We start from the raw sequence: 71,478 nt of genomic DNA on the forward strand, positions 1-71,478 counted from the left end.
ACTTTTTTCACCAACAGTGGGAGCTGTGATATATTTCCATTCCTTTGTGGACTTTCTGGTGCATCAAGATATCTTCACCGCTGTTAGCCAAGGGGATTAAGGTGGGGTTTGGGGGGAAGGCTGGAATAGACTGGAGACTCTCACTGCAGGTTTTCTATTTATTTTGTAGGATGACAGAGTTACGAATCCCTCCACTGCCAAGCAGAGTCATTGAACTAACCCTCAGCAGCAGGCACCAGGAAGCCGTAGTGTATTAGTATGCAGTCTGTCAGGGAGCATGAAACCTACCATTATTCTGGAAAGAACAGCAAACCTGATCTTTTCTTTTCATTACTTGTTGGAAATAATATAAAAGGTTTTCTTTTTCTTTTTTTATCAAAACAAACCTGAGTTGGATTTTTGTGCAGAGCAAAAGGGCTTAACATGCATTCTGCCAGCATGTCTCAGCTTTTGTTAGGTTTTCAAAAACAACAAAAACACCTACCTATTGTTCTGACTTTTAGCTCCAGTTGAGGAGGGGGCCAGCCATAATTTAGGTCAGTTTCTCAAGAAGAAAAGAAAATCTGCTGCCTACTCTGACCTACTTACACAAGCAGCTGTATTTAATACATTAAAGGAAAAAACCCCACTAAATTTCCAATATGTAAAAATGGGCTCAGAATTTCTTCTTTGTCCCTTTGTAATGACAATGGATGCCAGAAGATGATGGCTATTGCAGTGATTCTTTCTACTTGATAGCTAAAAGGAAAAGTACAGGTGTTTTCTGCTTTCCTAGGCTCAGCTAATCAGTCAGGCCTGTCTGGAGGATGCAATGATAATTATTATAGTACAGGATTTTGCCCTCTAATCTTTCCCTACATGCCATTCACAAGTGCAAAAGAGAAGCTCTTCATGATGGTAGAAACATTCTTGCTTGAGACATTTGAAACCTAATTGGGCAAAAGATCGAAAGTGTACAGTGTTGGGAGCAAGCCTGTAATGATACAGGATGGCCTTCCCATTTCTACCGTTTTTAAGTCTTAGGACAGAATTTAGACTTCTGAGTTTACAGCTCAGTCAAATTCAGATGAAGAGAAACAAGGTGTATATAAAATTTCCTATTAACTCTTAAACAAAGACACTGGTAGCCCTCCTCTCCCTCCCAGATTCTGGCTTTGAGATTTGGCCTACGTGGTATACATATGATCACAGCTAGTTCAACCATCTGATCTGAAGGCAAGGAAGGCAGTGACTAGTTCTTGCTAGTGCAATTCATGACAGATAGATGCAACATTCCCTGGGAAAGTGGGAGCACATCCTTGGAAGAAAAAGTGTGGTGGTCTAACAGGTGCATGTGTCTTTTAATATTTTCTCCTTTGCTACACCAAAAAAATCTGCTGCTGGTCTCTATGGACCTGTAGGGGGAAATCTATCCTATGCAAACTAATAAAATTGTCTTACAAAGATAATAAAACCAGCAGTAAGAGGATTCATGGCTTCTGTCAGACCTTCTTTACAATTTGTATGTGCCTCAGTTTGTGTGAATGTTTTTTTCCTCTTTCTCTCTCAATCTGCTCTGGTGAATTAAGTTGTTTTTATATATATTGCAGCCAGACAAATAAAGTGACATCCTTTTCTGATTTCTGGAGTTGAAAAGACTTCTGTACTGTTTTACGGAGGGATGGGGGAGGAGACAGCCTTGAATCCAGGATGCTTTGACCTCAGGCAAATGCTTACAAACCTAAACAATAACATTTGCTCTTTCAAAACCAAACCCTTTCACCGCAGAATCTCAAACTGTTTTCCAAACATTTACATATTACACTTCACAATCCTCCTATGAGAGAGGAAAAAATTATCAGCCCTCCTTTCGTAAATGTGAAAATCGGGCACGGTGAGGTTCAGTTGCCTACGGCCATACCCAGCAAGTAAATGACACAACTGGACAGGGAACTCAGGAGTCCTAATTCTTTTCTCACACTTATCCTGCAAACTTACCCCTTGGTAGTAGTAAAAATTGCAGTTTCAGATATAGGTATCTATTCTATCAACCACAAGGCTTCTTTGTAGCAGTATACTGTCTAGTGGCTTTCTTAGTGCCATTAGTTATAGTTGAGTGTGCTGCTGTTTCTAAGGCTATAGCTGCATTTCCACTGCATGAGCCCTTGTTTATTTGCATAATATATTTATTTATAAGTTGCTGGGCTGCTAGCATGATACTTTGTATGAAAGCTATTTGTTCAGGAGAGCTGATTTTTTGCATCTCTGTTTATTTATATATTTTAAAGCAAACCTTGAGGGGGAAAAAATCAACAGTGTTATAAAAAAAGAAGAAAAAATGGAAAAGAGAGATCAAAATGAGTATCCAGGCCAAGTGTGATTTATTCCATCTCTGCTGCTGGCAGCAAGCCCTGGTCACTTTTCTGTTAAGAAAAATAACTAGAACAAGAACTGATGGGAGGTAAGAATTCTCTTTTTCACCTGCCATGTTTGCCACTATCTTACTGTGCTATTACTGAGCAAGTCATTATTATTATTATTTATATCACAGGAAACCCTGAGTCCTCAGCCAATATCACCCTTAATTTTGCTAGACAACATCTTTGCCCAGAGTTTATAAACTAAATAGATACGGCAGGCACAGACTGGGAGAAATGAAACATCACTATCCCCATGTTAGAGATGGGGACCTGGGGTACAGAGAAATTCAGTGACTTGCCCAAGATTTCACAGCAAAGTCTAGAATTACACTTGAGTCTTCTGAGTCCCAAACTTAACTACAAACCACCCTTATTCTACTGTGAATGTCCTTGTGCCTCAATTTATGCATCTCTAAAATGGAGCTAATATCTATGTCCTAGGGATGCTAAGAAGCTTAATGAGCTAATTATTCACATCACCTTCTGATTTCTAGATACAAGGTAATACAGAAAGATGATATATTAACATAAAAGTACCTAGATTTTAAATTTTTCTTTTACATTCCATCTCTTCTCCCTCCATCAATTTCTTTAGCAACCTGGAAAAAATGCAAGTGCTGTGTGTATACACTGCAGACTGCAATGTGATGTACAAGATTCTGGAGCATGCTAGTCATGACAGCATGGAGTTCAGCACAGGGTACTTTACCCTGCTGAGAACTAGGTAAATTAGTCCATGCTGCTGCATTTAGTCAGCTTCACAGGGCCAGAGTAACCCTTTAGTGGGCCCCAGGCAAACAAACTCATGGGCCCCAGTCCAGTTGAGACTCCCCTGCCCACCTCAGCACTGCGGAGAGCAAGGCTTGGAACCACCACTAGGAAGCAGCCACTGTGGCAGTGAGGCCAGTGGAAGGGAGGGGAGGGGAAGGGAAGGGAGGCAGATAGGGTCATTCATGCTGCTGCAGAGGGAAGGACGGGGCCCCTCTGCAGCTCAGGGCCCTAGGTATGTGCCTATTTTGCCTATGTTTTAATCTCACCCTGCTGCTTCCAGTACCCAAGCTGGTTTATTTAAATCTAGTTTAGGTATCTCTCCACTACATTGAAGTCCTGATGTACTCAGGGTTACCAGTCAGCTGTAAACTACATCACCTGAAGGTGCATACTGAAAAAAAAAAGTGCTGTGGTTGTACTTAAGATTGTACCATTATCATTTTAGGTGCAATGTATATGAAAACCGCCATGTCAACATTCTGAGTGATTTAATTTATTAACACCTATCACTCATTGCAGACCTCATTGTTATAGTATAGCTAAGGTACAGACAGTGTCTCCATGGTACAATTCTTCCCTGACTTCTTTCACAGTGTTTATACTTTTACTATACAGCAAAAACTATACTCTGGCCTATACTATAGGATACTTGGTTGTCTCAGCCCAGTGATCTTTTTTATATTACTCTTAGTACCCAGTGCAGAAACTGAGAAAGTGATCCTGATTATAGACAGAAAGTGAAATGGATTTATGTAATTTCATTGTTCATGTTGAATGGCTTGCAAAATCTAAATAACCTATAAAGAATAACAAGAAGAAAATGGCAGGCTTGATTCAGATCTTAGTTACACTTAGGTAACTCAGCAATAACTCCACTGGAGTTATACTGATAAATAGGATACGAATCAGGCCTAAGTTCTTGGAAATTTTTTCTTTTTTGGTAATACAATGTGCTATTAAATAACACAGAAAAAAAGACTCTTAAAAAAGCTACACATATGACTGTTAGCCTGATATGGGTGCGTCCACACATGCAAGCATGTGGGTTTGCAGCAGCTCAAATAGAAGCGGTGCAAATTTGAGCTGGGGCTTTTTGCCTCAGCACACGTGCTCGGACATGCACTTTATTGTGGAGCAAATTGTGCCACTTGGGGCAAAATAACCCTGCTTGGCTCCTCCCAGATCTGCAGCAGGGGGAGCTAGAGCCTGGGGCCAGCACCTGTGCAGTCCCCAGCAGTATAAAAAGTTGCCCTGTCCTGGCCCCATTCGTACAAAAAGCTGCCCTGGCAGTTCAGGGCTACTTGCTCTCAGGAGCTTCTGGGGCCCGGCCACTTGGTACCCGGGGACACTACCCCTTGTGCCAGCTGTACTGCTGCAGCAGCATCCCAAATCCATTTTTAAAATACCCCAAAATCCAAGTTTTTCCACAATTAACACAAAAGACCACTCTATACACACACACATATATATCTAGAGAGAGAGAGAGACAGCAATCAGTTGGGCGATGCTTTGTTGGTATATTTACAATGTTAAAGCAATGTAGAAGTCTATAAGTGTCTCTATCATCATGATCAAATAAATTTTAAATACCTGTATGTGTTGATGTGCACTTTTGGTTTTCTTTGCACATCATGGGTGTGTAATGGGGGCATGTGGTGTTTGCAGGAAGGGTGTGGGAAGGTGTATGAGGGAAGGTGGGTATGTGTGTGTGGAGGGATGTGGGTTGGCGTGTGGGTAGGTGTGGGGCAATTGCTGGGGGGAACTTTAGGTGTGGGGGACCTTGTAGGGAGGCTTCTCAGGAGAAGTGGGTCCCCTGGCCCCCACAGGGTGCAGCCCCCCCTCCAAAGCACATGGAATGCCCCCCCATAGGGCCCTAGCTCCCCCTGGAGGGCCACAGCCCCTATCCCCCACAGGGCCCAAGCCCCCCCGCCCAGGGCTCCAGGCACCCTGGAGGGCCACAGCCCCCCCCTGCCCCAGGTCCCAGGCACCCTGGACAGCCCCAGCTTCCCCCCTGCTCAGGCCCCATAACTTACCTTTAGCAGCAGCAGCAGGAGTAGGGTGCTCTGAGCCATGGCAGCAGGACCCAGTGCGGCACATGGGGACCACATGCTGGGTCCAGCCAGGTCCTGCTGGCCCTGGGGCCTCTCTGCCACCTGGCCAAGCTGAATCATGGTGGCAGGACCCGGTGTGGCATGTGGGGACCATGTGCTGGACCCAGCTGGGTCCTGGGTCCTCTCTGCTGCCCGGCCGGGCCAGGCCCTTGGTGGGAGGACCTGCTGCACTTGGGGCCCCTCTGCCACCTGGTCAGGCTGGGCCCCAGGGCCAGCAGGACCAGCCCCAGGGCTGGCAGGACCCGGCAGGCGTGGTGCGCAGTCCCTGCCCACCATGCCGGGTCCTGCTGCCATGGGCCCGGCCCAGTGGAAGTACAGGGAACATTTTTTCATTCCCTCATATGTCTCCTGTCCTGCCTCAAAGGGATTTAAGGCAGAGCAAGAGACATGTGTGTGCTCATCTGGACACGCCCATAGTGTCCATTACGTAATGCAGAAGACAAATAAAAGACTACTCCCATCATGCTCAGAATTTTCATAACAACATCTCCCACAATCCTTTGCAATTTTTATTTTGAATAGAAAGCAGTTCAAAACATAAGATCTTTTTGTGTTAACACAATATTCCATGCAGATAATCCGTAGTAAATACATTGCATTAGAAGACAGCTAAAGTGCCTTTAGTCCCCCAAAACAGTCCAATTGTGCTGTAAATTCAAGTATGTGGAAAGTAGGTCATTAGTTACTGAGAGAGAGATTATTTTGGAGTTGGGTCTTACTTTCATTGAAAACAAAGGGGGTTTAGACTCCAACTTTAACTGGAAAAGAACCAAACAGCCGGGTCTTGACTAAACCCTGTTGTATATTTTTACAACTGGTGAATACACACAAGTGGTTGATTAACAGATGTAACACCTCATTCTCTATGTCAGGATAAGCAGCTCCCCTACACCAACAACATGATCAATAGTCACTGCAAACTGCAAGGGTGCTGTCTTTAAAAAGACAAATATGGAATATCAGCATTTTCCTATATTTTGCATCCAAATTTTAACCAGCTGAGCAGTGGACTGAGCACAGCTAACAGTCCCAGCTCATTTTATACTTATAAAATATACAAGTTGATATACACATGTACATTATACAATTTACTTCTGAGGAAGCCCAACCCGGAGCTAGAGTGAAACTTTAGAATATGGCTGCAGAAGCCGAGTGATACAGAAACCTTCTACCAGGAATGTCACAGTACTGGTATTGGCATGCCTTCCTGTAGTTTGGCACAGGATGAGTGGGCAGCGTGAAGCCAGTGGGCTTATACTGAGGGGAGACACACGTGCAAGCTAATCTGTTTTCATTGTGGGTATTTAGCCTTCCATTTGCTCCCAGATCTATTCACCCCATTTGCTTGAAGAGTAAAATAGTGCTCAGAGGTTGGTAGTAAAAATCCTTTTCTCTTTCTTCCATTTACCGTCATCATATCCACTGCTCTTTGGAGTCTGATATAGGCTTGTTCCACTAAGAGGCCATGTGCCATGCAAACTTGGGACCCTGGATCCTGAAAGATTGTATCCTACCGATTTCCCTGACTCAGAAATGGCTTTACAATTTCCAGAGCCAGACCTGACAGATAGCAGAGTTGATCCTTTCTCCTAATATATGAAGGGGTGTGTATAAAGATGTGTGTTGTGCTTCTCAAAACCAGTTGCATGGTATCTGATTACCCTCTACACAGTGTATCATAGATGAACAGCACAAAACACTTCACATCAACATGATTAAATACAAGCCACTGTTTCAATTACTGAGAAATTAGATAAAAGATGTCATACTGATTTACTGGTAGGGAGCAAGCACATAAACTCATGTGTTAGCATGCTCTGTTCCCATTTTAGTTTCATTAAAGGGGCACTGGGAGTGTCTACATGTGACACTATGTCGCCATAGCAATGTGCTACAGCTGTGTAGCATCGGTGAGCAAAAACTGAGATGCCGCAGCTACGTCGCCATAGTGGTGCACTCCCTTGGTATAGCACATTGCTACAGCAACATAGCAGCTGAAAATAACTGTGCTGCGCAGACAGCACAGTACAGGCTGTTAATGCACTGGCATTTAGTACTTCCAAAAGGAAGTACTAAATGCTTGCAAAGTAATGACAGCATTGTAGGGGCACATGTAGATGTACCTACTGGCAAGTAATTTCTAAAGTAATTTATTTACCTTTCACTCTTTCAGAAGCATGAAATAATAATTTTTACAGTCTCCCTTTTCCTATTTTGGCAAACAGCAGCTTTTTTTTTTCTTTTGCTTCTTATGAAGCACAAAATAACCACAGCCTTGCCAAATTACTTCCTTAACCTCCTTGTCAACACTGGGAAACCAAAGGATTTTTTGTTGTTTCTTTTAGGTAATTTGTGATACTCTCTGTTGCTTACTACCTCCCTAAGCAGCAGCTGTGCAAAATGTGGTAATGTCAGGCAGAGTGTTCATAATTTTAGGTAAAAACTGATCAAAATCTATAAAAATATATTTAACTAAATAAATCCCTACATTTGACAACTTTTTAAGTGTTGATTTTCTCCAGAGGGTGCTAGCAAATCCCAGCCTTCCAGTCTCACTAGAAACACATTCTCAGCAGACTGAAGCTCAGGAGGGGTCTGATTTTTTTCTCTCTATAGTTGAAAGAGAAACATTTTATTTATTGCTAAGTAAAAAATGTCAATACCTTGAAAATTAGCCATAAATTTACCTAAAAGTAATCATCAGAATTCATAAATAATAAAATACTGAAAAACCAAAAACCTATCAGAGCATAATGAATAATGGTAATTGGGAAATAAGAAGCACTGCTGTACTAAATCAGACCAGTAGTTCTTTTAATCTGGTATTCTGTCTCTGAAAGTACCTGGTACCATATGTTTCAGTAGAAGTTATAATAAGCCTCCAGGAGACAATTCTGGAATAACGTGCCCATAAGGAAAGTTTCTTCCTGACCTCATAGGTTGGCTTTTACCTTGAAGCATAAAGACTTATGATATCTCGTATATATTTTCACCATTCTTCATTTACATGTCTAATTCTCTTTAGAATCCTTCTTAGATCTTGGCTGTCATATTTCCTGGCAGTGACTTATTTAGGCAGTTTAATTACGCACTCTGTAAAGTATCTTTACAGCTATTCACAATTGCTAGCTATCTCTGTATTATATGAGGAGGAATAAAGAGGAATACCCATCTGACTGCTACTTTGCCAACTATTATTGTATATATATGCAAAAAATAAAAACAAGGTAATTATTTTTAAAGAGACTGAGAATCCAAGGGATATCCATTACCAAATTATAAGCATTTTAAAGCTTGTGATAGCCGAAGCAAAAAAACTTATGACAGTGTCCCTTTTCTATTTGGGGGAAGTGGAGACAAATCTACTTCTAGCTCAAGGTTTTACTTGGAGCTAACGATCATCTTCAAAATACCCCCGGAGAAGTACTGTCTCTGTGTATGGGCCATAATAACTTGGCAAGGTTCTGTCTGACTTATCTTTTTTGAGAATTTTGGTGTCCTTATGCCATAATAAGTTGCAGCAAAAGCTTCCCTAATGGCTATATGTGAAGAAGTATAAGCCAGGTTCTAAATTCCATGAAGCATCCATGTTTATCCTTAATGGCTATATAAATTCAGACAAAGAGAGGGAAAACATTAATTAGACAGATCCTGCCTTTGGCAGTAATCACCACCAGTGACAGCTGAACCAGCCAGTGGATAAAATATGCACCAAACATGACATCAGAATAAATAGCTGAGGATCATGAAAAAACAGCACACAACCAACTTGCCCTTTTTCTTCCAGGAATGTAAACTGCACCTCACACCAGACTTGGAATTGCTGCTGACTGTCTTTCTTTCCTCACTTCAGATCCCAAAGCTGCTGTAGCTGGAGTCAGTGAGAGTTTAGCACTTGGCTTTGATGGGAACAGATTGGAGTCTTTATTTTCTGAAGACTAATCTTTGTTTCTGATTGGCAAAAAAAAAGAAAAGAAAAGAAAAGAGTAAGCACCTAGGGGGTCTAATGCTGAAGTCGCTGCTTTGCTTGAGGCCTGTAGCGATACCAACAAAAATCCAGAATAGGAGCCTGATCCAAACTTAAACAAAGTCAGTAGAAAGACGGCACTGATCACAGCTTTGGATCAGGTGGATTTTATTGATGCCTATGGAGATACCCCTGTTTTAGGATGATGTAACTGAGCTCAGGCTTTCCTTCCTCCTCACTCTTGTGAAATTCCCATTAAAATTTGTATGAAGTTACCTCAGGGTTTAGCCCTAGAAGAATAATGTTTTCCTTTATGCTCTTTCCCCAGCTTTTCCCATTATAATTTGATCGGTTCCTGGATGGTGGCTGTGCTAACAACAGAAGACTGACTTTGAAGGAGAATTATCTGAGGTCTCTCACTCTCACGCTCTCCCTTTGCAGGCATCAGCAAAATTGTATAGAAAAGGCAAGTTAAAGCTATTTGTTCATAACTGCACCTGTAGAAGGTTCTCCTACAGTACATAAGCCTTAGAATAAGTCAGATTTGTCTGTCTTGCTGGAGATAGGATAATAATTGTTATCTTGAAAACAGAGGGTTTGGAGCCATGTCACACCGATCAGAGGATGTGGGTCTAGGAATGGGAATTGCTCCTCTTAAGGGCTTGGGGTGATCGCAGAAATAAAGGCCCAAAGCAAAACAAAACAAAACAAAATTAAACAGGACGAAAACTTGACTCCAGCTTTCCTTAGTGCCACGTCTCAGTCTTTGGTGCCAAATTGTTGTTACAATTCACTGCCTGTGTTTCAAGCTCCACTGTCCCAGGAGGAATCAGGAAGAATTGTATCCTTGCATTGATTGCCCTGACATTCTTTTCAAAGCTCTGCTGGGCCTTTTTCTTCTGGTTGCTGTTCCTTTTTCAAGAAAAGAGAAAATTTGCAATTGAATAACAGGAAACTCCAACACTTGAGACACAGAAGGCTGGGGCTTGGGGCAGGGTAAGGAAAGGGTATGCTCAGCATTGTTCTGCTTCAACAAAGCCTTCCTTCTCCTGGCTGGTTGGTTCCACCTCAGAGTATGTCGTGTGGTTAGTGTGGTTTCGGAACTTCATAGCAGGCCAGTGGTGTGGTCTCCGCTGGGGACAAGGACAAAGATGCATGAGAAACTAATAGTCTTTAATTAAGGGCTATGCAAGGAGCTTTGCAAAAAGCTTCTATGTCACTTTTATGAGAGCCCACCTCATTAATAATTCCTACCTTCAGAGACCACTCCAAATGTCACTGAATACCTGCTCACCATTATTAGCACACCCACCTCGATGAAGCAGCTAGCCTTTGTAAGCTGCTGAAGGGATCACTGTGGATAGGTTTAATTGTATTAACATTGCTAAGTGCTGCACACCTATTGTTTGAAGAACTATATACAGTGCCATAGAGCCAGGGACCAATGGGCTAACAGTTTTTTCTCAAAGGCTAGTTCTGATGCATAAACTAATAAATGAGGTTAAATTGGGAAGTGGGGAGAGAGGAAATGAAACCTCTAGTGAAACTAGGCCTCAGGAAGAATGGCTTTGTAGTTAGGGTATTGTGGACTCAGGAAAACCCACTTTAACCCCCTGCTCTGCCACAGATTTCCAATATGATCTTGTGCGAATCATTTTGTCTCTCTTCACTTCAGCTCCCCATCTGTTCACTGGGGATAAGAGCAGTGCTCTTCTCTAGTTGAATGCTATGAAGATAATAAATACAAGAATGCTTGTGAGGTGCTAAGATACTAAACTGTTGGGAGGTTGAGAGATTGATCCTGTGAAGCTGGTCTCCTGATAGAGACAAATGGAAGAAAAACAGATGGTGTAAAGAGACCAGGTAGCAGCTGAGAAAGGTTGGGGTCTACATGCTGCTCATCTTCTCCCCCATCAGACCCCAGGTTAGAATTCAACCCAATCCTGATGGCTCCAGGGGGTTTGTCATAACCACCTGTATTTTTGAAGTTAAAAATCTGCATTTGAAACACACACACCATCAGTTACATCTCTGATGAAGCATCGTTTGTCCATAAAGCCTGGCAACATTAATTTAAAAAATCCAGCTCAAAAGGTAGCAACCAAAATTTTTGTTACACTCTAGATGAGCTCTCTCTCTAGAATCTGCATGTGTACTGATGTGCAAGCATGTGAAAACGTCTGCAGTGGTGTGAGAGGGAGGGGGAATGTGGAAAAAGAATGTGAGAGAGTAAAAAAGTAAGTGTGGGTATGCATGGAAAAGAAAGCAGCTGGATTTCAGACAGAATCAACAACTGGAAGTTGGAGATTAGCTGTGCCTGTAGAACCATGAAAAGAAACATTTTGATATGAAGGATATCAAAGTCCCCCTCCCCTGCTCCTTTCCACTTCCCCAGATGCAGTCAGGGCAAGGCAGCTGGGTTAATTGAAATGTATCTGAATCAGGACTGCTGAGAGGATTCAGACCGCAGCAAAATAAATCTTTAAATGCATGGTCGGCTCCTGAGCTGTTGTTGAGGCCCAGCCTCCCTCTTCTTCTCCAGAAGGTTAGGATTTCCTGAGGGTAGCTGCACCTGTAGGTAAACTGCCTTTTTCTTATTCATGGCTTAGTTCTTTCAACTGCTCAAATCAATGTACTCATGGCTCAGTATACTTCGACTGCACAAATCTATGGGAGTGTGAGTACTAAAGCAAGGGACCCCCATTAAGGAAGGGACTGTGTTAGGGGGCTGATCCTACTTATCTGGCAGGGAGATACCATGATGATGGTTTCAGCCTAGGTGGTTTTACTGACCTGGCAGGGGAGATACCCTTCCCCTTGGCCTTGAATGACTCAGTGTAGGTAGAGGGTGAAGGCATGCCCCTTGCACTGTGGGCAGGCTGACCCCTGCAAGAGTCTATTATGCCTCCAATCATCCAGTGTGAGGATCTTGACTACACAATTATGATGATGGGGCTTTGCTCTTGGGATTTCCTTCTAGCTTGCTGCTTTGGCCTTTTGGCTAGGGGCAAGTGAGACTAGGGGGCAGCTGAACTCCAAGGCCTCTGGGGCTTGGGGCTTGCATGTAGGATGCCTGCCAAAGATCTGGGAGTATCTGAAACCCTAGGCTTAAGACCCTGGGAGGCAGGATACTTGTTGGTGGTACTGCCACCCAGACTTGAATGATTGAGCTCTGCTTAGTTGATACAAGTTGGAACTGATTTGTCCTGAGACATGAAATTTCAAAAAATAAAAACAGTATAATGCCAGTGAAGTCAATGCCTTGCTAATTTATACCAAGGGTATAAACTGGGTTGTGTGATCTTACACTACCCAATGGAGTGAATACATAACCTTGCTGGGACCTGCAGAAACCTTAACGGGAGGAGAAAATGCAGAGGGGTTGGGACACATCTCCCTTGCTTCTGATAGTTCTGATGACAGCTGGGTAGGGCTGGGACGGGGTCTCCTCACTCACCTCAATGAAAAACAAGGCAGCATTGGAGGTGGGGTGGCTGTTGATGTAAATTCCAGCAAGGATGATGGCTGCAATAAGCAGGACAGCCAGAACTATCCCCACAATAGTCCCAGCATGAATTGGGGCTCCTGTTTTCTTTGAAGGAAGGTCACTTCTCACACCTGCAAAGAGATTGTTATGGAGGGATGGGAATGCAGAGATAGAAACTGGGATTTTTGGAACCCAGTGAAATAAATGACCACAGTGTAGGAGCAAGGGGAGACTTCTCCAGCAGGAGCAAAGGGAGGACAGAGGCCTTTGTCCATGCTAATATCCCTCATCAATAATGATGATTTGCATGATGGCTTGGGCCATCCTTTCTTAACTGCTGATTTCCTTTGTTGGGTCTACTGAATTACCTCTTGCACAGCAGAGGCAGGAGTGGGGTGGTTCAGTGGAAATGAAAGCCAAGGACACCCTGTGCCTTTGTTCTGCCATGTGTGTAGGAGTGATCTTACCCTCTAGGGTCCAGCCCATGAAGAGAATAAGTGAACTAATACTGTGAGAGAGCTTAGCTTACATGGCAGAGGCCTGTGTCTTTGGAGCTGAAGTATCTGGTGGCCCAAGCTATATAATGTATTGTGTGTGATTTACCTGCATTGATTGAATTTATCTCAGTGACACCCATGATACAGGGAATTCACCACATCCTCCCATCATCCCCCATACAGAGGCTGCCAGTACAAGACAGTATCTCCCCCTTTCCTCCCCTGAAATAATTCAGATGAAGCAAGACGTGCCATAGATGGTGGATCCCCCAGGTGAATTCCTGGATGCGATTGTCCCTTTGAAACAGCAGCAACATTTGATTTGAGAAGGGAATAAACAAGCACCCAACAGACACCCCTCAATTCATATTCCTCATGTATTGAAATGCTCATTCTGACGGAAAACCATTAGCCATATGCTGAGCAGTGTCCTTAGTGTGTCTTACCCACAATTCTTCTGGCTCCCTTTCATTCCTTAGCTATGAATATTCAATTACACAGAGAAGAGATAGGAGCAGAGCTATGAAGGGTGTTTACTGCACAGATTAGCAATGACATTACCAGCCATTTAAGCAGCAGTTTGGCTAAAATTGAGAAGGTCATGAATTTCAAAGGTCTCGTGCTTGCAGTGGACCCAATCCTGTACCTATTATAGTCTGCGGTAGCTCATAATTTACTTCTATGAGCTCCATCAGCCCAGCTGGGATGGAATTGTGATCTGCACATATACCTTGTACAAACCACCAGGGATATTAGTGTCATTGTGTGGCAGCTCTTGCAAACCAGACATCACAGAACGAGGCACTGGGATTTTTCTTGCACCACTATATCATAACAGTAGTGTTATGGTAATATAGACAGTACTTGGCCAGCAGAGTTCTTTGTCTTTGAAGTTCATTGTGAAATGAACTACTGACAAAAAGGAAGCCTAGGGAGAACCAAAGATGGGCTACTAGCAGGCTTGCTTTTATATGTTAAGATTTAAAATGTTCGTTTGCATCACTGAGGAAATTCAGAGGCAAGAGGCTTTGTGGTAATGCTCGGGAATGAGAAACTGAAATAGATTTTACAGAGTATAAAATGAAAAACAATTAGCTTGGTTTACCCACCAAGACTGAGGAAACGATCAAAACAAATTACCATCAACGCAATGTATACTGATTCAAACTCTCATTTTTTAACAACTCAAGGTAGTATTAGTCATCTGGGGAAGGATAACTGTATTCTTATCTTGACTGCATCCCATTGATGTTGGCTTCCAACTCTTGAGTCCATTGACTGATCATAACTAATAAGTGCATTTGATTTCAGCTTGACACATTCCCACTTAGAAAGAATCTGACCAGGTAAAGAAAAGGTTGAAGACTTACTATCCACTCCTGCATACTGATTCAGCTTTGTGTCATCTGGAAGAAAGAAACCAAGGTAAGCAGATTTAGCAGTTATATATGGGCCTCATCATTTTTACACCATCCTTCCCCCCCTGCAAAAGCCTATATGTAGGGCATGCCTCTTTGTATTGCAATATTATGTTTCATGGTAGTTTTACCTCTTAGTTTGGTAGGGAAAAAGGCACCCAGAAAACAATAGAAGAATAAAACCACAGGGTTTCTGTTTGCCGCTTCCTCCTATCAAAGTGACAACTAAAGCACAAACCACTTTTTAAATGAGTACATGTAGTATGCAAGCAACAGAATTAATGTACCCAGGACTGGGTCCTAGGCATGTCAGCAGTGAACAATTACACCCTTCTGACAAGAGAAGAAAGGGATGGGGTAATCTTGTTGATTCGTGAGCATTTTTGTCTGAGCATGTGTGCAAGTGTGTGCATAATCCCCCAAAGGCAAAAAAATTACCTAAAAACCTACAGAGTAAACATTTGTAAGACTCTCTTTATAGTAAAAAAAGACCATTTCCTGAAACATGTTGCTAATTCTGGTAGTTCAGACAAATAAAGCAAAGGATGTTAATCCAGAGGGTCTATTTCATATGAAGCCATAAATCCCATTTTGCTTTTTCTGTGCCTCCATTCCAAAGTTACTAGCATGAAGGTTAGAGGAGATTTCTCAGTGTCTGACATTAGCAACAGCATTACTTATGAAAAATTACAGCAGTAATCCTACCCCAGGTTTCTTTGCTATTTGGCTTGGACTTTTCCCTGTCCCAATGGTGAGATAAAAGTACACCAAGGCCAGCTAGTCAGATGCATTCACAAACATCTCCACTGAGAGATTCAATGAGCTGAGGAGGATGAAAAGGGGTGGGTCTTTTTCTGTTTTGTTTTTTTTTTCCTCTGCTTTGCTTGCTTCTCCAGATAAAGTTTGCTGTCTAATGCAGCTGGCTGTTTGTTTCCTTCCAAGATTACAAATTAACTTCATGCTTGACTACGTCACAAAAAGCCTCTTGTTCTTCTTCCAGGACTTGGCGATGACTTGGAAAATAATCTCAGTGGTGGTGTTTTCCTCCCCTTTCCTTGAATTGCTCCTCTCAAAGTCGACTTTGTCAGCCTCAAACTCTCCCCCCACCTCCACAGGCTCCTTCTCCATAGCTGAAGGACAATTACTAATGTTCCTTTCTATTTATTCTAATTAGCAGTTTGCGTTAGGGACTATTAAGCAGTGAAATTGAAGTGATACCTGCCGCTAGGATCAGAGGAGACGGCCCATGTGTTAATAGGATTATCAGGCATTAGAACAGGGGTGCCTCAAGGGAGCTACAGGTCTTTACTTGGGGACTTTGTATTCTATAAAACCTTCCATTCTCAGAGCAGAAGATAAACTGAATGGCTGTGGTTTATTACTGCCAATGTGACAACACCACTTGCTATGGGTCATCTACAGCAATGAGACATTAAACCACTGGACTAGAAGCAACAGCCGGTAGCAGATTTAATGTATTTTGTGAAGTGGCTACTAGGAGATAAAGATTCATGTGATGGGAAGGTGGGTTTACACCAAGGAGATGTTTTGGAGAAATCAAAGCCCTGACTCCAAACTATGGGAAGGCTGAGATCTAGATCCTGAATGTTGTGGCTCCTTCTCTGGAGAATTTGTGATGAAATCAGAGGGGAACATAGGGTAGAGTTCAGTGTAACTTGCACTTTCTAGTTCTTTCAACTGATGAATACTAAACCTATGTATTGTGATGGTGAGATCCTCACACTGGGGTTATTCCAAGCTTAAGGAACCTCATGGCACTTGCTTTGTAGTTTCTTTAGGCTGCCACTGTGCAGAGTCAGTGTAGTGCAACCATTTATCACCTTTTAAGTGGAGTTTTGGTTTACGTTTCCTTCCATTGCTCTCTGAATCTTGCCCCCCCCTATTTTTACCTCCCTGTTTCTCTCTACTCTCTTCTGTCCTTGAGCTTAGAGGTATAGGACTGAATAGCTGGGAAGGTTAACTAACTTTGTCTTTGATTTAAATTAACTTCGTCATTTGACCTTGGAGCAAAAGATTTCTCACAGGAGAGGCAAGAGCCTCCCTGGCAAAGTGCATCACCCCACCTGCCTGTACCTTCCGTGGTGAGGCTGTCAATGAACATGGAGGAGGTGGAGGTGCTGATGTCCTCCTCAGGTGTTGTAAAGGAGCTGTCCGGAGCCGGTGAATAGTAGCTGCCATCTGCTAAATCCTCACAGGTCTTCTCATTTGACTGAAAAGACAAAGGGAGAATGGCAACTGTTCCCAGCACTCCTCCATTCAGAGGGACAGAAACACTTGTGATCTGAGCAAACGACTGGCAGGATCCCAAGTTCTAACCCTTCTTGAAGCACCAATGGACCTCAGTTAGGGCTTGTGACCTGACTGTACCTCAGTGAAACCATCTAGTAAACTGGGAACAAAGCAGAGACTTCAGCGGGAAATAAACAAAACAAAACAGACAAAAACCAGATATGTCATCAGAGCTGATTTTTGCAAAGCAAAGTAATTAGCTCAGTCAGTGTGGAGATAGTAATACTAACTAGGATTGAAATAACAAAACCTAAACATTTTCTTCCTTCAGGGTGGATAATGATCATACTTCAAAGGCTCAGGAAGAAATCCTTCAGTGAGCTAGTGCTGTGCCATTAGGTACTTCTTTTACACCTTTCTTTAAAGCATCTAGCACTGGCTGGTGCCGGAGATGACACCAGATTAGATGGACCATTGATTTCTGCCAGAGTAGTAAAGGGGGGTGGTATCAGATGAGATAGATTATCATCCATCTATTCCAGCATAAAACAGAGGTAAAATACTGTACTCAGTGGATTACTGGTTCTGATGCCATGTATAGCAAGCAAGGCTTATATTCTTCCTAACTACACAAAGCTCATGTTTTTGTTTCTGGAGAATTTGGGTGTGGCTGTATTCTGAAACTCTTTTCCTTAGTTCCATGGCATGAGATAATTCAACCACCCCTGTCTCTGAGGAGCCCAAAGCCACTTACCGTTCTCCACATGGTCATAAGCATATTTAAAGCAACTGTCCTATCAAGAATTCCATTAGCAACCAAATTTCTCATCATAAAAGAGATAGGTATCTGAGAGTAGGATCCCCCTTTTTCAGAAAATGAGGGGGCCACAGATGTGCTAACACTGTTAAGTTGAGGGAAAATACCCTTGTCTTGAGCTCACCTCCTGGCCACAGCCATAAGACAACCACTCCTCACGATATCGATCAAACCCACTGGAACATCTGTGGAGAAAGAGATTGTTATTTGGGAGAGGTGCGTTCACTAATAGGCACAGCTAGCAAAGCAATCAGGGTTTCAGCAGACATTCATTTGACTGCTCCGTATGGGTGGTACTGCTTACTTCAGGCAGATGTTTCTCATCAATGTGGGACTCCCAGAGACTACCATGATGGGCACAGTAGACAGACACTTAGCCAAACAAATGCAGTACAACACTGAATAATAGCACTAATTGTAACCAGCCTCTGTGTGGTAATGAAAACATGCAGTTGGTCAGTAATGGTAGGATGTAGCAGCTACCTCTGCTTGCTCCTGTAGCTATACAGGTATAGCAAATCCATTGCACGTTTAACCCTGTTTCAGTCAGAGTTTCATTTATAGTGACTGAGCTCAGTGGTGTTTAATCTTGTGACATGTGGGCCAGAGTTGTGATACAGAGCTAGTCCACAGGCCAAGTCAGGCCTCATGTGCCAGGATCAGGCCCCACAGTGCCTCAGTGGCTCCGTATGTGGGGATTGGGCCCTGCACTGCCTCCACCCAGCCCCCTGTGGCTGAAGAAGACCCACAGTGCCCTGTATGGCCCTGTGCACCCTGATCAGGCTTGTGCCACCCTTGCAGGTGGCACAATCAGGTCCCATGCTGCCTCGGCCCAGCCTTGCATACCAGGATTAGGCCTCATGCTGCCCTGTGGGCCCAGATCAGCCCCGTGCTGCCCTACATGCTGAATCTAACAAGCAGGGCCATGCTATCCAGACCATGAGACTGCACCGAGGCCCAAAAATTTAGCAGCAAGTAAATGGCAATTAACACTGCCACTGTTCCCTTGCCAATAAATTTTCAGACCATGGGGAAGCCCCATGGGCCAGATTACATGGCTCTGTGGGCTGAATCTGTCCTACAGGTTGAGCACCCCTGATTTAGCTCATTTGCATAATTATAGGAGGCAGCAGAGGTAGTAGTTAGAGCATAAGAGCTGATGCAGTCTCCCCGTCCGCTTTTGAAGTGGTTAAATTAACCTCTACCTATAGCCAGAGATTACATCTTAAATACTTTGTTAACATATATGGGAATTTAGAAAGGTATTTTTTCCAAGCTCTCATAAATAGCAGGAAATTTCCCTGATCGAAAAGGAGCAAAAACTCAGAACATACCGAATGTTATGGGAAGGAAAAACGGTATTGCAAAAACACCATGTAGTTGATTGAACATGAAGATGATTGGAGTGCAGTTGTCAGCATTCTTCTGTATCAGAAGTGAATCTATGTCAGAAGACTGGAAAGATCTGATACAAGGGAGTCTCCACAGACATGGAGATTCCAGCATAGCTGTGTTGGAAGGACCCAGATTTTCCTCTTTATGAAGGAGAAAGGGGATGATTTTGACCCTCTGAGGGAAATAAAAAGGCAGGGAAATAGGAAAATAACATATACAGTGAGTATGAATTTCCGTCCTCTGGACTGTATGCCAGGGAAAGGCCATGAACTCCATCATGTGCTTTTTTTTCCAGCAACATCTGCACAGAAGAAGTGACACAAAACAAAATGAACAGCACCAAGAAAACACCAGCTATGGAAATCTCTGCAGAAAAGGAAGGAATAGAGTGGAACTCTGATCTGAAGATGGTCTTAGGAGACAAATGAGAAGTGAACCAAGGGTACAGCTAATAAAAGGGAACACCTCAAGAAGGAGGTGACCCAGGAGCTCTGGTCCTAAAGCATTTGTAAGATCACTCGTACTGAAAAGTTGCTTGTGTGGTAAAAGGCAAAGTTGTAATCAATGCCATGTGAGAGGGCATTATAGAGGAAGAATAATCTCCGGTTAATGCACTAAACTTTGATTCAGGCTACCTGGATTCAGTCACTGGTTCTGCTACCAGCTTCACATAGGACTTCAGCAAGATGCAAGAATTTTCACTGGAGGCCAGCTCCTTTTGGAAGCCAATGAGATGGCAGCTGATTTACTTAGGTACTTGGAGCCTACCAGTATGTCTACCCTGAATCCCCAGAGCTCTTGGAGAAGAATACTCCCAAGCACGTCCCACCGATCTGTTTCCACTTGTACACACCAAAGCCCCAGAAATACAGTGATGAAGCTACTCCAGGAGTACCGGATACAGCTTATCCAAAATACACAGGAGACAAGTCACAAGAGTGGCCATGAGCAGCTTTACCCCACTGTGTTTCCAGGTGTGGTGTGTGCAAGCAGAAGTGAGTGGATGGGGTGTACTCAGGAGATTTTCCCTGGGGGCACTAGGGACACCCCAAACCCTCCTTGATGTGTTTTTCCCATGTGTACTTCTTTTTTCCTTCCCTTTTACTGTCTTTTCTATTTAGACTGTTTGCTCTTCAGGGCAGGATCTGTTTGTCTATGACCCTGGAAATAATGGATCTTTGTCTCAAGATGCTACTGTAATATAGATCATAACATATAGATCAGTGGTTCTCAAACTTTTTTTTCGCAGACAACTTGAAAATTGCTGAGGGACCTGGCAGACCACTTAAACATTTTTTTGTTCTACAAATCAAACCATACAACTCATATTTTAATATCAGTAGTCTTACAAGTACAGATATTCTTGATTGTTCCACAATTGTTTTGCGGATCACCTGAATGGAGCTTGTGGACCACAGTTTGAGAATCTCTGATAGGTCACAGTCTAAACTTCGATTAGCTGGTGTTTGGGAGATCACACTTACCTGTGAAATTAATTAGAAATGCATTGAAATAGAATTCCCATGAGCTCTAGGGTTCCAGACCCCATTCACCTTGGTTTGGGGTTTGTTTTTGCTGTCAAACCTACATTCTTTTTGCACACTTTTCTCTTAATGAGAATAGCAGCAGATCTTATCATCTGAAGCTACCAACCAGGATACTGTCCTTTAGCAAGGAAGACCTGTGACTGTGGGACTTGGCCTACTGGGAAGCAATGAATCGAGGAGTGATGCTTGCTTGCACGCTTGCTTCAGTGAAGCTAGGAACAGTCATTGTTGCATTTGTCCTTGGACATGCTGTACATGCCTGTGTTTGTCCTGGAACAGAAACATCCTGTATTGGCATCTATACACATCACCACTCTAAGCAGGGCTTAGCAAGCAGCTGAATACACTGACACTTTGCTGCCACTGATTCAATGATGCAGTCCTGGGATAACTGTTCAGATGCACTTTGTGGTGTCCTGGGATAAACTGTTAGCACTTCTTACCCTGTGAATTTTCTTTTAATTTCCCCTGCAATGGACATAGACATTTGAATGACTGCCCTTTGCTTGAGGATAAAATGGTTTATCCTGGACAAATGTGACATCTGTTTGTAGCCTTAGTGTGTTAGGGCTTTTTGCTGACTGCTTTATAAAGACTGGTTTAGGCCTGGAGATATAGCTGCTTCATTCCCCTGCTGCATTCAGGGGAAAAAAGGACATGAACCTGGACAACTGATAGAAAACAGATGTAAAGAGGCAGAACCCAGCTTCCTTGGGAGCCATATCCCTTTTAGCATCTCTCTGCCAGGGAGACAGATACAACCCCATCCAATTTAGGGCACTGTTGGGAAAGGAAAGAGGCAATGGATTCTGATGGTATGATGTCCTTGAAGCAATGGACATCTTGCATATGGATGTCACCGTTCAGAATCCCTGGATCTGTGTTACTGGGTCCTCTCCCTTGCCACCAACTTAAAATAAATCATGTCACATTGAAACCTCATTAGGCTGGGCATGCTCCTTGTTTCTGTGTATGAGCTGAATGCAGGAGGAAGGATCTGGCTTTCTTCAAGGTGGGATGGTTGGATGGAGTCCAAAAGGCTGGAATCCTCAGATGATGGAGGGGCCATATTATCTTCTCGGGAAACTGGAGTTACTCACACTATGTGTATAGCAGGGTTGAGCCTAGTTCCACATCAATGGAACTAGGGGAATGGGTGCTAAGTGGGGGAGTCTTACCAGAGACTCAAAAGACTTTGGCTGGTCCTGATTCCACTGTGGTACAGTCTCCCCTCACACTGGGAGCTGTTGCTGCATGGGGTCTTCACACACTGGGAACAGCTGCTCTTACTCCCGTTGCCATCACTGCTGCTGCATGGGCTTCCCACCCACTGGCGGCTGTTCCTAAAGGCACCTAACACTCACTGGCCCTACTAAATTCAGCTGAGTCACAACTGCTTAGCACATTGGGACTTTGTACTGAATTATGTTGTTCCCAACCACATTAGCAGGACAGTCATTTGCAATACTGCCACACATAACCCCCTACATCAAATGGGTCAGGATTTCTAGCACAAACACATCCTGAGATTAACAGATTTTTATGGCCAGAAAAGTACATTCTGATCATCTAGTCTGACCTCCTGTGTAATGCATTGAGACTCCTTCAGTGATTCCTTCATCAAACCATAATTTTTGGTTGAGCTAGAACATTCCCTTAAAGAGACATCCAACTTTGATTTAAAGACTTAAGGTGATGATAAGTCCTCCCTTGTTAGGTTGTTCCAATGGTTAATCACACTTGCTGTCAAAATTTTGCACCTTATTTTTGGTCTATCTTCAGCATGCAACTACTGTATCTCATTCTTCCTTTGCTAGATTTAAAAACCCTCTGCTATCAGAAATCTCTTCCCCAGATAGGCACACTGTGATCAAGTCACCTCTTCACTGTGTAAGACATGAACATTTTCCTAACGTAAGTCAGGTACAAATTCTAGAAAGGTTTTTCTGTTACAGGTGAATGTAACAACACTATTACACATATCAGTGGAGATTAGACCTGAGGTTGCAACTTGCTCCTCCAGCTACAGAAGGGTGAGTGCAAGGAGGATCAAAGAGGAAACCCAATCTGAGCTACCTCTGCAGGACATGACACCAGCTGCAGTTGAAAGTCATCTCTGAGGTCACACACATTTCACAGCTCTGGTGCTGGAGACAGGCTGTAAGAGAAAGAAGATAAATGTACCAGTAATGCACTAGCATTTGGACAAAATTGGACATGAAGGAAAGTGCATTCAACATGGGGGAGCCTGGGTTAAAGGAGACCATTGTCTGATGAACCCCTCATCCATCTATGGGCAGTGAATTTGGAAGTCACGTTATCACCTTCCTAACAGGAATGGGCTGATAATATTTCAGTAGGGGAGTTTCCATCAAAATTAACTTGGAATAATCCTAAACCCAGGCCCTTGCTGCTTCCTGTTTTAACCCAGAGAATTTCTCATTAGGAAGAAGGGAAGTGGGGCAGACATTTAGTTGCTATAAAAAGGTTTGTACATAGGTCCTGAAAAAAATATCTACAATAGACTAGTCCTGTGCTGTGCTTGAAGTAAGCTTTTGTAGGGGGGAGTCATTTATTTGTGCTATCTGAGTGGGATCCATTCTCTACCAGAATGTGAGAAGGCATCCCAGTCATCGCTGCAATTTAGTGCAAATTTTTAATAAAGCTCCCCCAAGAATCACAGCCAGCATATCATGGCAGATTAGAGACTTAACACTGGTCTGGAAAGACAAAGGCCCTGGCACACTTTTAGCATTGTGCATATATCTGCTTCTGGGCCTCACACATTCCTACCAATGGTGTCAGACTGGAGTGATAGCCACCCTTGCTTTTCCCTATTCTCTTTGGAGCTTGATATAACCCAATGCTGACTGGAAGCCACTACGGCTTCTCCAGCCTGGGGCTCCCGACACTCATAACCTTTCCAATGTCCATCACTACCAACTTTCAGTCTTGGCATTAGCACCCCTGGGCTCTTTGTGCTCACAGCCTATCCAATGCCCCTCCTTCCCAACCCACACTGCCTTCCCTGCTGTTCTAACCACAAGTGTTCCCACATTTATCAGATTCCCCTCAGTCTTCACCTCCATACCCATTCCCTCCTGCTTGTGGTCCAGCTCTGGTCTCCAGCTGTTGTCACTTCCATTGGAATGTATAGTTATTATGGAACAGTGGCCTCCCAGATATAGGCAAAGCCCTGAAATACCCATTCCACTTGTGACCTAAATAAGACTTGAGCTCAAACCCCCAGCAGGGATAATCTAGTATTTTCCCAACAGCTCTTCAGTTCCTGTAAAGATGTGTTCTCAACTGCTCCAGCTGCCAGGGGAAAAGTAAGTAAAAAAGAAAGAAAGAATTTCAGAAACCTTATTTATGATCTGCTTTGCAGTGACCCTGCATGTTATTAAGAGTGTCATAAAATAAACAGGGGAGACCATTTAATGCATAACCTTGGTATACTCAGGACAGATTTACTCTTTGGCTTGTATTTATATACTGCATCATAGCTTTCCCTTATGTGTATGTGTCCTTGGTATCCTGTACACCAAATGTATCTATTTAAAAGCTTCCTTTGTGAATATCATCAGAGTCCTCAGGGACTCTGAGGGTTATGGAATCAAGAAGCACTTTCCACACAGTTTTGAAAGGGTGTTGTGAACCAGCCTAGAATAAATCAGTAGGGCTGTGTGAAGCTTCAGGTAGTGATTCGATTTGGAGGAGATTCAGCCCAATTCAGTGGCCAGATCTTCGAACCCAAATCGAATCACAGGACCAATTTAAAGGTCCAAATTGATTCAAAGCTCTCCAAATCTTTGGCAGCTTGGGGCAGTGGGGGACAGCAGGGACCACCCCCTACTCAGCAGCACCTGCTGAGCTGGGGCTTTTCTTTCGTCAAGGTCTTGGAGCTGGGACAGGCTGGGCACCCATTGCTGGGCTGGGAGAGGGGTGGGGGATGGGCCTGGCCTGACTCATTCAGAGATTCGGCTACTGCTGAATCTCCGAATCAGATTCGGCTGAATTAAATCAGGACAGTGATCTGAATCACTGAAATGAATCACTGTCCCCCAAATCAGCCAAATCCAAATTGAATACTAGTTGCTTCGCACAGGCCTATAAATCAGTGTTCAGAAGTGGCTAGCTTCATGGAAGAGTGTGTGCGCGCGCACATGTAAGTGTGTGTGCACGTGCTTGGTCTCAGCTCTTATGAACATCTGTCCCAGTCGTACCAGTAACACAGGTGGGCACAACAGGGTTAAAACTGAGTCAGGGTTAAAACAGCAGATGGATTCCTGGAAATCAAGACTGAGGTGCATCAACCAAGCTGGTAAGGATGGGGTCACTGGGATTTGGAATACTAGGAGGTGCTGCAGGTCGGGATGATGGGAATCACAGAATCATAGAAAATGAGGGTTGGAAGGAACCTCAGGCTCTCATCTAGTCCAACCCCCTGCTCAAACCAGGACCATCCCCAACTAGATCCCCAACTAGATAATTGTAGCCAAGGCTTTGTCAAGCCAGGCCTTAAAAATCTCCAAGGATGGAGCTTCCTCCACCTCTCTGGGTAACCTGTTCCAGTGTTTTACTACCCTCCTAGTGAGAAAATTCTTCCTAATATCTAAACTAAACTTCCCCTGCTGTAACTTGAGACCATTGCTCCTTGTTCTGTCATCTGCCACCACTGAGAACAGTTTAGCTCCATACTCCTTTCAACCTCCTTTCAGGTAGTTAAAGGCTGCTCTTAACTCCCCTCTCAGTCTTCTCTTCTCTAGACTAAATAAGGCCAGTTCCCTCCATCTTTCCTTATAAGTTATGCCCCCCAGCCCCACCCTGCCAACCCCATTTTTGTTGCCCTCTGCTGGACTTTTTCCAATTTGTCCACATCCTTTCTGTAGTGGGGGGCCCACTACAACTGGAAGAACAGCAGTGGCAGGGGATCTAGAATGAAGAGTGCTGTCAGAGTAGAGTGATACTGGCTTTGGATTAGGGTAAATCAGTATTACATATGAAAGCATATGGGAAGCTAGCATTGTGCCTGCTCTTCTCAATCACTCCAGGACAACAAAACAAATCAGGATACTTCTCTTCATCCCAATTCCCCAGTTCTGCTACAAAACAGCCATGCTTCTTAGGTGTGGTGGTGGGCAATTGGGAATTGCTATGGGGAGGGATTGAATCTGGGCTGGTTCAGCAAATGGTGTCCATGTCTGACAGCAGTCATGGCAGGGATCCAATCAGGAACCTTTAGGCTAGGGACAGACATTCAAAAAGCCTGAGCCTGAATTGATTCAATCTTTGCAGGTTAGTCTAACCTGACCAGGCTGAACTGGTTTGAAACTGGACAGACATTTTCTCTGCACTGAGGAAATTCAGGCACATGCTGGAAGTGGCTCAAGCTAGAAGCTGGCAGGTGCTAGAGCAGCCCTCCCTTCCCTTCTGCAGGGAGCTGAGCCGAGGGGAACATGGCCAAGCCCAGGCAGGACTCTCTCATTAGGGAGACCTGCCTGCAGGGTCACAAGCTTTTCCCCACTGGCTGCTCAAGGAGCGGGAGTGTTGCCAGTCCCCAGCCCCGCGTTAGCACTGAGACAAGGGGGATGTATAGTGCATGCATCTGTTGATGGTATGGACCTTTTCAGTCTCCCTCCCTGCTTTGCCATACTGACAGGCAAGTAAGGGGTGTGGGGGGGAAAGGGGGGCCAGTGATAAGTCTTTATCACCTGATTAGCAAAACAATAGCCTCTCTTCACATTACTTCAAACTTCTTAAATAGCTTACCAGCTGACCTATTGATTAGCTCCAAAAGCCCTAAGCAGTCACTATTCTGTCTGCCTATCCCAGTGAAATTGGAGAGAGACACATGCACAGTCACCTCTTAGCATTAGCTAGCATACCACATGCTGGCTATGGTCCATGCTGTGGCAGAGAGGAGGAAGGGATCTCTGCTTAAGCAGTGAGTGGTGAGGGGGTGGGGAGAATGGAGCACAGGGAAGCTAGCAGACCGTTCTGTGCCTGCAAGCCTGTGTCCAGCCAGGGAGCAAAGGGGAGCGGCCAGCTCTGCTGTGGAGCTGATAGCCCCGCCCAGCCCAGAGAGCATGCCAGGATGCTGGGGGGCTCTGATTTAACTTAAACCAGGAAGGGGTCTGCGACAGACATTGCATAAACAGGTTTGAGCCAAATCAGTCAAGTCTGATACTATATTCAACCAGGTTTATCTCAAACCAGTTTCAGCCATTTTCAAACTGGTTTATATGCACTGAACATCTGTTCTGTTAAAGGTTTAAACCACTTTCTGATCACTTAAACCGGTTTATGTGTAATGTCTGTCCCTAGCCTATATCTCAAAACACAAGCCTCTAACAGTAACCCTCTTGCTCCAAGGAGCACTGTTGTAGCTGCTGGGCAAAAGCACTAGAGGGAGACATGCTCTTAGACACTAAGCAGAGAGGCCACTCACTAGGCAGTGGGGAGAACTCCACAGCTGACATGCTGGTGATCTTGCCAGTGTCTAGTTCCACACGGTGGTATTCGTAGATTGTCCTGCGGCGAGACTCTGAAACAGTGACAGGCCCCATTAGACAAGGGCATGGGCCTGCTGCACACCCCCTGCCTGCTCTCTGCTCTACAACCTGTCAGGGTTTGACTGGGGTTGTGGGAAAGCTTAAAGAACCAGCACTCGGCTTCTTCTGGGCATTGGTCTGCCTGCCACTAACTGCAGGACTGGAGTCTTGGGAGAGGAGTGGTCCCTGAATCTGGTAGCTAGGGGTATGTTTGTATGGGGAGGAGCGGAAATGCTAGCATTGCTAACTGAGCATTGGGTTCAGCATTGCAAGATGTAACAATGCACAGACGCTTGTAAGGTGCTAAGAGAGGGGAGGGCTTGGGGGGGGAAACAGAAGGGATGTTGAGGGGGTAGGATCTTTTCCTCCTCTATGTTTTCCTTTGGAGGAGCTTGGGAGCAATCTCAGCCCCTTCCCCAATCACATGCTTTTTAAATGGACATGATCCAGTTCTGTGTCGTTCTAAACAAACATGAGCTGCGCAGTACATTGCTTGTCGGTGACTCATGGCTGGAGCCTCTCAGCCTCCCCAACTCATGGAGCTCACATTTGAGGGAGGCACCCAATCCAGTCTCCCAGCTATCTGGCCACCCCTGTTTTCCCACATCAGCCTCTTCCCTCCTCCTTATTCAGTCAGATGACCAAGGGGTGAGGAGGGGTCTATGATTCAGGACTCCTGAGTTCTTTCCCTGGCTCTGCCACTGATTCCCTGTGTGACATTGGTCAAGTCCTTTCACATCTATGGGCTTGTGTCTCTGGAGTTAATATGAACTCACCTCCAAGGAATGTGGGTGTATACATATGTAAGACTCATTATCGGTTCAGTGCTTGGGGCCTTGGGGGCCCTCGGATGAGCAGGACAAAGTGCTGCATTTCTTCCCTGCTCCCCCTTTCTCTGGTTCTGTTGCAGGTTCTCCAGGTCTCCCATTTTTCCCTCTACATCCCTGGCCCTGAGGTCTCTGATAGGTGTGGGCATGGCTGACATACAGGTGGGGCAAGCAGTGCAAACCTGGCCAACGGCAGGCAGGGCTAGGAAGCATGATTCAGGCCAGCTGAAGTTTTATACAAACTGTTGTAAACGGGAATAAATGAGGGCCAGATGGCAGGTCCGTAAATAACAAGCAGCTGTGACCACATCGGGTGCTGCACAGTCACACTGGGGATGAAAGGGAGTGTGGTTGGGATCTTCATTATGGCAAGGAAGGAGACAGGATGCAACAGCCTCTTTCACAAGCACTCCATGTCCATGGAGCTCACACACCACATGTGACAAGCAGATGAGACATATGACATGACATGCTTGCAACATAGGCATGTGGCATTGGCATCACATACTGCCAGCTCATGTTCACCTGATGGCACCCAAAGTCAACATATGCCCAGTATGTGGGATGCAGCATACCGATATGTGTGACGTGCCTGCAGCACACAGCTGACACATAATGTGGTGCACAGCATGCATGAGGCACAAGAGAAATGGGGCAGAGGAGTACACATGCACCCATCACACAGATGCAGCCCAGCTGAAATTCACATGACCACACAGAGGTAGTACCTGCAGGCAGCTAATGCCCCACCTGTGATGCCTGATATGCATACAGCACATATGCAGAGCATACATGTAACATCATTATACGTAACTCATCAATACAGCTCACAGCAACAAACACAGGCAGCAAACACCGACAACCTTCCAGCTATACAGGCAGGCAGTGTAAACGTTCTGATACACATGCAAGATGGATGCATAGTCTTAGCTTTAGCTTTTCAAAGCAGCTTTAGGAGGGAGCTTACTATAGATGTTGGAGATTGCAGCCTGATCTCCAAACCCACCCTTGCTCTGCTCTCTGCTGGATCCACAGAATGTTCCTAACATTAATTACAGCAGGAAAGTCCAAGGAGCCAAAGGGACTTAGGCATCTGACATCCCAGTTTAGAGTTCCTGCAGTCTCTTCCATCCACATCCTATCCTGTTTTCTTCAGTGCTCTCTGCACCCCCCCCACTCCTTATCCTTCCCTGTCCTTATCAGCTGGACATCAGGGAAGCAAGGCCTTGGCTGCCACAAATTACTTTGAAATACACTAGGCAGGAAATGCAAAACATTTTGTCTGCTGAGTGTCTCCAAAGCAGACATTGTGTCCTAGGCCAGGATTATCCTGGCCCATGGGGTATTCAGAGAACAAGGCTTCCACTGCCAATTCAACCTCTGAAAGGGGCATTCCAGCATAGCCAGAGGAAAGAGACCAAGGCAAATAGGCAGAGAGACAGAGCTACCTATTGATGGTACTTATCTGACTTATCTGTCCCATGTCACCAGGACATAAGGTGATATACTGTGTGTCAGAAACACTGCCCCACCCCGTGAGGTCAGTGCCATTGTCCCCATTTCACATACAGGGAACTGAGCCACAAAAAGAGCAAATGATTTATCAAGGTCACACAAAAAGCAGTGCAAAGCTGTCCTGTTTTCCTGGCTTAAGAAAGAGGGAAGTCCTCTCTTTCCAGCAGTGCTGTCACTGTAGCCGCATTTCTAGTGAGCATAGAGCCCATGGGAACCCTGATGGGTGAGGCATCCCATTCTCCTTGCTACCAAATTGTTCATCGTCCTTCCTCCCCTAGAGTCAGCCAAAGCAGCCCACATGGTGGGGACTCACCAGGTACATCAGGGGAGGGATTCAGGATCATGAAGGCATCAGAGAGCCCAGCTTTGACAGGGTGCTGTGTGGCGCTGATTGCCAGGACAGACACAGGGATCTGGAATGGGGAGAGACGACAGCCCATGAAACCTCATGGTCTGTGTGTCCAAGGGCCATGTACAGTGGGCACCAGCAGAGTCAAACAGCTTGGAATGACCAAGCTGATATTCTCTGGGGGCCTCTCCCCTCCTGTTTTTCCCACAGCACAGGAGTAGATTAAGGACCACTGTCTTGTACCAGCCTGGGTCCTGTGTATCCTGCTGTTCTCCATCCCTGCCTGGAGATGATCCAAGCCCATCAGCCACAATGGGAAGAGCAAGCGTAGCTGGCTGTAGAGATGCTACAGGGCGTCTGTGTGGAGCATGTATGCTGTCCAACACCATCTTGGCCAACACCAGGGACTAAGCCAGGCCCTAGTAGAGATAAGGATAGGGTCTCTACAGCTTGAATTAAGATCTAAGGCTCCCCAGCTGGGCTGTACCCAACCTATATCCACTGGGGGTCAGACCTAGGTGGGACATGTCCCAAATCCTCACCAATGGGTGATTTGTACAGACCCACTCTTTCTTTCTTGGAGAGCTTGCCATGCTGACGAGGGAGGAAGAACCTTCTGCATGCTTTGCCAACGTGTCTTGCCCCACAGAGATGGAGAGTCATCAGGAAAGATAGCAGGGGCTCCATGGTCACTCATCTGGCATTCTGACTGAAGCTATTCTGGGAGATTTTTTTCTCCCAACATGATATAATCTCATTAATTGAATTTATTTTCTTAAAATATCCTATCACAATCTCCCAGATTGCTTTCAATAGTCACCGGGAGATTGATGGTGACTCTGGTAGACTCCCAGCCCATCTGGAAGAGTTGGCAACCCTGTCTGGGATACATAATGGGTTTCTGTCCTGTTTATCAGTCCCTGTTTCTTGTCCTGTCCTATCTGCTTAGGAGTGCTGCATCACCCCACAAAGATCACACCCCCAGGAGAGAGGTTCACTCACCTCCTTGTAACTGAAGACAATTCTCCCATCACTGTGCAGAGCAGCCTGGAAGGTGAAACTGCCAATGTCTTCCTTTCCCTGAAGATATACCTTATCCCACTGAACGACAAACACCGTCCCTGCAGAAAAAAGGAGACACCACCAAGGCTAGCGGTGGGGTCATGTCAGGTGGGGTCACATCAGTTTCACTTCCCAGGCACCACCTGTAATGGCCATTCCCTGCAGGCCCAATGCACTAGCCATGACAACCATTTCACAACTGCATACACTTTACCCATGTAGCAACAACCACCACACGCACACCTCCTAGTCACCAGCTGCAAAATGCCACACCCCACTGTCACACTGCTCACACACTGGATCTGATTGCCTCAGAACCATCCACCCACTGGCTCCAGCAACAGACCCCAGACATTGGCTGCTTTCCCCCACATGGATAGACTTGCAATGCTCTATGTGCTTGAAGGTCCAAGCGCAATTCATTTAGCGGTGACCAAGACTAGCTGGAAGTCCCTTGATTATTTTGAGATGGGGCAGATCCTGGTTTCAATTTTCCCTGTTTACTTTCACTTCCCCCCTCAACAGCTCCCACAGCTGAAGTGACTCCTTCCTCTTGCCTACCCACACAAGGTAGGGAAGGTTCTTTGGGTAGATATGATATATTTTATTAGACCAACTGAGTAGTTGGAAAAATGGTTTTTTTTCCAAACTTTTGGGTACAAGCACTCTTCTTGCAAAGAACATTTTTCCAAGTACTCAGTTGGTCTAATAAAAGATACCACATCTACCCAAAGAACCTTGCCTACCTACCTATGTCCTTAGACCAACATGGCTATAACCAAAAACCTGTCACACAAGGCACGCCAGATCCTCCTTCTCCCCAGCTCACATTCAGCAGCAGACCCAAGGAGGGTCTCTGAATAAACATCTCCAATTTTGGTGCTCATCAAAGCTTTCCCAGGTTTACCCAGCAGCATCAGAAATGCCAGCTCAGTTATTAAACCTCCAGTCATGAACCTGCAGGGACACACATCACACATGCACAGGGACATATATATCACATGTTCACATAGACACATGTCCCACACAGAGATCCATGTGTAAGGGACAGCACATTGTACACAAACACAAATATATGTCTCAGGAGTGTACCCAGGGCCTGTGTTCGCACATAGCAGCAAGGCAGCTTGTTGGGCTATGGCAGGGCTAGGGGTCAGCTCACCATTGTCAAAGTACATGACGGTGGAGTTGCGGGAGTAGCTGGGGTTAAAGTTGGCCATCAGGGGCGCAATGTACTGTGTGGCTGTGAGCATCCGATGGATAACATCCCCCATGAAGATGAAACCTGAGATGGGAGCAAGGGAAAGTAATTTATGCCCCCCTCCTCTCACTCTCACCCCACTGCCCACAAGACACCATCCTCTTGCAGATCCCCCTCATGCCTGTGTCTTCAACCGGTTGCGCACTCCCATCCCAACTAGAACTGGGCCTGAGCTGAACGCCTGGAGTGTCAGGCAGTTTGGACCCTGGGTTCTGGCTTTGGCTCCTGCATCGTGCTACCATTCAGCACTGATTACAGCTGGTGGGCTAGTCCTCACAGTGCTCTCTCGGGCAGATGCTTGCCCCTTTAGAGTTGCGGAAATGGAGGCACTGGATGGACTGGATTCCTGGACCAGATGGAATAGATTCCCTGTTATCACCTCCTGGAAGAGCTAGATTAAGATGTAGAAGGGGAAGATAGACACCCGGCCTGCTAGGCTACACTGCCCCTCCAGTCACCACTGCCAGCTTCCCCAGGGACAGTGGGCAACCCCCATCCAAATTCCTCTTGCAAGGCTCAGGTCTCACTCACCTCCTGTTGCTATGGTGATCTGCCGCAGGTGGTGGCCGTAGAAGGGGAAGTCAAAGGACAGGATGACTCTCTGCAGGAGACAGGTGGGGACAGGAGAGAGGCCATGTTAGGAAGCATCGCATTGACTATGCTTCTGTTTGAGGCTCTGACCAGGTTGACAGGTAGGAGGCGGGCGGGATAGGGAAAAGCAGTGCTGCCCAGATGGATAAAAGCAGAGGGGGAACACAGGGGTACTTGAAGGCAGTGCCTTCTCCTTCGGCAGCAACCTGCTGGCAATATCTGTGACCACCTGCAATGTCTTGACCTCTTGGAGTAGCTCCAGGCTCAGCCCTTCCCTAGAGTCCAGCTGGAATAGGCTTCCTGGGGTGCAGTGCCCAAACACATATGCCTCTTGCTCAGACTCTAGAGGCATGAGTTCAAGCCCAGCTCTGAATAAGTGTTGGAGCCTTAGCTGTATGTGGGTGTATTGCTGTTTGGGCTGGGGAGTCCAAGGTAGCTGGCTGGGATGCCAGCTACATCATTTCCCAGGGTGTCTTAACCCCTCTTGCCTGTTGGACATCCCTTAGGCTTAGGAATGGGCCTGCGCTGTGCTGGTCTCTCTACTGATGCCTCATGCCCATGAGAAGTGAACCTGAATGTGGAGCATGTGTCTGTGGAAAGCAAAGCTCATTTCTAGCTTGAGTCTCTTCCTCTGTGGTGGCCTTGGAATCACAGGGAGAGAGCATCCCTACTCTGGCCAAGGCGCTAGTGCCCTGGGTTTGGAAATCCTTTCAAGGAAAGAAGTTACTGGGGAAATATGCACAGGTCACTGCCATGGCACAACAGCTGATGCCCCAGGAAGGGATGGCATAGCTTTGTGAAGGGGTGGGGAATGCTCACCGAGGCCTGCCTGTGTGTGTTGGAGAGGATGCCATGGATTTTCACTTGGCTTCGGTTGGCTTCTGCCATGTTCACCCAGAATTCCTTGATACATGCCTCGCCTGGCCCATGAATTCGTGACACATAGTAGCTGTGATTATCTTCCTGCAGCCACAGAAGAAGGAAAAGAGGGAACAATTAGCTTTGGGATCTGTAGCTATGATAGAAATTGGTCCTTAATGTGCAAAATCCACGCCCATATCTCAAAACCAACAGGAGATCCCAAGGCAACCCTGTGGTAAAAAGGGCCAACATGACCCCTGGTGGTATATGCAGGGAAATCAGAAGTAAGGAGGTGACTATATACAGGATTGATCAGACTGATAGGGCAGAGTCACAGGATTCTAAACCAGGATGCTGAAAAAATGGAGAGGATGCCAAAAAGAGTCATGAAAATGATCCAAGGAGCAGAGTAAATAAATGCCTTGCAGTTGCAGTCGTAAACATATGCCACCTGCTTAGCTTGTAAGAAAGAAGATGGAGAAGTGACTTTGTGAGAGCAGATAAGCACTTGCCTGGAGAGAAAACAACAGTGTGCTATAGGGCTCTTGAATGGTTCAGGGCAAGAACTAGTGTCTGAAAGCTGAAGTCAGACAAATGTCCACCCCACCCAGCTTTCTCAGTGAGGGAGATTCACAACTGGGACAAACACTGAGGGAAATGGAGGATTCTTCAGCCCTCAATGTCTTTGGAGCAAGACTGAGTGCCTTTCTGGAGGATGATTTAGCCAAATGCAAGTTACAGCCCTCAAAGCAGGGCTGACTGGCTGAAACTTTGGGATGTGAGATATGGGAGGCAGGTGAGATGATCCCCTCTGGCCTATAAAACTATGAACACTACTCTCTTCAGTGCTTAGGGGGTTTGACTGTCCCTTGCAATCCCATATCCCACCCTTCACAGACAAGTACTAGCATCCTTTCTGTGAGGATGGGAGAGAAGAACTAGTGTCAAGGTGGGTTTACAACCTGGGTGTTGGCTCACAGCCCCATGCACAGGCCACAAATCAATAAGGATGTCAGGAGGGCAACCATGAGGAGGATAATGAAGCATCATTATGAAGTGGGAATTAGAGGGTTCCTTTTGCTCACAGGTTTCAGGAAATGAACTAAGCCTTGAAGTGCCTGGGGGAAGGTGATAGACCCACTGCCATTATTACAAATGGGAAAACAAGAGTCCCAAAGAGGTACAGTGACTTGCTTCTGCTCACAGTCTTGTGGGGACTAGACCTGGACATCCTGACTCCTGATCCCCTGCTTTAACCAATAGCTCATGCTCCCTTTGAGAGCCGAAGACACAATCTAGGAATCCTAATACCTCCCCATCCCTTTTGTTGCACTGTCTACCTGAGGCCTAGGAACAGAAAGCCTAACTTCCTGCTCTAATCACTAGGCTTAGCATCTTCTCCAGACACTCCTTCTTCAGCCCCAGGCAGCTGAAAACCCTGACAGACAGGAGTGTGGGCCACGTAGCTCTTCTGCCAAGAAATCCGAGGAGAGTCATCTAAAACTGCTGATCGCAAATGTTCCAGATGATGCATCTCCCTACCAGCCTTTTTGCTTGTGTTTCTGTGGCAAGTATTGCGGGGGTTGCTGCAGTGCAAGCAGTTTGTTGACAGCTGGGCTGCAGCATGGTATAAAGTGATTGTATATAAATGGTGGCTTTTCCTGGAGTGGACGTCATCAGTTGTTTCCTGGTGCACAGTGTGGGGTTGGGAGCCAGGACTCCTGGGTTCTGTCCTCACCTCCCTGGCAGAGGTGATCTAGTGGGTAAAGCAGGGGAATGGGGTTCAGGACTCCTGGGCTCTGTGGCCAGCTCTTCCATAGCAATGCTATGCAGCCCTTTAGGGGGGCTGATGAAGAGAAGCTAGAGTCTTTTCCATGGAACAGCTAGAATAATCTGTCCCTGCATGTGGTATAATTAATCAGCGACTCAGCACACAAACCTGCCTGACCCGTAGCACAGGAAAGGAACAATATCCCTGGCCCTGCTGAGGGAGATGGTGCAGTTTCAGATGCCAGCTTCCTAATTGTTCTTCTCTGTATAAGCTTCCAGGGCCCAGCTGGAAGCTGCTTTATGTCAGGGCGGCTAGTTTGCCCTTTTGGAAGCTGGAGATATCTTAATTTTGACTGGGAAGATGCTGCTCTCCTGTTTCTGAGGAGGTGCCCTGGCTCTGGGAGCTGCCTCACACAGGGACAGACATTTAAAAAGCCTGAGCTTGAATTGATTCAATCTTTACAGGTTAGTCTAACCTGGCCAGGCTAAATCAGTTATGTAACCAGACAGACATCCCAGAAATGCAAGCACATGCCTGCAGTGGCTCAGGCTAGAAGCTGGGGCGCTAGAGCAGCCCTCCCTCCCCATCCTTCCTACTGAGTGGAGGGGTGTGTGGCCAGGCCCTGGCAAGACACTGTGATTAGGGAAGGGTCCCCCCTCCACCCATTGATAATAGAGCATTTATCAACTCTGTTATTAGCATTTAACAGCCTATCAGAAAACAAAGCCTCATCCATTACAAGCTCTTCCTAAACAGCATTTTTCCAAAGGAAGGAATGCAGGGACATTACCATCTGAGCTGCTTCAAAAAACCCTAAACGGACATTGTCTGATCTGCCTTACACAACATTAGCTAGCATACCACATGCTGGCTACAGTCCATGCTGTTGAAGAGAGGAAAAAAGGATCTCTGCTTAAGCAGCAAGTGGTGAGAGGGGGGAGGGGACATGGGGAAGCCAGCAGAACCTGCTGGGCCTGCAAGTCTCTAGGGAGGTCTGGCCAGGGAGCAAAGGGAAGGGCCAGCCCAGCTCTCTGGAGCAGAGAGCCCCACCCAGCCCAGAGAGGATGACAGGATGCTGGAGGACTCTGATTTAACTTAAACCAGGAAGGGGTTTGGGACAGACATTACATAAACTGGTTCGACCCAAATCAGTTAAGTCTGATACTACATTCAACCAGGTTTATTTCAAAGCACTTTCAGCCATTTTCAAACTGGTTTATGTGCACTGAACAAATGTTCTGTTACAGGTTTAAACCAGTTCCTGATCACTTAAATTGGTTTAGGTATAATGTCTGTCCCTAGTCTTAGTGGCTGGCACCGCACTAACAGTTCTCCCTTCCCTCTGATGTCTTTCTAACCTGCTTTTCCCTTCTCTCTCCACCTGCCTGCCTCCCAGTCCCTTCCCTCGCCTAATGATTTGTATGCCAAAGGCAGTAGCTAATATTGGATTGAGCAGACAGACCCACTCCACTCAGGGCCCTTCAAGCCTGGCCCACTGGCACCAAGCTGGGTGTTCACATCAGCACCACCACATAATACTAGTGTCTGTGTTTTGCTCTCCCATTATCCCGTTGCTGTGCCCAGGGGACACCTGGGTCCCTGAGCAGCGTCCGGTGGATGGTGGCTGCAGTGGAACACTGCTGTCCTGGTCACTGGGCCAGGAAAGAACATGTACCAAGGCCCAGATAGGCCAGACTATGCATCCTAAGTTTCCCCCCACCAGCTCTGGGAACTGGGACCCTGGGTAGTAAGTATGCTGTCTAGTATCCTTGCATTTGACTTGGGCTTCAGTTCAGGTGCAATAAAATGGGACCTGAACGCTGTAGTGCCCTCTGCTGCCCACCAGTTACCATGCACAGCTTTGTTTTCCACTTCTAACAGCCCAGTCCTGGGCTCTCTGCACCTCCTGTCTCTGGCCAATGTGCTGTGGTCATCTCTGTGAGGCCATAGCTGGGCAGCTTGCTGCAGTCCTCACTGCTGGTCCTCCTGTCCCTGCCCTTGCACTTCCATCCTGGCCTCCTGCAGCTTTGGTATTGCCATAGCACCTACATATCAGGCATCTCTGTGTGCTCAGCTCTAAACTGTAGCAGTCCCTCCAGTTCCAATCTGCCTCTTCCTTTCTCTACAGGTGCACCCCAAACCTAACACCTTTTGCTATCCCAGCTCGAGCCCCAACATGAGCTCCTCTCAATACAGCTTACCCTCCTTTTCCAGCCCTGACCCCCTCCTTTCTCAGTCAATACCCTCCTCTCTCAGTATCTTGTCACCAGGCACAGCTGAGGGCTGTGAAAATTACATGCTGCAGAGAGAGGCTGAAAAGAGACTCTGTTGTTCAAAATATTTAACGACATCCCTTTAAATGGCAGGAGGAAAAAAAATGGTCTTGTAGCTTTCCCAAAGTGCCTACCTTAGGTCTGGTAGCTGCAGAGAGGAATAGAGGAGAAACTCTATTAAAAACCATTTAATGTGCAGCTTTTCCCTGCTTCAGCAAAATCCAGTGAAATCTGTCGCACTTCCTTTAAAAAAAACACTCTAATCATTATGTGCAAAGCTCTTCTAGCTCTTTCCTTGCAAAACAGACCAGGCATCACTCATCCCCTGGGCCTTCCACCTGGGACCTGTACGGATGATGGAAGCCTCCTAGGACCCTCTAAAACCCTGTCATCTGCCTTGTTTTGCAGGTGGGGATATTGAGGCAGTCAGGAGCAAGGCAGGTATCTTACAGATCAGTAACAAGAGCCCTAACTTGTGTTCTAGCCTCTCTGGGAGGAAACAGCAGTGAAGTGACTTTCCCAGCTCATGTAGATTAGTGGCAGAGCTGAGACTAAAATCCTATTCTCCTGACTCCCAGCCAGTGCTGTAGCCAATAGATCACACTACTGATTATCTTGCCACATCAGCTGGAAGCTGGGCTATCTCATAGCCGGGCATGGAACAAGAGAGACATATTGCAGCTCCTGTCTCACCCCTACCTCACCTGGAAATGCAATGTGCAGCCAATCTTGGGACTCTCTGCTGTGGGATATGGGGGGAGGTCAACAGCTGAGCTGAAGGACAGAACATGAATACAAATAAATGCATTGGTGAAATGGTAGCAAGTATAAAACCAACAAGGGCTGCAAGCCCTTTATAATGGTGCCAGAGATGGCCCTTGGGTGCGAAGAGGGAGGAACTCTGTGTGGGACCTAGCAAAATATTTCAGTGTAACTGTTGCTCTGATATCAGAGCAAAAACCAGAAGCCTTGTACTGCTGAGAGATGAGAGCTACAGATTCCTTTGAAGCCTCCAGCAGCCAGGGGCAGAGACAGGAAAACAGATTAGATGGACCATTACCTTGTGCTGGGGTAATCCCTGGATTACCAACATTTCAGCTAAACTCCCACCTCTCCCCTCTTCTTCTTGTACACTCAGTGCCAAGTTATCCACAGGGGTCAAATCCTTAGCTGTTGAAAATCAGGATAGCCCCCAGAAGCTCATTACCCATTGATAATGGCTGATGATGTGGTCCACAAAAACACAGGAACATGCAGGAGGGAAAGGGGAAGACACAGGTCTTAGTGCTGCCAGCATTTACCCTGTGCCTGCAGCAAGAAGCCAACTGCTCAGATTATCCAGGGCAACTGGGAGCAAAATCTCCCTCCTTGCAGCAAAGGTCATAGCAATCTTCAAACTGCAGCAGTGAGAAGGGCTAATGGGGAACGTCCCTACTGAGCCAACAGCCCAAGGCTCCACACTCCGGGATTACTTATTTATCAGGTTCTTATCTACTTGCCTCTGTGTAAATCCAGAGCAAACCCCACTAGCATTAAATCCAGATTTACACCAGTGTCAACTGGGATCCCAGCCAGTCCCACCAGCCCTTTAAGAGGCAGGACTGTCAACAGTGTTCTGGGGTAGGAATGGCTTCCCTCTCCCTTTGGCCAGGGCCTGCACTTCTCACACCCTCCCCCAAACGCAAGGGGAAGTTGTGCTGCAAGCAAGCCAGGAATGGGGTTCAGGGAAGGAAAGGATGGGGGCGGGAAGATCCTGGAGCCTGCTTTAGCCCAAGAGATGTCAAACAGGGTAAGCAGGAGCAGACAGAAGGGGCCAAATGTTTCTGTCCCACCCTTGCCCTGATGCCCCCTGGCCCTACCAATGTGCTCCCAATAAAAAATGGGAAAATACAAGCAGGCAGAGCAGGGACGGGAGCATGGAGGAGCTGGCTGCCTTTCCACTGATTTCCCAGCCATGCTCATGACCTCATCTCTGAATCATTATGTCCTAATCCGTCACCTTGCTTTGGTTACAGCAGGAATTAAAGAGGAGAGCATTTGGCCATGCAACCAACCAGGGATAATCAAAGATGTGTGTGTTTGGGGAAGTAGGGACAGGGACATTAAATAAGTGCTTAAAGCTGGGCTCTGGGGAGAGAAAATGAACCACTACTAGTAGTGCTCTACCATTATTTCTCAAATGGGTTGTTGTCTTGGAAGGGGAGGTGGGTACCAGGTTCATTGCACCAGCCCCCCTGTACTCCCTTCTCCCCTTGCCACAGTTCTTCTCTACCTTGCTGCAGGGAGGAGGAATTGGTGCAGCTGAGACTCCTGGGTTCTTGGCTGTAACACTAATTTCCTGTGTGGCCTTGGGTGAGTTGCTTCTTCTTCTCTGTGCCTCAGTTTCCCCTCCTGTGCAGCAGCAGTGTCCACCCCAATTTCCTAGCATGGGTTGTGACTCTTAATGAATCTTTTCAAAGTCCTTTCAGGATGTTGGATGGAAGGCACAGATGAGAAAGCTGGGGATCTGCCATGAATCCATAGCTTCCTAAAAGTTTGTAGTGCCTCTGTGCTAAGCATCAAGGTTACTTTGAACTTCATGGGGACAGAGCTCAGAACTCAGATTCTCCTGCTGCTCATGCTCAGGTTAAAGGAGAATCTGTTGGCAGTACAGGGTATATGACAGACAGATGAATGAGAATGACTCCATCCCACAGCGGACAACAGGGAGATGGGCAGAGCTGTTTTTCCTGTGGGCAGAGCCAGAGAAGTACTGCTACCTGCTTCCCTCCCTTAATTTGAACCGTTGGCAAAGTTACAGCCAAAATACCATTAGACCTCTGCTGAACTAAGCTTTCCTTGTCCTAGCCTGGCCCTGCCTGCCAAATTCTGTGCCAAACATAGCATGTTTGTATTCCCACCAGCTTAGCCATTGGGAAGGCACCTTGCAAATCTCCTCTCTCCTGAAGCCCGACACGGTAGATTGTCAATGCAACTGTCCGTGCAAAAAGGCCTACTTGCCATGACAGCAGTTGCATGGTTCCATAATTAATTTTCACACCTAGCCATGATTGCAGATGCAATTTTGTGTGCACATACAATTGTGAAAAAACAGGCCTATCTTGTGTATGAGCACATGGGGAGGCGTGCACACACACACACACACACACACACAACACACACGCTGCCGATCTTTGCTAGCCAAGTTTGAATCTGAAGTGCTCAAGTCATACACACACACAGCTGTCTCCCTGGAGTTCAAAACTGCAGTCAGCTGCAACCAGGGGCTGTGGGTTCTTCTTAATAAGACAGAGATATGGTAGAAGGGAGTGAGGGAGACCAAGATGCAGCAGGCACAGGGAAACAATAGACATACCAGAGAGAGAGAGAGATGTTCAGCAAGAGACAGGGAGTGATGGAGAGGGGAAAAAGAACAGCTGTGAGGGGAGGGCTGGAAAGAAAAAAGAGCCTGGCATGGGGACAGAAGGAGAAGGGAAAAGGGGACTTAATTTCCTGGAGGAAACTATAATGAGGGCCTTGAGACTTGCCAAGGTGACACACCTACTGCTGGCACCCCACCCTGCAGCTGAGCATTGCACACCCCCAGGGCTGTGCACTGGCAAACTCCAGTACTCCTCCTAGTCCAGCCTCCCTCAAGGCTGGGAAGCAGCATGTTCCAGCTGGCTGTGCCCACTGCAAGGCACTGAGAGGCTGCCAGGCACAGTGCCTCAGCCCACACAACTCTGCTCAGCTGAACCTCCGGGCTACAGGCAGACTTGCATTCTGCATGGATACATTGTCTTGTGCTTTCCAGCCCTTGTCCATCTATGTTGTTCCAACTCCAGCAGCCTACAGACAGCAGCCCACTGTCCTTATCCACTTGTGCTAAGACACTCCATCTTCTACCTCTGCTGTTTTAACATTTCTTTCCTCTGTTATTACTGGTGCTACGATGGCGCCTACGGGCCTCAGACGAGATCAGAGCCCCGTTATGCCTGGAGCTGTATAGGCAGAGAGAGACATCCTTGACCACACATGGCTCATAGACAAAATGGGGAGAAATCAGTGGATTATTATCCTTGCTCTGCTGGTGGGGGAAATAAAGGACAGAGGGATTAAAAAGTTTCTTGTAGTGGAAATAGGAATTGAATACATGGGTCCTGAACTTCTGTTCAGTTCTGGGAATTTAGTCTAAATTCTACTGAGCCTGTCAACAAGAACTTAACTACAAAGCTGTCCTTCCATTCCAAAGCCTCTCTTGAGTTTCTGGAAATTGCTGCAACCTTCTTGTGGAAGCCAAGCAGTGCAATCACTTTCCCTTTTATGCTTCAACCCCTTCTCTGTTCATCCCTCTCTTTGGACACAAGGGCTTTCTCTGCAACTTCTGCCTCCAAAAATCTTTGTTTGCAGCCTGCCAATCAGCCACTGGGTGACTCCATGCCATATACAGTTACAAGTACTACGTATCCCATGGTAAACAAGGGAGACAAAGCTGTAACTCAAGCTGAGTGGAAGCATCAGTAGCTGTAAAAGTTTTCTTTCCTGGATGCTACTTGCTTGGGATAATCTGTAATTCAATATATTATGACTCTAGTGACTGGAACAGCTTCCCTGCATCTCCCTGTCTCATTAATTCTGCCTTTTATTCCAACTCTTTTCTTAAACATCTTTCTCCCCCCACCTGTTCTTTTCTTTGTCTCCCTCCCCCTCCCCATTCTCTCATATTTATTTCTGCAATCCTGGGATCCTGGGTTTGGGTTTTGTAAGTACTTTATTGTTTTTCTTCCTCTGTAGTTAGTACCCCAAGCTCCAGGCATTTTGAGAACCGGCTCACTGCACAGCAACAGGAAAAAAGTAATTACACCAAAGACCCAGATCACTGCTTATATAATGCCATAATAATATGCACCCTTGAAAACAGCAACAGCACCCAGACCATATCTGATCCCCCTGAGAGAATTAACCTATCCACTCTCCCTGCACAACCATTCAGCATACAGTAAAGAGCAAGGGAGCAGGTCCTGCCAGGTTAAAGAGAAGAAGTGAGGGCTGGGGATGCTTCTTCTTGCTGCTCTCTCTGCTCCTCAAAAACATCACCTCCAAATACATGTGTCTGATTAGAACACATACCTACTGCTGCCTCATGTACCCTGTTCCTTCAGGAAGGAGCCTGTTTCCATAAGACTAGGAAGAGAATGGATTAGCCTATCTCTGCTGCTTCCAGAATTACTGCTTTCCTCCCTTTAGAGCTGGCTATTTTCAGCTGGAGTTGTACCACACAGAAAACTCACACCATAGATTGATGCTCTTGTTCCAAGACTCCTCCCCGGTCCTTGCAGAGGAGACAAAGGAGCTCATAGCAGGTGAACCCACTGGGCATCCCAGGAGGAGGATGTGCCAGAGATTCAGCCCACAAGGGGTAACCCCCATTTATGCATGTGAATCAGGAATTCAAGCTGCCCTAGAGTTCAAAGCTGTCTGAATCTAGGCCCTGGGTACAAACTATGTGGTACTTTGGAAAACATGGATGTAAATTTGAAAGCTGGGATGCTTTAGCTCTCAGGTTTGGAGCCAAAGCCCAGCTTTACCAAAAGCTTTCTCAGTGCCTGCAAAGCCCTTCCTGGACAACTGTGCCATATGACTCCTCTCTGACTGACAGATCAGGGCTGGGGAACCGCCCGTGCCCAAGCAGAGATTCAAGCACTTCAGCCTTCTGGGAGTAAATATGTGAACCCAGGTATCCCATCCCCTGAACCCTACCTAGGCTCTGGCCATGCCTCAATTTGGAAAACCCTCCCCTTGCCCCTGGACTTTTGATTTCTTGCCTTCAGAAGGTGCATCCAGGACTCCTTCTATATAATCTCTAGGTAAACACAAATAAATGCTAATAGAACATTGCCTTGCCTGTACCCAATCACATAGGCACTTGATGCTTCAAAAACATGGTCCATAAACTCCATGCATGACAGGTCCCACCTCCTCTCACTCATGGCTGTGAACACAATTGGCAGGGTGTCTCCCTGCATTGTGGGGCAGCTGGAGGTAGACTGAGGAAGTGGGAGAGAGAAAGCTTGTGGGCCAGCAAATAATTACATCCTCCCCAAAAAAGCAAGCTCAGGGCATGTGAGTGCCCTTGCAGCCTGTACCACACATGTCAAATAGCATCTCTCTGACATGGCAGACATCTGTCCCATACAGCATGCAAACATCTTTGGTACAGCATCACAGGCAGCCCTGGGGAACTCTGTGACCCCCCCATACAGCATTCCACGCTCAGGTTCCCAGGTCTCTGTGTTCTGTGATGAAGGCATGCAAGTCACGCAAGAAGCATCCTGCTGGGGCCATATAGGGCAGCCCCAGGGAAGCCTGAACCTGTGAGCAAGCAGACTCCCACACCAGGTTTATGTCTCAGAAACAGGCCCCTCAAGAGGAGCTGATGGAACTTCCAGGGGCTGAATACCAGAAACACAGAGAGCTTTTCAGTGCTGGGGTAGGAATTGAGCAGGCACAGATCTTACAGTGCTAGGGAGACTGTCCACAGCATGGATTAGGCCTCTTCCATTACACAGGAACTTGTGCATATTTTTGCCCTTTAAATGCAAAGTAACACCCCACCAACCTCCCCACTCCCCCGTCATCCACACACACACACACACACACACACACACACACAGAGCCTGGTGACTGGAAAGGGTGACTCAGCATGGGTCCCACCAGCAGGGAAGCAGCCTGCTGCAGCTGTGGTGCCAGCAAGAAAAATACATTCAGGGAGGGCCATTTCCTGGATAATTATCTTAGAAGGGCAGACTGATCCTTGGGGAGAGGCTCAGAGCCAATGTGGGGTTAATATAGTGGGAGGGACGCTTGGTGGGGGGCTTGTAAAGGGTGAGGCAGACAACCAGGGGAGAAGTTTCCCAAGGTCCCAGCCATTCAGTGGTGGGAAAGTGGGAGGCAGCTATGGTCCCATGCTCCAGGTCTCTGGAGAGTCTTTGGGGCTGCGGGGGGCGGGGGTGGTCTGGGAAGAAGTACAGCAAACAGCCTTGCTGAAGCACTCTGCCCTCACTCCTGCATCTTCTGCTGCCTCCCCCACCCCAGTTGTGAATTATTCTCCCCTGGGGGCATAAGAAGTTTTTATATGAAGGTCAAGTCAGCCAGGGAGCACCTTGGGTACCCCCTGGGAAGATGAGACGAATAGGACACTGCTGAGAGAAAGCTCACTACAAGCAGAGTCTGACTTCAAGGGGGCAGTGGGGACCAGGGGATAGTGCACCAGCTTTAGAGGCAACTTCTAATCCCAGCTGGATCAATGGGCAAGTTTCTGTGCCTCAGTTTCCCCACCACACTGCACAATGGCTGGGGAAACAACTGGCTCTATGCAGCAGGTAATGCAATGGGGCCCAGATCTTCTTCAAGGCCTCTACTATGATAATGAGATTGGAAAATAGTACTAAGACTTTGTGGGTCCCCCACCTGCCTTGGCAGACAGCTTTCTTGGTGCACCTTGGAATAGGAGGCCTGAGTCAAGCTGGGGGTTGCTGCTTGTCATCCCTGCCAGCCCAGCATCAGGAGACAGCTGAGATGGGCATCATAGGCCTATTTTTCACTGTTTTCCCTTCAGTCCTCACACAGGATCTAAAATCCTCCAGCCTGTCAAGTTACGCTTCCAAATGAAGTGACCTGAGAGAGCAAAGCGCCGTGGCTCCATTAATGTGGGCAGCACATTTTCCCTATTGATTTTAATGAATTTAAATTCCATTTCATTTCATTGGGTTGCAGCTTACTTCAGCTCCATAAACAATGGGCCATCGATCCAGCTCGCATGCAGCCCTGCCACAGAGCCTCTCGCCTGTTGAGATACCACTTTCCCCCTCCCTTCAAAGTGCCCCCACTCACTCCCCCTGCCTTCAGGCAGGCTGAGTCTACTCAGGTATAGCTCAGGGCATGTTTCTCTTGCCAAAAAGGGTCACTTGTGGTGTAGCTGTTGGAAGGGAGACTACTGGGGTCTTTGCAAGCTGTGGTGTTATTGGCTTGCTAGGAAGTGACGTTCCACACCAGTGCCTAGCACAGGGAGCCCTGTCCTACAGAGAAAAGAGCAGGAAGGTCTAGCACGGGCTGCTCTGACTTCTACATGGTCCTAGGGGATGATCTGACTGTGAAACCTGAGAATTAGGAAGACCCCAGGGTCCTTTTTGCAAATCTCAAATGGGCAGAAATTCACCTGAGATTGCAAACGGAACTAGCATTCTTCCCCACTTCCTGTTCAGAACCATTTGGCTTCTGTATCCCACCCCAGAGGAGGCTGCATTTTATTGCTCAAGTGAGTGATCCCTATAGAGAGAGCTGCACAGCGGTTGTATCCCACTTCACAGGTGGCTGTGGACTCTTTGTGGATCTCTCTGCAGATCTCTGGCCAGCGGTGAAGGAGAGATGCTTATATAAATAGCTCCTCAGTTCCACCCTGGAGGTAGCTGCCTCTTGGCACTAAGTAAAGGATTCCACATGCCCCACCCCAGAGGCAGGTGGATCTCAGCCCTGGATGAGACAACTCAAACATACCTAACCTTGCTTAATATTCTCAATCTATATTAGGATCATGAGGAACCTGGGAAACTAAGGGAGTTCTTGCTGACGAGGGATCCATGACCCCATCTCCAAGAACAGAGTGCTGCAGAGGATAATTGAGGGCCAGATAATTAAGCACGCCCTGGATGTGAGAACCCTGCTGATCCCTCAGGATGTAACACACTGTAGCTACACAAGTTCATTAGCTGCAGCTCTCCCTCTCCTAGAACAGTGGGGAGGGAGAGATTCAGTTTTGCTTTACAGCTCCTAACCCCACCTCCCCAAAATGCTACCCCTCCCTGGCCTCTTGGCACCCTTCTTGGGGTCCATCCTGCTCCCCAATGACCTCTGCCATTTCCTTGAGCCCAAGCTGTCTCTCTCCTGTCACTGCCCCTCAGCCCTCCTCCCTTTTTCCCACCCCCACTGGGGCCTTTTCCAATTTGGCTGCTACCCGCAGCACTCACCCAGACTAGCACAATGCTGCCAGCCAGCCATTAATTTGTTAAATAAAACCGTCAATCAGGGGGCTTTGTCTGTCAGGACTTTGGGGACTGATCAGGCAGAACAGGATTGTTCAGACACATGCAGGAGCTGTTCAGAACTATGAGAGCCTTTCCCTTTGCTAAGGAGGAAGGGAAATGCCAGCCCCCAACCACTTGCGATCCCCTTCAGCCCTCCGGATGTTCCACCAACCCCAGCATCTCCAGGGAAGCAGAGAGGACAGCAGTGTGCAGCAGGGCCTCCAAGCACCCATTGGGTTCATTGGAGAGAAGAGGAGAGTAGGAAATTACTTGAGGGAAGGTAGTGCATGAAAGGGTCTGAGGCACAAAGATGGGCAGGGATGCAAATGGGAGGCATAGAGGCCTTGTGGGTGCCCCTCCCCTCTTTTGTCCATTGTCTGTTCAGACTGCAAACTCTCTGGGGCAGGGATTTGACCCATGCCAGATCTATGCCATGCCTGGCACACCAGACCCAAAGGCTGCTGCATGTGTGAGCAGACTCAAAGAGCAAGGGGGTCATGTGCTGCTGCTCTGAGCTTGCCCCACAGATGTTCGGCCTGGGAAACCTCCACTGGGGTAGGTCCAGGTGCTGCTAGCATGGAAAGGGAGTCAGTGTGCTACTGGGCTCAGGGCTGCCCCCTGGTGGTGGTGGTGGTGATGCCAGGTAGGGGATTACAGGAGAGCAAGAGACTCCTTCCTACTCCCAGCTCCTACAGGCAGGGGAGATGCTATATTGGGGGCAGGACAGAGGTAAGGGAAGCTGGTACCCCACTGGGCAGGGGCAAGGGATCCACCCCTCCAGCTGTGAGGGAAGGCAGGCAGGAGGGTGCTGCCTGGGAGAGGCTGGGTTTTCTCTGAGTGGCTAAGCTAACTTGGAGCTCAGGGACTCCAAAGAGTGACCACAAATGGTCAGTTATTCCCACTCTGCCCAGCAGCTGCAGAGCTGCCTTGGTTCATGCAGGAGCATATTCAAGTGGGGGGGAGGGGAACGATCCTCCACAAGGAGAAGCCCCCTTCCCATTCACCCCCACACCACAGGCCCATGCTACTTACCTAAGGGAGGGGGTGGGAAGAGTGAGAGTTTACCCTTTCCAGACTGGACAGCTCAGAGAAGTGCTCCCGGGTGATCTTATTGGGACACTGACTCAGAGGTTTCATCTTTCCTCCTCTCCTGAAGGACCTGGGTCTGGGAAGGATTGTGCTAGCCTATCCATGTGGTACTTACCTAGCAGGGGAAGCAGCGTGACCACGTAGACGAGCTCCCCAGGGTAATTGTCTCTGATATGTCCTCCATAGGAGGTCTATATTGAGCGGATTCTTTTTGGTATTGGGTGGTGGAACCGGAGCGTGCTCCATCCACTCCATGCATTGACCTGGTATTGCAGTGCTTCCAGGACCGGTGCAAAAAAACAGGGAAAAAAAAAAAAAAAAAGGGTCTGGGAAGGAGGCCAGGGCTTGGGTGCAAGCAGTTTTGCTGGTTCTGACCCTGCTCAGCATCACTGGCAGGCTGCAGCTGAGGGAGGGGAAAGGGTGAGAAATGCCAGGATGCCAAAGAAGTGGAGAAGCTATGGGTGTGGTGGTACAGAGCTGGCAGGAAAAGGGCTACAGAGAATTGGGACTGGGATACACTGGTGGAGCAGGGCACAAAATGGGCCAAGGCTGCCACAGGCAATGGAGGAGGGTGCTGCAGGTCAGGACTGAGGGGCATCAGCAGGGTAGGCAGAGTCAGAGCAGCAGAGCAGCTGCTAGGCAGGGCTGAAGTGAAGCTGTGTGGGAGACTAGACTGGAACAGGAAGGGACTGCAGGGTAGAGGGGCACTGGCAGAGCAGTGCATGGGGTGCCCAGGGATGGAATAGCAGGAGGCAGAGCTGAGGGGCAGTATTGGCCCAGCTAGTGAGAGGTTTCCAGGTCTTTTAGCTAACCCCTAAGGAAGGATGCAGTGGCAGAAACAACACTGGATGGATTTCTGGTAGCTGTAGGGAGGCTCAGCCTGGTGAGCAATGCCCATCAGGTGAAGTTATCTAATTTTAGCAAAAGCAGGGACCTCATTGCCACTTGGGTCACTGCCCAGCCCTGGGGCCATCACTCCTGCCCCACCTGCTAGCTTTATTTTGGGGTGTAATTACCCTATGGGATCTGGTACCACCCAGTCACACACTGCCAGTGCAGCCACCAGCTTCCTTCCCAGGCCTGAAATAACCTGCTGAGGCCAAAACTCAAGGGGAAACCACACCGCCTTGGCAAGGGGCTGGTGCAGCTGCCTGGTGAATGAGGCGGATGGTCTGGCCTGTGCATGTGGGCTCCAGAAGGTCACAGGACACTGATGTGTCACGTATGTGGCATTAACCAGGCAGGCTTGTGTGTGTGTCCCATGAACATGGGTGGGTTATGGGTGTGTCACAAGACACCTATACACCCCTCAGTTGCTACGTGATTGGATCATTTGTGCAGGTCAAGTGTGGAAGACTTGGTTCTCATCCTTTCAGAGAATGGATCGCAGGTCTATTGTGACATGTCTTGACCTCTGCACAAAGCCATGTGTGACAAAGCATGAGTGCCATTCATGAGGCCTTCTTCATAACCTTGGAGTCAACAGAACTCAAGCATGGAGCTAATGTGGAGCTCACCATGACCTCCCATATAGCCCTCCTCACAGCTTCCCCAAGAGGAGAGGATCTTCATACAGTGCAACCCTCTGCTGTAGCCAGTATCCAGGTAATGCCCCCCACCCCCACTCCCACTTACCACAATCTGCGTCTCATTGTCTGGCAGGGTGTCAATGGCCAGGCTGCCCCCTACCAGGTCTTGGCTGATTCGGGTCCTGTTGGTCTCCAGCAAACTTTCCCGTGTCTTCCGCCTCCAGCCCGGAGGCTTTCCTCCCTTCAAGGAGCCCCCAGGTGCGTGTCCTGTGCGAAGGGCAAAGAGTGAGCACCTGTTAGAGGGGAAGTCTCCAAGGGAGGTAGGTTCAAGTCCTGCGGCCACTGCATGGTGGGTGAGGAAAGATGAGTTTGATGGGTCTCAGCTCAGATCTTAGTGGCTGTCACACAAAGACAAGCCTGGAATGAGCTAATCCCCAACAGAGGGTTTAGTGCTGAGGGAGGTGGATGTATGGACCTGAATATCCCAGCCTTGAGATGGGCAGTGTTGGCAGGGCCCAGTGGGGTTGAGGGGCGAGCTCCCTGTAATCCTCTAGCCTCTACAGAGATGGCACAGAGACCAGGGCACCGGTATGCTGGGTGTTGCACAGACACACTGAGAAATAGCCCCTGTCCTGCCCAAGCAAAACACACACAGGGTAGGTAGGGGACACTGAGGCACTGAATGAGGATAAAACTTGTCTGGGCCATCAGGAAAGCTGGAAAACATCCTGATTCCCATGCCAGTGCCCTGTGGTGATAAACAAAGAGGCTGTGCAATCTCAGCAAGGCACCAGCTAGGAGCAGGATGGGAGGGAGTAGGTAGGGGAGGGAGATGGGACCCCTTCATGAAGTGCAACGAGCACTACAAACCTCGGGGTGGGGGCAGAGGCCATGGGCTCAGGGACAGAGGAAGCCCCAGCTGGGCAGTGGATGGGGGTTGTGCAGTCATGTCAGGTACCTGCTGCACCAGCCACAGGCCCTGCCTGAGTCAGAGCAGTCCCCTACAGGCCAGCACAGTTGAGGGGGCTAGGCAGGGAGGTTCTGTCCAAGGGTCTCCTGGAGCAATGTAAGGATGGGAGTTGCCCTAGCACGTGCCGTCCCTGCACCTCTTCTCCCTACGTTGCGCAGATGTTTGTGCTGGAACAGCTGCTTGGGCTTCTGCCTGACTAATCACCTCCTGTCAGCCAGGGCATATGGACTACGTGTACAGAGCTAGAGGCCAGTGGGGACAGGAGAGGATGTAAAGGGCACTCCAGGACACAGAGAGCCTCTGCTATGGGCCCCAGCCCAGCCCAGACTTTAATCACACACCCAGGCCTCGCACACTCCCAGACACATAACCTCATATTCATCTAATGTGCACGCTGCATCCAGATGCAGGCATCCCATGCTTACTCTATACACACACCACCAACACATAAGGACCTCTCATGCTTGCCTCTAGTGCACATTGGCCCTCAGACATGGGCCTTGAACACTCACAAAACCCTGTGCTCAGGGCAGAAGTGCACCAACAACCCTTCCTCAATCCAATTGGTTTAACAATGCAGACTGCGTAAAAGGGAGGAAGTACACTACCAAACACAAGTACAGACAGAGCTGACACACCCAAACTGACACACGGATGCATACGACAAGCAAGCATGTGTGGGCACACGTACACGTACACGTACACACACACACACACACACACACCTCCCCGACCTGTACACACATATACCAGCTGATACTCACTCCTATGCTCACCTACACCCTGTCACACGTAGCCTGACTGCCCTAGGACACTGCTCTGGTACAGGAAATACCTTAGTGCCAGTTGCAGGCTGTTTGAGCAGGGCACAGCACATACCCCTAGGACTGGGAGCTAAGGGGACTGTAAGGAAGAGTATAGAGAAGATCTCTTGTTTGTGGGACAACTACAAAACTTAACAAATTGGGTAGGAATGTGCACACACACATACAATGACACAGGTGCATGCATGATATGTGAGCTACAAAGACAGACTGCCCAGCCTAAGGCCATAACAACATCACTACAGGCACTTGTAAGACCCCCCACCTCATAGCTCATCAATTCTCTTTGTCCAGGGTACTCTCTGGGGGACAGTTCACCACCCTGCCCAGGCTGCTTCCCATTGCTGGGCAACTTCTATTGGTTGATGTCCCAATGCTGGAGCAGACTTAGGCTGCAGACAGAGTCCAAGTTTATATCTCAAAAATAAATGTGTTTCTCATTCCCTCCCACACATGCCTCTCCCCCTCCAGCCCCTACTCCCAGTTTGCTGCAGTACGGGGAGGAAGAGGGTTCACAAAAGCTGCAAGGGCAAAGTCTAGGTCAGTGGTTTCCAAAGTGGGGTGCGCGTGCCCCAGGGGGTGTGCAAGACAATCCATTGGGGTGTGGGAAGAAAATATTAGAACTTTGATTTAGATGTATCTTTATATAAATATACATATATTGGGGCTGTGCGCTCAAAAATTTTTTACTGATAGGGGTGCGCTATCAAAAAAGTTTGGATACCACTGGTCTAGGTCACAAATGAGTTGCCTGGGCCAGGCTTGACTAGGTGTTTTCTCTTCAAGGTTTGCAGCTTGACAGCTCTTCAGTTAAAGAGAGACCCCGGTGTGGGACTCAAGAGAGAGGGCCGTCAGTTGAAAGAGAGGGGCACTGGCAGACCATAACTGGGAGATCAGGTGTGTGATAGCAGAAGATGTGGCCCAGGACTGAGGGTATTGGCAGAGCAGTGTGTATGGGGACTAGTTCCCATACACTTCCTCCAGGGCTGAAATAGCAGTGTGTCTTTGAGTGTGTGTGTGTCTGGCTTCTGCTTTGGGATGGAAGAGTGGGGGCTGTAGATAAGCCTGAGGGGAATTTCATTGCTACTCGGCCATGTCTGTGCCTGCCCAGTCTCATCTGTGCCACCGGCACATGCAGGTGCCCTGTTTCTTGGCACCTATGAACAGCAGCACAACATCAGAGAGAGTGAAAAAGCCATTTGTCACCAGAGCAGGAATGATTTATTAGCTTCCTGGCACCTCATTAACAGTGGATGTGTCTGTGGGGCAGCAGCAAAGCAGGAGCTGTTCAGCCCATGAGGGTGGTGGCTGCAAGGAGGCCAGGACTGGTAGAGAAAGGTGGATCCACCTAATCTAGCACCCAGTCTCTGGCAGGACCCAGCACCAGAGGGGGCAAGATACATCCCCAGTGGAGGACTGTGGAATAATACCCACAGGGGACATTTCCCCTCTGGAAGCCACAGTATCTTGGAGGCTCAACCTCCCCATTTCTGTCCATCTGTTGCCATCAGGCAGGGAGGGACACAGTGGTCCAGGAAGAGCCAATGGGCTTCCAGCCCCTTCCCTGAGCTGTGGTTGGGCTGGGTTATGCTCTGCTGGGTTTGCCCAGTTTAGCCACAGCCTGCTAATCTGGGACAGGCTCTTGCAGAGGTCTGGCCTGGCTTGGCCTTCACCACAAAGACTGCATGGAGCTGGTATGGAGTGCATTGGGATACAGATGGGGCCTGGTGCTGCAAGGAAAGGTCTCTGTGGGCAATAAGAGCTCAGGAGGGCAGAGGGGGAGTCTCCCAGTGGGGTACAGCCTGCCCCTTTGGGTCTACAGGCAGTTGGGACTGCTCTGCACAACTCCACTGCCAAATGGAGGACCCAAGCAAGATGGGAGGGCCTCCCAGCAAGAAGTTCCCTGAACTATAATGCGCTCTGCTCCCCATCCAGCCCAGGTTGCTCCAGAAGACAGAAGGAGGCTCTACACCCCCAATCCATCTTTCCTTGCAGCCCCACAGCCTGGAAAGCATCTTCCCCTAGCACATGGTGCTTTGCCTCCCTGATACTGCCCTGTCCTCTGCCTTCTCCCATCCCAGGCTGCTCCTGTCAGTGCTGTCTGGATTTAAGATGCATGAGGGCAAGAGCTACAGCAAGTTCTTTCCACACAGCTCTGTTAGCAGAGAGGTAGCTCCCTGCTGATGCCCCTCAATCCCAACTGACAGCCCTCTGGCCTGGCCAGAAACAGCAGGCCCAGCTGTGTGACAGACACTCTGCATGTGATTACCCATTAGTAACTCAGTAGAGTCCAACAGACTTACAATCACTGGTGACATACACAAGGTCAGGGGCAAGGCCTCAGGAAGGCTCCCACCAGTACCAATGGGACCAGTCCCTAGCAGGAGTGGGGTCTGATCTGCATTTAGCATCTTTTTCCATATCACAGGGACAAGTGATGGACATGAGGGTTTCATCAGACATTACCAGCCACGTCTGGGCTCTGGCTGAAGTGGGATGTGTCTCATATGAGAACTGACCCCACAGCCCAAGGCTGCATGCCTGGGGTACGTGTACTGGTAGCATTTGGACAAAGGGCAGTTTGGAGATAGCAGCCTTGGGGGAGGGAGGTGTGGCATGGACAGAGCACAGGGTACAGGGGGCAGGAGACAGCTCTGACATTGGTATATTGTTTGGCCTTGGGCAAGTTAGTGCCCCACTCTATGCCTCGGTTTCCCTGCCCATGCATCCTCAGCTAAGTTCTAGCAGAGCCCGGGCATCAGATGAGGCCCTTTGGCCCTTCTGAAAGCAGATGGAGGGAGTGTATGAGGTGGGCAGGTATCCAAAAGTAGTTATATCTAGACCATGAGGGTGTAGGACTGCCTAGGGCAGCCCGTGATGCCAAGTCTGGGTGCTGAATGGGGCAGGGGACACTGTAGTGAGGTGGCTGGGAGTGCAGCCCCCATCTCCCCATGTTAAATTCTCATAGTCTGGCTCCACTCCTAAACTGCTCCCAGGGGAGTGAATGGAGACTCTATCTCCAATCTCACCCAGCCCAGGGAGTGGAGTCTCCTAGGAGGGAAACTGAGGCGCTGAGCAGTGAGAGTTGGAGAAGCAGATATGTTCCGAAATGCCATGTGGGGCTAGGGCTTGGGTCTTTCATCTGAGGAGAGACCAGAGTTCAAATCCACCTGGCCATGGAGGATCAAGGTTCAAGTCTCCCTCCATGCTGGCAGGAAGCTGGACATGTTTACAATGAGCAGAGCCTTTTCCCGATCTTTGGTTTCAATTAGGAGCAGCTCTAACAAGCCTTTGTTACAGGCAGCCCACAGAGGCTCCTATTTCCTCCATCAAACCCCCTTCCAACTGTGGCATTAACTGCTCCATAAAGATTCCCCCCACCGCCCCCGATCTGTAAATGTCAGCCCCAGTCACAGACGCAGCTAGTAAAACATGATTCATTTGGCTTCCTCCCAGCTGCAAAATGGGCCACAGAGACCGCGGCCAAGAGGAGCCTCTTTGATACCCAGGCAACGGGCCCCAGGACACCCAGTGGAAAGTGCCCACCAGTGCCTGTTGCTCTCAGCCCTGGCAGAGTCTCCGCACCCAGGCACTAGGAGAGAACTGCTTTCACCTCAACCACAGCCCCTGCCAGCTGGTTCATGGCTGAAATGCAGCCAGCTCTGGGGAGGCAAGCAGAAGCTGGGGAGTGGCACACAGCACTGTGGAAAGGGAGGGTGAGAAACAAAGTGCAGGACCCACCTGAGAGGGATGGAGAGGTCTGGAAAGGCACCAGGGAACCCTGCCAGGATCCTCCCCTGCCATGTGCCGCAATATCCAGCTGTGAGGTGCCTGTCTGCTGCCAAGCCCAACACCCAGCACCCCCAATCCCACAACACATAGCAGATGGCACCCCCATGCCCACACCAGAGCTACTTTGGAGGCTGGGGGGAGGACTTTGCAAACCAGCTCTCAGGTACCATCCGTGTTGTGTGGTTAAGCCAGGAATCAGCTTGAGCAAGAGCCCCAGTAATTCATGGGCTGCCCTTCCCCCTCACAGGACCTCTCCCCTCTGCAGGGAGCTGCAGCCCCTGTGCTGCATCCGCCCTGCAGCGTCCAGTAATGGCTTCCTCTGAACAGCTTCCCCATCTGTCAGCCTGACACCTCCATGCTCAGGCAGGCCACGGCTTGCCTGTCTCTGCCAGCAGGAGGGGAAGGCAGTGCAGGACTGGGGAGGTGGAGAGCACAGATTGGCAATTGCGTCCAGACCCCTCTCTGCTCACCAGGGCCAGGGTCCCTCCTCAGCACTGCTCTGCTGGTGCCCCTCAGCCCTACCCTGTAGTCCCAACTAGCCCAGTAATGCCAGCTCCCCTGAGGACCCTGCCCAGGTACCCCATGACCCACAAATGGATGCTGTGTGCACCTTATTACAATGGTCTGGCTGGGCCCTGAACTGTGTCCAGTGAGCAGCAGATCCTGATGCCCGAAATGACAGTCACCTCTGGTCAGCCAGGGCCTGAGCCATGATCACTCTGCTTGGGGCGGCTGACAGGGCACAGGAAGGACTCCCAGGGAATAGCCCTGTATCTAGCCAGGTCCCTGTTCAGCTTTGCCAGGTTGTGGCACCTCCCCAGCAGCTTTTTCCCAGGGGTACAGATTTGGAGGGGAGAGTGGGGGGTGATACCAGGATGGATCTGTGCTTTGTTTCCCCCATGTCCCTGTAAAGCCCACTTGTGGCACAGACAGCCCTAGTCCAGGCAGCTCCCATTGCCTCCAAACAGGTGACCCCTCCTCAGAGTCGGGATGGATCTAGTCCTGCTTGAAACACACCCTCTCACTTGTGCAGGGCCCCCTCTACAGCCCTCTCCTCACAGCAAGGAAGAGAATCTGAGCTGGTGGGGAGGAGCTGGCGGGGTGGAGAGCAGCCCCCAAGCCTGCCAGCTGGCCACAAAAGGCATGTTTGAACCCAGCCCAGGCCTCAGCCTGCCACCTTGTGAGCAAGGCCCTCACTTCCAGGCCTGTGTTTGGAAACCTCCCTCTCTGCAGCTTTACTTGGAGGGCTTGGGATGGCATCCTGGGCTGGAGGGGGAGAGGGGCAGGCAGTGTGTGTGTGTGTGGGAGGGGTCCTCCAGCCATCCCCCCAGCCAGGAGCCAACCCTTCTGGAAGGGTGCATCTCTGGAGAGCAGCCCTAGGTGCTCCCAGTTCCCTCTGCTGCCTCATGCAGTTATTTATCGCAGTCTTGAGCAGGCATAAATCACTGTTCACTTGCAAGGGTTATGTTAGGGCACTGGTGCACACGACTACGGGCACATCTACAGGTTGTCCTATGGCAGTGTAGCAACACACTACATTGCCGTACGGCGGCGACCATGTGTAGACATATGGCAACTTAGCAAGTTGTTCCCCAGGTATGGAGTGCGGCTACTGCAACGTAGTGGGGAAATTCAATTGTGTGCCATGCACATGGCACAGTAACCACGCATACTGTGCCATGCTTTAGTACTTCCAAAAGGAAGTACTAAAGCACAGCAACATGCAGATGCGCCCTATGTGACCACTCGGCCATGCTGATAGCATCCTGGTCTCCCAAACCTGCTGAAGGAGGTGTCCTGGCCAGTTCACTCTCTGCCTCCCCAAAGCTTGAAAGCCCTCAGCTTGCCTCCTACAAACTCCTGAAGGGAAACAGCTATCACCTTTGTGTCCGTCCTTCCCAGGGAGTCTTGCTGGACTTCCAACCAATCTCCCTTCAGAGTGACAGGCCATACAGAGGAGTATGGGCTGTCAAGCCAGAAGGGACTGTTTGGCTCAGATGGCTCTGTGGCTTGGCCCCGTTTCCCTCCATTTCCTGGCATGAAGCTCTTAGGGGAGGCAGCGTTAGCAGAGCCCTCTCAGCAGTGCCGGCTTTTCCTGTTTACAGAGAGGGCTCCAGTCTCAGGCTGGGAAAGAGTTGGGATGGGTGACGGACCGGCAGTCTGGAGGCTAACAAGCTTTGGTGTTTTCACAGCAACAGAAAGAGAGAAGCCAGAGAGCAGGGCAGGTATCCCGGACACCAGACCAAGCCCTGGAGCAGGCGGCAGTGCAGGCGCTCAGGCCAGATGGGCCTTTGAACAGGCGGGTCCCAGAGCAAATGCCTCAGAAATGGCTGGGGCATGGCACAGCTACTGCAACCTCCCACTTAGGGAGCACCAGTAAAGCACCTACCCTCAGCCCCGCAGATGAGTAATCAGGCATTCTCCATCTAGCTAGGGACCATCAGTAATACATATGGTCTTGCAGGCTGGGAGGGGAGGGGGGAATGGGGACTGCCTGTAAATAGCTCTGTTTTTCTCTACGTGTCCTAGATCCAGAGTCATAGAGACTCCAGGGGGGTAATAGTAGAAGGGGACTGTCCTGCCTTTGCTAGCTCACGAGGGTAAGGTGATCAGTGTGAAGGGAATGCAAATGCCATATTTGCCAATGCTGTGCAGGGCAGGGGGGGATGCAGTAACAGGGCAAGCTATGAGGGCTACCACTAAGGCCTGGCTTTGCATTTGGCATGCAGGCTGGAGGGTGAACCTCACACATACATGCGCATATGCATCCATGCACACATGCACATGTGCACACATGCACACATGCACACACATATGCTCCAGACTGCTGCCCGGGCAGGAGGTAAGGAGATCAGAACCCCAGATCCAACATGATGATTGCAGCCAGCCACATTCCTCCCTCCCCTAATGCTCAGCAGGGCCCTGCTCTACCTGGCACCTGTACTTGGGTTAATTCCTCTGCTAATATAAACTGGCATCTGAAGTCAAGGGGGTGGCACTGACTGATGCCACTGGGGGATCATCTCCCTCCCTCACACCCTGCAGTGGAATCTCTGGGGGTGGTGGGTACAGGGTAGACTTTCCATCTCTGTCCTTGGAGCAGGCTCCATCACTCCAGCCTCTGGCCCAGAAAGAGGGAGACCTGGCACTGGATTCCAGGCCCATCTGGAATGGGCTCTGGGGGAGCCATTGTGTATGGTGCTGCAGTCAGGAGGAAATGAAGCTGTTCCATCTGTATCCACATGGGCAACACCTAGCCCCAAGACCAGTGCCCTGGTCTGGCCTCACCAACTCCAGTCCTGCCCTGGGCTGCACCCCAGGCCCTGAGGTCAGAAGTGCAGGCTTGGGGAATGCTGGGGGAAACAGGGTAGTGTGAATGAGCCAGGCCTGTTGTCTGTGGCCTGGGAGTGGCTTGTGGTGTTGAAGGGAAGGTAACACAGGCAGGGCAAGCAACATCTGTGTCCATTTCCCAGGCTCCCTGAGACTGCAGGCTACACTGGCTGAAGCTGGCTTGGGAGCTAGGCAGGGGCAATGACTAGGGCAAGCTTCCTCCTACCCATCCATCCCTGGCAGGACCACCAGCCTCAATCCATCCCATCCCTGGCGCCTCTACCAAGGGATCCAGGGAGGGCCCACAGCTGTGCAGGCGCCTAGCCACCAAGGGCTAGATTGAGACCTGCCAACCTTCTCCTGTGACACTTCCAGCAGGCAGAAAAGCTCTGGGGTTACAGCACTGGATTCAGACCTGAAGCCTGGAGGGAAAGTATTCTCCCTCCCATTAGTTGCACCCTCATTCCTGCAGCACCCCCCTTAATAACCCCTGTCCCCCTACAGCCAGTCCCCAGGCCCAGCATCAACAAAGGGGGAAATGCCTCTTTTCCTGCTTCCCCTTCCCTCCAGCTGGTGGGACTGAAAAGAAGGGGAGCCCTGTGTTAGAGGCTAGAACAGAGCAGATCAGGTCAGGAAGTGTATCCATGGGGACCCTAGAACCAGCCCCAGAGTCCAATCTAATCCTTCATGCACCTGCTCGTGAAGAAACGTCCTTGTTCTCTCCGTGCCCTCACTAGAACCGTTCGTGCCTGGCATAGAGACTGTCACCCCAAAACACATCACCAGCTGCTGATGGCTTGGACAGAAACAGCCTGTGAGGTGGAACCCTGGCACATGCACGAACACACTCACAAATCCCCCATATCACTGAAATGCAGTCTCTTCTAAGGTGAACACATAAACACTTAAAATGCAACTGTCTTTGGGAAGAAAATCCAGACACCTTCTCTTCCCTGTCACACACACTCACACCACTGAATTCAGCTACTTCTGGGGTGGAACAAACACACACTTTCCATACCCCTGAAATGCAACCACCTCTGGGGTGGGATCTAACCCACCTGCAATAAGGAACAGTCAGAGCTACGTCTGTGGGCATGAGAATGGCTGGTGGCAGGGAGCTGAGCTGTTGCACAGTGGATGCTATATACCCTCAGCCATGTCCCGGGCTCCTGTCCCAGCTGTGCTGGTGCTGGCGGAGCCTTGCTTGGGTTTTCTTGTCCCAGCTCAGCAGAGGGGTTGCCCCCAGACAGAACTACTCCTTGCTAGAGACCCCTTGGGACAGGGGAACTAAGTGTGTTTGAGGGGAGGAAGGGAGCATGAGGAAGTGCCGAGAACAAGCCCAGGGAAGTCGCAAAAGACAAGATGCAAAAACATTCATCAATCAGGTACACTTGGGTCATGCACACTTGGGGACACTTGTAGACACTTGCAAGCATGCATAGAGGGACACTTGTGCCCACTCTCAGACACACACTCAGGACACTCATGCATGTTTCTGGGTACACACAATGACCAGGGACATTTGCACTGTGTGCACAGGGACACTGGCACAATCACACTGGCACACAGCATCCCTCTTGGGTGCACATGCCCAGGGAGGGAGGGCACTGGTGTACTCTGTTCCAGACACACACCTGAATGGACGTTCCTGCTCAGTTCCCCATTCACAAATGACACCCCACACTCTTGCATGCCTCTTCCTTGCATGCCTGTGCCTACCTCCCTGCCCCCACACACAGCTGGCATCACCCCTAGGTAGCAGCTTCCTTGTGGTACTGGGCATAGCCGTACCTGCTCCCTGGTGCATGCTGGCCTCTCCCGCAGCCTCTCGCAGCAGGTACAGCAGAACCAGGACTCCCCATTGCATCTTTGGGGGTGCAGGGTAGGGAGGTCCAGGGCGTGTCTTCCCCTGAGAGCTTGAATCTCCCACGGCACAAACTTTCCCTGGCTCCTCTTCGCCCCTGGGCACCCACTGTCCAGGCTGGGCACCGTGCCACCTCTGCTACTCCAGGGTTTGCAGGAGCTGTGCAAGGCTCAGTAGCACAGACCCCCCATAGACCAACCAGGGGCCAGGAGGTTCAGGGTGCTCAGGAGGATGCAGATGCTGGAGAGATCCTGGTGGCTTGGCTTGCCCGGCACAGGGAACGGCATCTGAGCGAGGGCAGCACGAGTTGGCTGCTGCTGTGGCAGTGAGTGGGGATCAGACTGCTCAACAGAGGCAGAGCAAAAGGAAGGGAGGCAGCAGGAGAGAGCTCATGCCCCCTGGTGGTGTTTCAGTGCTGCTGCCAATGAGGATAGCAGAGCCAGTGACAGGATAGGACTTGGTCCATCAGTGCCCACTGCATCCACTGGAGTCAGCAGCAGCTGGCACCCCCCGGCCCACTACCAAGTGACTCTGCCACTGACTTGCTGGGTGGCCTTGGGCAAATCACTTCACTGTCCCTCATAGGGGCTCCAGGGTTCCATTCTTGGCGCTGGCAGGGGACTGGAATCTAGTGGGTGGGGAGGGGATGGGGGCAGGACGTCTTGGTTTTAGTCCTGCTTCTGGGAGGGGATTGGTGGAGCACAGCTAGAGCTGGGAGGCAGGACTCCTGGGTTTAAGGTTGCTGTCTCTGTCTGGGGAAGGGCCTATGAGACCAAAGGGGGACTGAGCCTTGGGGTTGTGCAATCTATCAGCCGGGTCAAGGGGAATCGAGTATCAGGACTCCTGGGTTCTTATTCTAGTTGTGTGTGGGTTAAAACAAAGGATTCCTGGGTTCTGGGTTCTACCCTCAGCACTGTTCTCTGTCTGATGGCATTCCTCCCCCCTGCTTCTGTTTCCCTAGCTGTATAATGGTGATAACAAACAAACCCATTTTCCACAAGGGGCTTTTCAATCCACAGTTGGACAGGAGCCAGGTGGTTTTATACACACTCTCCACCCAGCACTAGAGCTGGAAAGCAAGCTGCATACCTGGGTCCTTTTACACTGGTGCAAAGTTGCCCACTGAGTCCTCTCACCCCTGGCACAGCTGGGAGTAGGGGGAGCTCCTCGAGGAGCCTTCCTGACCTGAGTGGGCCAACTGATACTTCAGAGCTAGCTGGGGACAGATCAGCCTCAGCACTGAAATCATGAGCTGCTTGTAGCTCAGCCTGGGGTACGTGTGTCCCTGGGAACCCTGGATGAATGTGCCTGAAAGCTTGCAGATAAACACAAGAATTTGTTTGCAAATATCTGGTTGGTCTAATAAAAGATACCACCTCTTCCATGAGTTTTGATTCCTGGGAACCCTGGAACTTTCAGAGCAGGAGAGCCCACCTTCTTGGCAGATGTGCCACAAAATAACCCCACACCTTACCCGAGTGCTGTTCCTCTCCTCTTCTCCTGCTCTATCTGCTGCTCTGCTTCCAATTCCCCCGTCTGTGCTCCACGTCTGTTCTGCTGCTCTGCGTTCTGCTACCCCACCTGTACTCCCTGTCCAATCTGCTGCTCTGCTTCCTGCCCTAACTGCTGCTGTGCTGCCTGTCTCCTCCCTGATCTGCCACACATCACACACAGGGGCTGCCTGTGCCACTTGCGGACCCTGTGCCACAGGTTGGCCACCCCTGTCCCGGATGGGAAATGTAAAGGGAAGCTGTGAAGAATGAGCCACCATTGGGCTGCTGGAGTCCCCAGGGACAGCAGGGACAAAGTGTGACCGTGTATTATCCACATTGCAGGGTCACAGGCACATGGAGCCCCACAGTGGAGCCTTCCAAGGGGTTTCTGACCCCAGCCTGAGCTCTTGCCAGCGCAGTGCTGCCCTCTGGTGGCAATGTGTCCCAGCGGACTAGCTAAGGGGGAAATGCGTCCCTCCACACCAGTGTCAGAGCTGGACCCAGCCAGACCCACCTCAAAGGTAGCTTCTATGAGGCAGCCAGAGATGGAGCAGGGACTTCTATGCCTCCCCTCCACCCTCCTGAACTGGGCATAGCTGGGAGCTTCTGCAGAGACCATGGGGCCTCAAGGATGAACAGTACCTGGGGAGACTTCAAAGGGCAGAAGGACAGGCAGACACGTGCACAGACAGACACAGGCCTGAGCTCCTGCAGGCTGTGGGCTTGGGTTCAAAGCACAGACAACCCCACTCCGAGCTGGGGGATGCCTCCTGTGACTGTGCCCTATCTGGCTGGCCTGGCTGACCCCCCTCCAACCCTGCAGCCCCCTCCCCATTACCCACCTCCCTGCCTGGGGCTTTGTGCCAGGCTGGGGCTGCTGGGTCTAAGAAGGAGTGAAATCTCTGGTGCTCCCAGTCCTAACCCAGAGCCTTCCCCTGTGGCCATATGGGGCAGCACATTTAGCCAAGTGTTGGCTGGGCCCTCTGATGATTCCTACTCCCACCAAGACCTGTGGATGAGCCATGACTCTAGACAATGCTCCCATCACTCCTCTGTACCCTACCCCACCCCCCATTTTTGTGAGAGAGGGGATCTGCAACAGAGCATACCCCGTGGAGCCTGATCTGAGGGTCTCTGCATCCACCCGGGCACCAGAACCAGGTCACAGCACCCACAATTGGAGCCAGATATCCCTGCCCCCCAGAGCCAAGAACTGCCTTGGAAAAGTTAGGCCTGGCCTGTGGGAGCTGAACCAGCTAGGACTCCTCCCCTGCATCCTTCTCACAAGTTCTGTGGGCCCCCCAGCAGCTGGGAGATGATGGTGCTGGTGCTGGGCTGTGGGATGAAAGGACAAGGATGGATGGAGGGAGCCAGCATCAGAAGAGCACAACCAGTGCCAGTGTGGGGCAAAGAGGTGGATCACCCATTGACCATGCTGGGCTGGGCCTCCTCAAGCCTTCACTAGGAGGAATAATAATCCAGTCTTGGTCCCCCACCTCTCTTCTCAGTGTCTGCCACCAGAAACCCCAGTCACTAGGAAAATAGTCCTTCCCCTCACCCCCCATCAGCACCAGGTTCTGTGCCCATTTCATGGGCATGTTAAATTCTCACTCAGCAGCTGCAGCAGCTTGGAGCTGGGCAGTGTGAGGAGGGCATACCTGGATGAACCCTCCCTGAAGATGCACCTACAGTGACACCAGTGCTGTCACAGCCTGCTAGCCAGCCCTGGGCTCCCCACATATGGCTGAAGACTCCCTGCCATTGCTGGTCCGATCACAGATCTCTCCCAAGCAGAACCTACAACCAGAACGAGCGAGCAGGCTCCATTCCCCACACATGGAAACCACTAAGAACTGGCCACTGGGAAGTGTCCTGCTGGCTGCTAAGAACTTGAAAATCTGCCTGTATGTGTAAGAGACCTCATGAACCCCTGTGTTCCCATTGCCTGCAATGTACAGAGCAGGGAAACTGAGGCATAGATCAGGTCAGTGTCCATAAGGTGCTAGACCCAGTGCCTCTGCCCTTCCCTGTGCTGTGATCATTGAGACAGCCCTCAAGAAACAGAATGTAGTCAATGTACCATCTCTGGAATCATGACAGACTGACAGAGGCCGGAAGCGAACTAAGGTTTCTGTGACCTTTCTGCTACCAGGCCAGCCTCTAACTCCCAGGGGATTCCCCAGCAGATCTCTGAGGCTCCCAGGCTGCTCCTCCTCCCCCAGGGCTCTGGTGATGACTCTGTTGGACATGGGGTCTACCCTGAACCCAGGACACATGGGTTTGGGCACAGCCAGGGCACAGCCCCCAGACCCAAAACCTGCTCTGATCCATGGGGCTTAGTATGTTGCATGGAAACTGACAGCAGTGGGAGACGCTCCCATTCCCTCCTTTTCCTTTTCTCTGGCCATAAATCATTTTATTTTAAGGGTAGGTTAAAAATACCTTTAGCCTGAGCCATTTAGAAGATTGCACCAATGTAGGTCACTGGCATGGGGCTGGCTAATACCTGGCAAGCACAAGAAAGAGGCAGAGGGGCCAAAGCCACAAGCCCTGGCATTGGGGACTAGCTTTATTTGGGATCAGAACTGCCCGTGCCCTGTGGCTTCAGAGCATTTGAGGCTATGGTTCTGGTTCTTGCTTCTGGGCATCTCGATGGGATGAACACACCTTGCAGATACTGCTAGAGGGTAATGGGAGCTTATAACCCCTGTTTCTCCATCCACCTCTCATTACTCATCATTTATACTGTGACGTTGGTCTCCCTGAAGCTCCCTTACTACTTCTTCCCTGGTAGAACAGGGAGGCAGTGGAACAGACTGCCTAGGGAAGCTGTGGACTCTCCATCACTGGAGGTGTTCAGGAAGAGGTTGGAAAGCCACTGGTCAGGGATGATCTAAGCATAGCTTTGCCTATGTTCTACAATGGGGATTTTCCATGCTTCTGGGCTTTGCTGGTTGCCCCCTCCTGTCTTTTCTGCTACATGTGTCAGAGTGTGTTCAAGCCTTCCTCAGAGGCATTGAGTGTTGGCTGCAGCCAGGGCTGGGGATTTTGACTGGAGCATGCCAATGTACCTGCTAGGACTAACCCCCAGAGATTGCTGGCTAGAAGGTCTTGCCTCTGCTCAGGGTAGGACCGATCACCATGTTTAGGATCAGGAGGGACTTTACCCCATAGTCAGCTTGGTATGGACTGTAAGGGTTTTTGTCTTCCTCTGTAGCAGTGGCCCTCTACCTGGGGTCTCTTAAGCATATAGTAATAAACATTTATAGCAGCAGGACATTAGCTGCCATGGTTCCCCTGCTTTACCTGTGGCAGGTTAGGGTGTTATGGCTTGTGTCGTGTCAGGGTTGATGGTAATTTTCTTAAGAGGTTAGATTATGGATTTATACAAGGTGGTTTGGATAGAGCTGATTCTGCCTCAGGCAGGGGGTTGCACTAGAAGACCTCTGGAGGTCGCTCCCTGAACTGCTTCTGTATGATTTCTATGAGAGCTGTATCCATTCACATGTATGCTCCAGCTCCTGGCTACACAGCCCCAGCACCAGTGAACATAGTCTCAGCCTGCACTACAGCCAACCCAACACCAGGCAAGCACAGGCAGACCCTGCCCCCAGCTCCCATGGGACAAAGCCAGTATCTCAGCCAGGTATGGTCTATTAGCCTAGACCCCTCTGGGAAAGGGCACCCATCTTTGAGTGGGCCACAGGCATGGGCCAGCTTGGCAATTTCAGGCCAGGGAGTCCATAGTCTAAGGCCCTGTGCCCACACACCGCTCAGCTCCAACCTAGCCAGACTGTTAGGCAGCGGTAGTGGGCTGGGAAGGGAAGAGTCAAGCACTGACCTCATGTGAGCTGAGGCTGGAGCGGCCTGGGGCTTCTCTGTGAAACCATTTGCAGATTACCACAGAGGGAAACAGAAAAGATAGATCTATCTGTCCAGAATGACACCCCCCCCCCAATAAATAAATAAATAAATAAATAAAAAAAATAAAAATGCTGACCTGGGCTGTACTGGGTGCATTGCACTGTCCCCAACTTTCTCCCTGGCCACTAGAGACCACTGAGGGGTTGGCATTGCAGAAGGAAGGGGGCCGGATACAGAGCATTATCCGCAGCACAGCACAGCCCAGTTCATCTCAGTGCTGATCCCACAAGCTCATCCAGGACTCACTCGGTGGCTCTGGGCCTTCCTGCCCCAAACCATCTTGGACCAATGAGTCACTGCATCTGAGACAGGAGCAGCTTGTCCCTCACTGCCTCCCTCTCACTTCACCCCTCGCTTGGAGCAAGCCCTGGGACCAGGCCTGCAGGGTATGGAAAGCTGAGGGGCACACAGCCTGGTTCCCCTTCCATCCCTGGTGATAGCCCCATGGAGCTGCCAGTCCCCTGCACCCCCATGCTGCAGCCAGACCAGCTGCCCCTGTCTTCCTCCTCACTGCCCCATGCCTGATTTGGGGTAGGGTTATCAGGAGGGTACCAGAGACAAGGTCAGCTTGGAAGATTTGAAGGAAGCATTTGCTTTGTTCTTGCTGTGAGGCTGGTGGGAGGCAACCTGGCCTGGACCACTGCCTTGCATCCTACCTTCTTTGAGACACAGGCTTTCAGCCTGCTTTATATTCCACTTCTCCCTGGCAAGTCCCAGCCAGGCCAGCCAGCAATGTGCAATCCAGCACTGGCATTTCCAGAGGCAGCTCACCAGCTACATTGCCCTCCTGCCCCCTAGTGCCCAAGACCTAGAATTGCAAGACCTTAGTATCTTCTTATTTCAGAGATGGCAAAGTAGGTCGGGAAATCGCAAAAAATTATCTTTCTTTGCAAGCTTTCGGGCACACGCACTGCTTTTCAGGCTGAGGGAAAATTAAAGATGGTAAGAAGTCCCCAGAGGTAAAAAATAAACTTCATTTTGCACAGAGGAAGCTGAAGGTGGATGTCTGTTCCTCTGGGTCCATGAGAGTTGCTTTGTGCGAGTAGCTCTTTGATGTGTAGATAAGGCAGGATGCTTTCCAAGCCATCTCTTTCTTTTAAGACACTCTTATTTCTCCCCTCCCCAACAAATCCCCAGATGAATGCTATCCTCCTCATTGCATTCTCTTCCTCGTGAGCCTGCACAGTGCCTGGCAGGTTGGTTGGTCCCTGAACCCTACTGCTAGTAATCATGCTATTGCTCCTTTTTTTTTTCCATTGCAAAAATCACCAGAGGGCTGGAAAGTGGATGAAAAAGAAGATGAAAAGAGTGTGGACCTGACTAGCTTATTCCAAAGCTAAGCAAACACCTAATACCAGAGGGAAGGATACAGACTGAGTTTGTAGAAGATGTGGACTCCCCTAGGTATTGGGGCTCGCTTAGCTCCTTTGCAAATGGAGCAAAGCTACACCTGGACACCCTGCAGGAAGGAGCAATGGGATGGCACTCCTTGAGGGGCAGACTCCGAGAGCGACAGTACGGAAAAGCTTCTGGCAAGATGGGAGTGGGGTGGGGGTTGTTACCTGGCACACTGAACCGACCCAGGCCAAATGCTGGAAGTGAAACCAGTCCACTGCTCCCACAGTAAATGTGACCTCAGTACAGAAACAGGCTTTTGGGGGCTTTTCAGGGTATCTTAGGTTTACAGCTTTGGGGTTTCCAGGGTGTTTTTAAAAGAACTACCCTAAGGAATATTACCCAGAGAAAAGATGGGTATTTTTAAGACCAATATAGATCCTGGGACACTATCAAACAATTGATCTCTGATATATTTACCCCAAAGAACAAGGATGTATGACCATTAAAAAAAGTTACTTCTGAAAATGAGGGGGCACCCGGATTTGAACCGGGGACCTCTTGATCTGCAGTCAAATGCTCTACCACTGAGCTATACCCCCTCCACTTAGGAGCATGGGAGGAAAGCACATTGTTATTTTATACAAACAAGTCTAACCATCTAGTTAATTACTTTATTTCTGTAAGCATATACATATACACCCTTAAGCTGTTGAGGAGGAGGCGTTTGTGTTTGCAAATGTAATGACTCAGCACTGGGAATAGGCAGGAAAGGCTGTACAAATCAGTTGCAGGATACTAAAAATCTAGAGATCCTGATTCTCCTTGGTTTTCCAGCAGGGACCCTTATGATCAGCTTGCCTGCCCTCTTGCAAGGCAAAGGTGGAGAGTCTCCCCAGTGACTCCTGCATTGACTCTCTTAGTTTCTAGCTCAGCTAATAAGTGTCTCCAAACGCAGTTATGAGCCACAGACTGCTGCTGCAAAAACCTGCGGAGCTCTGTGTGTGGACAGTAAGAGGGGTCAGCATGAATGAAGGACCAAAGAAGCCAGATTATGATGCTTGCATATCCCTAAATCAGAGCACTTGAGTCTGACCAGCTGCTACCTGACAAGGCCAATCTGAGCTGCAGCTTGGATGGTTCTGACAGGCTCGCCCCAAAGTTTAGGCTCTGAAATTGAACAGCTTCGTGATGAGCTAAAGGGGGGGTGGCCAATGTGTGGCATGCATGCCACAAGTGGCACTGGCTGCCTCTGTGTGTGGCATGCAGTAGATTGGGGACAGGCAGGCAGCACAGCAGCATATCTGGCAGGGAGCAGAAAGCAAAGCAGCAGACTGGGCAGGGAGTACAAAGCAAAGCAGCAAAATCAGCAGAAGGGATCAGAATGGCACTTTGGGAAGGTAAGGGGCCAATTTGTGGCATGCCTACCAAGCAGGCTGCCTGCCACAGCATTAAAGGAAAGCAGATAATCTGTTCCAAGAGGAGCCCATTCATTCATCAGGTGCTTGGGAATAGGCACTAGTAAGGGGAGGAAAAGCAAAGCCTTTAAACCTTCCATGGGGTATGCTCCTCACGGCATGCTTTGGAGCAGTCACAGAGACCATGAAAGCACTTGCATCTGGGAGTTGCACCTCCTAAATTCTCCCAAGGCTTCCCAGTCCCACCCTGGCTGATATGTCTTGCTGTACCAAGGAACGGTCTAGAGATGAGGCCACCACCAGGCTCATCTGATCTGGTTCACTTGATACATTGTCCCTTAGTCATTCATTGCTAAAACCATGGTTGCAATAGAATTAAAGGGTGCAGACAGAAGTGACATTTTTCACCTGATCTAGCCCCAGAAAGTGCTCTACAGCCATGAACAAACACAAGTGAATGGCTGCAGACCTCTTTAAAAGGACCTGATCCTGTGAAAATCATGTAATGAGGATTCAGATGAACACTCTGCAAAACACAGTATGTTCTGTAACTTGTGTCTGTGGAGCTCCCAGCCTGTCGTGTTTTCAGAATGGGAAGGGGTAAAGGGAGCAGAGGGAGTTTGGCCCTGGGCTTTTTCAGCTAGCCCCCCTCCCATCCCCCGAGGTAGGGGGCTCCAATCCACCCACCCCCACCTCCAGCACTGGCTGGGGAACCCCAAAAACAAGCTCCCTCTGCTCCCTTTCCCCCCTCCCATTCTGAAAACAGCATCTGGGCTGGGAGGAAGAAGCAGTATTGTTATGGAGACTGGGCTGCAGGCTGGCAGCAAGCAGTTGGAGCTTTTGTTGTGTCCAGGATCACTGCAACTCATAGCATTTCCTGCAAAGCGCTATGAGTTGCAATGGGGAGTTGCCCTTCTGTCTGCACCCAAAGTTGCCTGGCCCAGACTGAGCACTTCAGCCTCTGATAGCCCAGCAGGGTTGTGGGACACACTGGGGAGGATAGTTCAGGCTCCTTGTTTTCTGTTCCGTGTCCAGCTGCTTTCAGTCCATTGAAAAAAATCCCACATATCCTGAATGGCAGAGACTGGGGCCAGAGAAAAACTTGTCTAGCCAGAACATACTGATAACAGCAAGGGTGAGAGGCAAATCTCATGCCTGTGGGAGAGGCCCTCTGGAGACAACATGATTAACCCAGTTTGGAGCAGGCACCAGCCAAGCTGGCATCTCACTGCTGAATTTCCTGACTGCTGTGTTGCCTGGAGCTGGTTATCTGTAGGTCTCCGTGAACTGCCTGAGAAATGGCTGCTGGTAATTTTCATACAGGCAGCAGGATTAGCCAGAGACTCAGGCTGTTGGGGGGGGAGGGGCAAGGGGGGAAAATACTCAGCTGCAGACTGAGAAAAGGAAACCACGGTGTTTGTGATAGAGCCTTTGGGAGCCAAATAAATATTGGCTATTTAAGTCTGTCAACACGCAAGCACCCCTCCTCCCCCCAACACACACACGGAGCAAATCTGTGGGGGAGCGGAGCAGGACAGGCATCCTGGTTCCCTGCCCTGAGTTGCAGCACAAAGCACCCTGCTTCCCAGAGCCAAGAGAACAACTGCCCTGTCACCCAGACCAGAGCCCTGTGATAATGGCCAGTTTTCTGAGTACTACTTGAAATCTGCTGTCAGTGGTGAGCAATTCCCTGGAATGGAAGCTGCTATTTTCCCCTATTTTTATTGTAAAAATGTATGTCTCTATATGCATATATAAAGGTGTTTTATATATACACACACACCTTCTATATATATACTACACCTACACCATATATATATGTATGTGTATGTGTGTATACACACACTTTCTAGTCACTGATCATTGCTTTCTTAACCCATTATAGGAATCTACACACCCGTTACAATACTTACACCTAGCGGAAGGGCATTCCTGTGCACCCGTCCACAAGGCATCATCTCCCTTAAAATCCCTTGTCTCATAGTTCTGTTTTTCCCTATGTTCCAGCAAGAGCTATGGGGATCTAGATTTGGGTTTCCTTGCCTCACAACTAAGCAGATCTGAGTAGATGCAGGAATCTGCTCTCTGTACAGCCAGTGCAAGCTGCATTTCCCAAAGAAGTAGCCCCAAAGAGCACCTGGATTGGAACCAATCCCTGCTCAGTCCCGGCTGCATATTGATCCTCTTGCCTGTCCTCCCCCACCCCTCTGCCACAACAGGCATTAGACTTTTGCTAGGAATGACACCAAAATTGCTGGCAAGTGATGGGCTCTGCTCAGTTTGCCATGACTTGGGTAACAAGGAAGAGAGATTTTGTCCAACTTCCAAAGCTGGTCACACTGTAAAGCAAAGAGGAAACCTTGTGTCTTCTTCACCTATGAGACAAGTAAGAGATCTGGCATCACTCTACAGAGACAACTGCCACCAGGCTGGCAATGACCAATGGGCAGAAGGGATGACCTCCCATAGGGCAGAGTTTATGCCCCTCTGATAGACAAAGGCTTTTTATACATTGTATAATCGTTGCACAGTAATCACAGTGCCTAGCTCTGACCTACAACACTACATCTGGGGTTATGTGGTCTGGAGAAGAGAAAATGGAGGGGGGGAGGATTAAATCATGGTCTTCAAATACCTGAAGGGAAATCATAGAGAGGATGGAGATAAACTATTCTCTGTGGCTGTAGGGACAGGATTAGAAGCAATGGAATTAAGCTTTAAATTGAAGATTAGGAGGAACTTTCTGACCAGAAGGCTGGTCAAGCTTTGGAGCAGGCTACCTAGAGAAACAGAAATCTCCATCTCTGGCAATTGTCAAGAGCAGATTGGACAGACGCTTGGTGGGATGTTTTAGTCAGGGGGAGCAGGGGGTTCAATGAGATGACCCTGTGAGATCCCTTCCAGCCCTACTTTCCTATGATCCTAGAATCTATAGACCTCAAAGCATTTGACAAGGCAAGACAATTACAGGATCACCATTTTACAGATAAGGAAACTGAGGCAAAGTAGGGAAGCATCATGCTGGAGAGCACTGTAGATGAAGGGGCCCTGACAGTATAGCTCAGGTAGCTTGGGTCTCACAGGATCCTTAAATCTAGAATTTTGCCTTTACTCCAGGGTTT

General features: G+C 48.9%; 1 protein-coding gene and 1 non-coding gene across 2 annotated transcripts; both read right to left on the bottom strand.

The window, feature by feature from the left end:
• Positions 1-5,776: 5,776 nt before the first annotated feature.
• Positions 5,777-60,536, bottom strand: PLXDC1 (plexin domain containing 1). Its single transcript, XM_019550271.1, has 14 exons — positions 60,114-60,536; positions 49,510-49,670; positions 33,638-33,781; positions 32,759-32,828; positions 32,129-32,251; positions 30,907-31,025; positions 29,869-29,968; positions 27,111-27,206; positions 22,736-22,817; positions 17,842-17,902; positions 16,745-16,880; positions 14,603-14,638; positions 12,706-12,866; positions 5,777-10,381 (listed from the first exon to the last, which is right to left on the bottom strand). The coding sequence occupies exons 1-14, from the start codon at positions 60,187-60,189 to the stop codon at positions 10,262-10,264; spliced, it is 1,485 nt and encodes a 494-aa protein (XP_019405816.1). The 5' UTR covers positions 60,190-60,536; the 3' UTR covers positions 5,777-10,261.
• Positions 60,537-67,468: 6,932 nt separating this feature from the next.
• Positions 67,469-67,540, bottom strand: TRNAC-GCA. The gene has a single exon. It is a non-coding gene; the product is annotated as a tRNA-Cys (tRNA).
• Positions 67,541-71,478: the final 3,938 nt, after the last annotated feature.

This window comes from Crocodylus porosus, unplaced genomic scaffold (assembly GCF_001723895.1).
Source record: "Crocodylus porosus isolate Cpor-Errol unplaced genomic scaffold, CroPor_comp1, whole genome shotgun sequence".
Lineage (NCBI taxonomy): Eukaryota > Metazoa > Chordata > Crocodylia > Crocodylidae > Crocodylus > Crocodylus porosus.

What these genes read in the sequence shown, in the direction of transcription:
- PLXDC1 (XM_019550271.1), bottom strand. Translation starts at nt 60,189, where the DNA reads ATGCAATGGGGAGTCCTGGTTCTGCTGTACCTGCTGCGAGAGGCTGCG. An exon ending in CAGCATGCACCAGGGAGCAG is followed by an intron (nt 49,671 to 60,113) that starts GTACGGCTATGC and finishes CCCTTCGCACAG; the next exon opens with GACACGCACCTGGGGGCTCC. An exon ending in ACAATGAGACGCAGATTGTG is followed by an intron (nt 33,782 to 49,509) that starts GTAAGTGGGAGT and finishes CTGTGGCTGCAG; the next exon opens with GAAGATAATCACAGCTACTA.